This window comes from Nymphaea colorata, chromosome 10, assembly GCF_008831285.2.
Source record: "Nymphaea colorata isolate Beijing-Zhang1983 chromosome 10, ASM883128v2, whole genome shotgun sequence".
In the NCBI taxonomy this organism is placed as follows: Eukaryota; Viridiplantae; Streptophyta; class Magnoliopsida; order Nymphaeales; family Nymphaeaceae; genus Nymphaea; species Nymphaea colorata.
Window position 1 is genome coordinate 7,705,970 of NC_045147.1, and position 60,948 is coordinate 7,766,917.

General features: G+C 37.1%; 3 protein-coding genes across 8 annotated transcripts in view; 1 reads left to right on the forward strand and 2 right to left on the reverse strand.

Moving 5' to 3' along the window:
* The window catches only part of LOC116262132 (golgin candidate 2), a 17,726-nt gene extending 363 nt beyond the window's left edge, over positions 1 to 17,363 (reverse strand). The window contains exons 1-11 of one of the 2 annotated variants that reach the window (XR_004174425.2): positions 16,836 to 17,363; positions 14,913 to 16,319; positions 14,650 to 14,760; positions 14,435 to 14,494; positions 9,084 to 9,141; positions 5,344 to 5,396; positions 5,010 to 5,102; positions 4,603 to 4,728; positions 1,328 to 1,496; positions 241 to 288; positions 68 to 160 (exon numbers count right to left, since the gene is read on the reverse strand). Coding sequence is in view for 1 of the 2 variants with exons in the window: in XM_031641235.2 (XP_031497095.1) it covers positions 1 to 160; positions 241 to 288; positions 4,603 to 4,728; positions 5,010 to 5,102; positions 5,344 to 5,396; positions 9,084 to 9,141; positions 14,435 to 14,494; positions 14,650 to 14,760; positions 14,913 to 16,319; positions 16,836 to 16,889 (2,170 nt within the window). In the remaining variant the exon portion in view is untranslated. Of the gene's footprint in view, positions 161 to 240; positions 289 to 1,327; positions 1,497 to 4,602; positions 4,729 to 5,009; positions 5,103 to 5,343; positions 5,397 to 9,083; positions 9,142 to 14,434; positions 14,495 to 14,649; positions 14,761 to 14,912; positions 16,320 to 16,835 lie in introns of both variants that reach the window. The other variant, XM_031641235.2, reaches the window with a different exon arrangement.
* Positions 17,364 to 27,441: 10,078 nt separating this feature from the next.
* Positions 27,442 to 31,177, forward strand: LOC116263178 (uncharacterized). The gene is made up of 5 exons (XM_031642803.2): positions 27,442 to 27,670; positions 27,822 to 27,895; positions 28,846 to 28,975; positions 30,045 to 30,353; positions 30,625 to 31,177. Exons 1-5 carry the CDS (start codon positions 27,533 to 27,535, stop codon positions 30,895 to 30,897), a joined length of 924 nt encoding a protein of 307 aa, XP_031498663.1. The 5' UTR covers positions 27,442 to 27,532; the 3' UTR covers positions 30,898 to 31,177.
* An 897-nt stretch (positions 31,178 to 32,074) lies between these two features.
* On the reverse strand, positions 32,075 to 60,585 carry LOC116262828 (polyadenylate-binding protein-interacting protein 3-like). Of its 5 annotated transcripts, XM_031642341.2 has the most exons (18): positions 60,425 to 60,585; positions 59,792 to 59,884; positions 59,516 to 59,643; positions 54,912 to 55,065; positions 54,471 to 54,632; positions 54,150 to 54,286; positions 53,704 to 53,894; positions 52,277 to 52,454; positions 51,928 to 52,179; positions 50,246 to 50,367; positions 50,065 to 50,137; positions 48,488 to 48,521; positions 34,709 to 34,756; positions 34,394 to 34,596; positions 34,114 to 34,257; positions 33,127 to 33,222; positions 32,942 to 33,004; positions 32,075 to 32,427 (listed from the first exon to the last, which is right to left on the reverse strand). In XM_031642341.2, the coding sequence occupies exons 4-18, from the start codon at positions 55,045 to 55,047 to the stop codon at positions 32,398 to 32,400; spliced, it is 1,869 nt and encodes a 622-aa protein (XP_031498201.1). In that variant the 5' UTR covers positions 55,048 to 55,065; positions 59,516 to 59,643; positions 59,792 to 59,884; positions 60,425 to 60,585; the 3' UTR covers positions 32,075 to 32,397. The 5 variants fall into 5 exon arrangements, with proteins under 5 accessions (XP_031498201.1, XP_031498199.1, XP_031498202.1 ...); XM_031642339.2 differs by having other exon boundaries at positions 59,516 to 59,884; XM_031642342.2 differs by lacking the exons at positions 59,516 to 59,643; positions 59,792 to 59,884.
* Between the last annotated feature and the right edge of the window lie 363 nt (positions 60,586 to 60,948).

Consider the following 60,948-nt stretch of genomic DNA (forward strand, 5'->3'; position numbering starts at 1 on the left):
CATAACGGAAGGCATGGCGTGCCTTTGGTTTGGATTGTCCGCACAAACCAACTTCTATATCATTTGTCTCCACAGGATCCATCCAGATCGTCCCTGAATTATTTGGAAAATCACCAGACTGCACCATCAGCCCATGGTCCTCAACAGATCTGGAGAGAGTCTGCAGCAAATAATCTAGACATATTCAAATTTCAGGAAAAATCTACCGCAGAAACCAGTTGAGGCTTTTTGAGTTCATACCTCAAGCCTGAAGAGCAAAGTCGCTTTCTCAGAAGAAAGAGCCTCAACCTGATAACATAGAAATCTCTTTTTCAACTTTACGAAAGGGAAAAATATCAATGTACTGGACCAGGAATAGGAAGTAAAGGATTCAGCAACAAAATGTCATGATGCCTTGGAAGGTCAAAGTCGCTCGTTCTGAGAAATTTGAGAATTCATTGCTGAACAGTTGGGAACTTGGGAGATTCTGAGTCTGCAACCCAGCTAACTCCACATTTTTTTGTTAATTGCAAATCATACAGCTATAAGTCCTGGTATCTTTGATTTGCTTTAAAAGTAGATATTCCCCAGTCTATGAAGTTTAATAGTCATGTAAAATGTCAAACTTTAATTTTCCATCATTAACTAATCTCAGAGAACCAGTATACACCAGGCTTAAGCTGTCAGGCACTATATAGACTGAAAACGAGATTCAATTCCCTAAATGAATTGAGTTTTTGATGCAAACGAACTCAAGACTAAAGAATCTTGATCCAACTGCACCCACAACTAAACTAAAACTATGCTTAAACTAACTAAAAGTTAAGCAAAACAAGCAAAGAACAAGAACGACAGAAGAAAACTAAGAAACACTTCATTTCTTTCAAACTGATTCATCTCCTTACAAAATGACCCAATGTCCCCTTTTATAGAAACAAGGGTGGATTGTGGATCTGAATCCATCTATAAATACTAAAAATCTAACTAGATCCAATTACAAGATTTGAGTATATTTTCATCTTGCATCAGTTTTGTTATACAATGAGTGGACAGCTTTCAGAAAAAGGGGACCTACAGTGCATTTGTTCATGGAGGGCAATATTTTGTTATCCTTGCTGCAACCTATGTCACATAGGTACGGGTGCGGGTGCGGGTACACGAGTACGGGGGTATGGCCGTACACACACGGACATATATATATATATATATATATATATATATATATCAAAAAATTTCAAACAAAATAACATATTCACACATATATATCAAAAAATTGCAAACAGAATAACACGCTTACTTTCACACATAAATCATGGTCCAAAACAAAGTATGGAAGTAATTAACATACAATTATACAAACATGTCAGCTTTCTTGATTCTCCTCAATCGCATCATGAAGATTAGAAGGAGCAACAGGTTCTGTAAGGTCCATGTTAAAAGCATGCAAATCATGTTCTCCTTCAAGTTCCACATCAATATCCTCTGGATTAACATCCCAATACTTTGATGATCCTGAACTGCAAGTTGCAACAATTTCTTTCACAACATGAAGAAGTTGGAGTGGACATAAACTAAATCATGTATACATATCAAAGATACAAAAAGAAAGAAATACCTGTAATCATTTGAAGTACGTGAAAATAAGCGTAGGTTGGAGTGGACATAAACTAAATCTTATGCTCGCTTACTAGTTAGCTTATTTCTCTTGATGTTGTGAATTTGAGAATAAGTGCTCCAATTTCTTTCACAACATGAAGAGGTTGCAGGTTGAGATAATAACTTCAGCGCAAGTTGTTGGAGATTTGGTGTCGATGCTCCAAAACACAACCACCAATTAACAGGATCTTCTTCATCTCTTGCCATTGCAGCTTGTATTGAATCATTTCTTCCACCAGAGAAGCTCGCAAACTCATTATTTATTATCTTTAACCGATGAAAATCAGAATACAGTCTTCCCAAACATATCTCCCTATTTTTTGATATTTCTGGATCTCGATTAGGAGGAACACGACCAGTACCTCCTGCCAACCATGTTTGTCCATAATATTTGGGATTTAAAGAGTGTGTCATACAATGTAAAGGGTTATTGCTTTTGTTCCATCTTCTTACTAAAATTCTATGCACATGATCGAAAAACTCAGAATCATCAAGTGCAACATTCTTCTTCTCATGTCTAAAAATGATGTTTTGAATTTTTTCAATTATGTTATCCCACATATCATAAAATTTATGAAGCATGGGCCCTTCTTTATCAACTTCTCTCAGCATCTGCCAAATAGGCTTTGTAAACTGCAGAAAATATGTAACTTTATCCAACCATTCATCTTCTAAAATGCATCTTTTAATTTCTTGAGCCTTCACGATGCCATCATTCTGATAAAACTCTCAATCATTGTCAGTCACCATAAGTGTTAATACATGTTTCACTTGCTTTATTATTTTTATCATTACGATAATGGATGCAAAACGAGTCTCTGCTACCTTCAACAATTTTAAATCAGAATGTCTATTAAATATAGCAAGAGCATTGTTGTGGTTTACAACAAAATTTCTGATGTTTCTGACATCATGCTCAAGCTCCTCAATCCATGAACACAATAAACCGGCATTTGAGTCATCTTTTGATGGGTTGCAAATACTTTTAAGTGCTAGATTTATACTGTGTGCCACACAATGAGTCCAGAATATGTGACTATATACTTTGGATCACTTGCCAAATTCATCCCTGCTCGTTGGCAAACTGGAGCATTATCAGTAATAATTTGCACAACATTATCTTCACTCACTTCTTTGATGACTTCTATAAATAGTCTTTTTAAATACTCAGCATCTTTATACTCCCCAGATGCATCAATACATTTCAAGAAGATTGGTCCATCAAGCGAAAAAACAATAAAATTTATCAGTGGCCGCCTTTGTATATCAGTCCACCCGTCAGAAACAATGGATACTCCATATTGTATCCATGAAAATTTCTTCTTCTCTAATAATTTTTCAATGTTTGCCTTCTCTTCTGCAAGAATTACAGTTCTCAACTTCTCTGAACTCGGGGGTACATAACCACTCAAACTACAATTAGTCAAACCTGTAACAACATCCTTCCAATTAGGACTTCTGGCTACATTGAAAGGAAGTGAACTTGCAAAAAAGAACCTTCCGATCCTTCTATCCATCTCTACCCTTCCCATATTATTGAATGCATGTGCTAATGTTTTTCTTTTCTTTGAAGCATCTTCATGTTCTTCAATAGCATAAAGAGGAACAGACACACTTGACTTGGATGATGCCCGTGTCTTCGTCTCAGCTGCATCATGTTCTTTTTTGAATATCTTAATCTCCTCGTTGGTAAGTTTTGGGCATGGTCTAATTTGAATGTCTCCGATATGCAACAAATGTGCCTTGCAACATGTATAAGAGCCAGTGAACGTCATTTCACCAAAATTGCAACAAAATATTACATTCCCACCACCACTTGGTCCTTTTCCTATTTTCTTCACATAGCGCCAAAGAGGCTGTTGTGGATTATCCTTCTCTAATGTATAGGTATTAACACTACTACTGCTGCTTTCTACATTCTCACTTCCTGTAGGAGGCAGCATTTCTTTTCCTTTATCAGCCATTACAACTTATGTCTGAACAGAACCTAGCAAAAGAGCTGCAACACATAACCAATAAAACAGGGATCATTCGAAATAGATGAATCCTCTCACGATACGACATATCACAGCAATAACTAGGGAAGACGCAATGAACAGGGATCATGTAGTGCAAAATGCCAAAATCATATAGAATACAAATGTTGGCAAATTTGTTTTGTATAATACAAATTTGAAACCCTCTCGGGTAGAGAAAGGGCTAGCCAGAGGGAGAAGTGATGGACATAAACATTAGAGAAAGGGCGAGCCAGAGGGAGAGGTGATGGGTTTTCAGGCGATGGGTTTTCTGCACACTGTCTCTGTCGCCGGTCGTCGCCGGCGGCGAAGGCAGGGGTGGAGCCGATGAAAATGAAAACAAAAAATGAAAAAAAACAAAGTCACAGTCACCTCCTGCCATCGTCTGCGTTCGCCGCCCCTGCCATCGCCTGTGTTCGCCGCTGCTTCGTCGCCGGAGAGAGACGAGAGGTAAGAGTCGTAAGAGGTAAGACGCAAGGGTTACGTTTTACATTTTTTTTAACGTCAAAATGTTTTTAAAGTTGAAATGAAATAAACGTTAGAAAAAAAGGACAAAATTGGACTCGGTCAATATTGACCGTGTTCAATTTTGGACAGATTCGGCTCCGGTGCATTGACCGTACCCTGTACGGTCAACGCCGCACCGGGGCCGTAACCAGGCCCGACACCGGTAAAGGAGGCGTACCCGTGTATCATAGGCTGCAACATAATATATACAAAACACCCTTACACTACTATAGGTAGGAGTGACGTTCGCAGGAATTATAAGGATTACTATGAAAATTTTGACTGCAAAAAAGAACATTGGAATATTGGACCTGAAATGTTTCTATATGGGAATCACATTTGTTTTATTACTAACTAAACACATAAATATGTTTAACACCAATATAATGGGGCAGAAAGATATTCATGCTTCAAAGAAATTGAAGGAAACATTCAAAAACATAACCTGAGCTTGTTTATGGATTAAATGATCTGTCAATTCTGAAAGTCTTCTCTTCAGTTCAATTTCTAGTTCAGTTGGAACCTCCAACATCGTCCTCATTGTTTCGACATTTTCATCAAGCATCTTCAGCTACATAGCTCAAACAGGAGGGAAAAAAAAAAGAAAGTAGGAAATTATCAAAAGCAGAATCATGTCAAGGGATTATAATGTGCAATCTTTGCTAAAGAATAAATGAGGATCTTCCATATCAAAGCAAAATCTAAAACTGCTTGCACCCAAACATGGCTTCACTTTAGCTGATCATGTAAGGCCAAACAGCTTCAAGTGTTGCGACAGAAACGTAAAGCCTCTACAAGGGACCATGCTAATGAAACATGCCACTGACTTGTTTAGAAGTCATACATGCTAACCTTGTCTTTTAACCAATTGATCTTTTCGCAGGTAGCATTATATTCTGCCTCGCGAATCTCCTGTTCAAATTCAACTCCTCCAAAACCTTCCACCTGCCAAAAGGTTCAAACATTTAGGGAAGTAGAATAGGCATATGGGAAGGATTTATTGTCTTCCTGTAGTACATAGACTTGTAAAAATTGTACTCATGGAATACCCACATATTTTTAAGAAATTGATTCCATGGAATGCACCACTTATACGGGTCAAATGCAGTAGATCATGAGTAAGCTATCCCGACCAAAAATTGTTCACTGGAGGAGTAAGAGAACAACCAGAGACAAAAAAGATTACCTGATTCAAAGATGATATATTCTGGTGAAGCGCAGATATTCTCCTCTTAAGCTCTGCCAAAATATAGAAACCTAAGTTTAGCTGAATAAGCAAATGCAGAATTGAAACTATCTCTAACAGTTCCGTTCAACTCAAGTTACAATACCTTGACAGATGCATATAGCATTATAAACAGTGAAAAGTATCAGATAAACTATCAGTAATGACTAAAATAATTACAATATCCAGCGTTGTCAATATTGACTGCAAATTCGCCACAAACAGAAAGCATACTGGCTAGTATGGGCAACAGCAAAATAAGCATTTTTATTTGCATTAAATATTCTAAATCATCTATTAATTTATTTTTAAATAGAATACTAGAAAATAGCCCAATCCAGGCCTCTGCTGGCTAATGTGTATCAGTAACAAAACTGAGATAGTGCAGATACCAGAACTAACAGCATAAATATATAAGTGGCAGTTACAAACTATTGATTACTAGTTACCAATTGACCAGTAAGAACGAGTGTTTGCATGGAGGCATATTAGTCAACGTACTACACTCCCTTGTCACCCCTCATAAAATAAAAGATCAGGAATAGAGAGCTCAACCTGATTCCCTTTTTTGAACTTGCAAGTTAACAAGTTAACGTAAAAAGTAATCAATAGTATCTCAATGATGAGTATTAAACCAATGTTATCAAGTGTGTGTGCACCGAGGTGTGATGCACACGCCTCGGTGCACACTTGGCCTCTCAATGGACCAACAATGTGGTGTGCGGCACATGCTGCCCTGATGCATATGCCTCAATTGGGTGAGGCATACACATCGATGTGATGCATGACTGGTGCTGAACATTCAGGCACCTTCTTTTTTTGTTTTTAAAAGGACTTTTTCCAATTTTTAATGATATATTTTTTTTAAATGTTAAGGAAAAAGGTTTGTCGATTGTCGAGATGCCCTGTTTCTATCTGAAAACCCTCACAGAGGCGTGATATTTTCAAAAATATCACAATATTAATGTCAAAAATAAGAAAAAGGAAAAAATTGAGAAAAAATATGGCATTATTATCGCGTTTTTCTGGCTATTTTTTCCCGATTTTTTCATTTTTCTGTTTTTTAGCATTGCTATTATCATGGACTCAAATATAAACTGAAACTAAATTAATTTCATCATTTTTATTATCATTAAAATGTTCCTTTTATCAGTGTTATATAGTTTTACTTATGTTTTCCTTTTAGTTTCTCATTTATTTCATTTAACCTAATTTTTTATTTTTTATAATTTTCAGTTTTTCCTGAGATTTTCCCAAAAAAACAACTTTGCTGTTAAAAACTCTAGAAAAATCCCACTGTTAAAAACCCAAAAACAATATTTGTGACACTTTATGTCACATAGGTACGGGTGCGGGTACGGGTACGGACCATTTTCAAAAAATTTGGGTGCGAGCTACGGACCATTTTCAAAAAATTTGGGTGCGGGGTACGGCCGTACACACACGCGGACATATATGTGTGTGTGTGTGTGTGTGTGTGTCAAAAAATTTGAAAATGAATAACATATTCACAAAACACAGTATGGAAGTAATTTAACATACAAATATATCAACTTTTTTTATTCTCCGTCGCAACATCAAGATTAGAAGCAGCAACAAGTCACGCTTTTAAGATATATTGACATCGCTATGGTTATGGCTCACACTATTATCGAAGCGTCAAGTTATAGAGAAGGAATGGATTTTCGAAACATTGTATGGAAGATTTTAAATGAAAAGTTGTGAGGAACTATGTACAAGAAAGGTTTAGACTTTAGAGTGAAAAAGGAAACAAGAAAAGAGGGGGGGATTTTTAATTTTCAACTCAAAAACTGGACAACTTTGGACTTCGACAAAGTTGACCAAGTCCGAAAATGGACAAAAATGATCCCGGGTATGTTGACCGTACCCGGTACTGCGTTGACCGCACCCAGGCCGTACCCAGGGCCGTACCCGTACCATACAGGTACTCCTCCTTAAGAGGAGTACCCGTGTGACATAGGTGACACTACTGGTAAGTTCTTTTTCTTATGAGTTTTTCTTTTCCTCTCTCTCCCTCTCACTCTCGGTTGATGGCTGCCAGCAAGAATGGATCACCAGCCAGCAGCCATTCTTGTCAGCTTTCTCTGGTAAATGCTAATCTTTCTCTCACCGCCCTTTTGTTCTTTTGCACAATTTAGGTTGTCACCGGCAGTGTTGACCCAGATTGGCTCTTCTCTCCCTCGCTGACCCCTCTCTCATTCCCACAGTGCTTCCCCTCCCAGTGCAACTTAATTCCTCTGAGCTCCTGTTGCAGAAGCAGCCGCCATCCGTGCCCTGCCGTCGCCTAAACGTTCGATTCAAGTGACATGTTTGCTTCACTTCCCTAAAACCAAGGGGTTTCCCCTAAGACTATGGAGGAAATGTCTCCATTTCTAGACATGTCAATGGGAAATGAGGCGACCCATTTACATAGGGATGGTTGAACAATTCAATGGACGCTTATTCTTCTACAACAACAGTAGATCTCCTTTTTGGCTTTCAGATCATCTTCTTCCTTCATAACACATGTTCTAGAAGCTGTGGTATAATTTTGTTCAAGAAGTATCTTCTCTTTAGAGCCCAGTGCTTTCCCATGAGAGCGGGGAGAAATTACCTCAATCCTAGACAACTTATTAGAGAATGAGGCAACCATTCACATGGGGAGTGTTGAACAATTCAAAAATGACACCTTTTATTTAACACAAAATGTTCAAGCCAAGAGAAAATAGCGTTGTAAATTGTAACCATATACATAAAGTCAACAAGTACTCTCATAGTTATTCACCTTTTTCTTCTTAAGTAGCTGGCAGCAGCAGTACCACTGTCATGGCTTTTTTATCTTCCTCTCCAAGAAGGCATTTTTTAACAAATAGTGGAATGAATTTGTCATATACCCTTTGTCATTTCCTTAGTATATTTATAGTTATATTATTTCAAAATTAGCACTTTTGCAGCTTCATTGTGATCAATATAAGTTTTTATGGCAATTAAACATGCACAGCTTAAACCTTTTATAAATATTTTAGATTGAATAATCAGAAACCAAAAATGTTTCAAGAATGGTATGTTATAATGAACGTGTCAATAGTGTTCAATTGCAAAATATCACACTGAATTAATGTAACCCTCAGCATGGCACGTCTGACTAAGCATGTTTTTGAAGACACATGCATCATAACGAGCCAATTCAAGTTTCATTGTTTAGAACGTTGTTAAATTGTTTAGATCAATTAAAAAGCACTTCATACCACCCGGAATCAATTGATAGTTCTTTCCACATTTATTGCATGCATTTACCTCACAATAATTTTTTTTCACATAGGAGTATTACTAGGACCGGTCATTTTGGGGATCACGTCACATCTGATCGAGTTGTTTTCAATATCATTTCATGAATGGATTTAACTTGTTTCATTTTGGATTATTATAGCTGTTGTTTTCTTCGTACATTATTTTTATGAACATTATATATATACTTCAAAATTTTGGTTGTGATGCCTAATCTCATCACATTGCCTTGATGCACAGGCTCCATGAATCGTCTCACCTTATCGCATTTAACAACATTGTATTCAACAACTCTATGATGAGTATTAAGTATCAACAACAAACTTGGCAACAAAAATATACCATGTTTGTAGAACATAAGGAGTACGAGTATGAAAAGGAGGAAACCACAAAAACAGTAATGTAAGCATCACCTGCTTGAGCCACTTCCTTCAACTCCACCTCTTGTCGTAGCTGGGTTACTCGAGAAGCCTTTTATTGCATTGGAGAGGGAAGAGAAGTTAGATTATTAAAGGCTTGGGCAAGATTGACATTAGTTATGCTACAATATGTCATCAATTTGAGAAAAACATAAAAAGCTTCTGTAGCATCCATGTGTGCTTGTATTTGTGTTACTCATAAAAGGAATACCAACTCTTGAAAGGAATACCAGCTGAACTGATATCATTCAAAGGATAATGAGTTACAATCCCAGACTTCACACAAGTTAGAACTAAGGAGGCAAGAATGACATTTTGAAGGCGTACCACATTTTAAAGGCTTATCTTGTGCCTTACATTTCAGGCATGCTAAGTGTCACAAGTTCCTATAAGCTCTTGTAGCCATATATCTGATGAAAAAAGGTGCTATGTAATATTATGGCAGGGAGAAGGCAAACCCTCTTCTCAGGTTAACGCTGCTAAAGGTTTTTTTTTTTTCGTTTTTCCGAAGAATTTGAGGACTCAAAGCATGAAGCTAGACACTTAACCCAGAAAGTTTCACAAATTGCAAAAATTGATAAATATCGTTTTTAAAAAATCAGTGCTTAAAAATGGGCCCAGATCCATTTCTTATTTTACTGCTATTGTGGCATACTGTAATATCTATTTTTTGGGGGGTAAAATTGTCCTCTGTTTTTGCATTAAACACAGTATACAATGTTCAAGTTTAGATCATATCCCATTGCGTATATTGTGGCAGATTGCTGCTGCTTCTCTTTCCACCATCTTCTTGCTTTCTTAAAGATTTAATTCTGGTTTCCACAAATTCTAACAGGGTACTGGAGAACAAATTATACATGAACCTGTAATTGCCAGACAAACAGAATGTCCAAGAGATTATCTAATCTTGTTAGGAAGTTTACTTTTTTGTCTACGTGTCAATCCATTGCCTGTTCAAGTTAGTCCTGCACCAATCAGTTCACATTTCTGAAATTCCTTTTTCTCATCTATATTAATCTTCTTTTTGCTTAAATTAATTTTTCATCAATCAGTCCTTCCTCAGCATATCTTGTCATGGATCTGTATTCTTGTTTTTGTACTCTTCAATGTGATTTCTCCAAATCAGAATCCTTCTTCTTTCTCTTGAATATAAAACCCTAAATCCAACTCATCAAATTAAAACATTGGTCCTTTCTTTCTTAAAACCAGATCTGTTCTTCGCTCTTGCCAATTCTATTGTCAGAACAATAACAAATGCCTTTTATTATTTTACTTCATCTGTGAGTAGTCGCTTCGTTCTTTGCTGCATATTTGGTTTTCTACATCTTTTTTGTTGGTCTACTTCGAATACAGTCTAGCATATTAACCAGCCCTTGGTTAATTTTATCAATATAGTGCACGGATTGGAATGGCCATTAACTGACTTTCATTGCTGTTTAGAAGTCTGTCTTCATTGAACTGTTCTTGTTTGCCACAAAAAAGGAAAAAGGGCTATAAGTCAATTCTGCCTTGATGTCCTTCTTTAATGTCAAATAAATTGTTGAGTCTTCTACTTGAAATCTGTTCTTCTCGGTCTCCTGTCTTGATTTCTGTCTTGTTTTAGCATCAAATTATTTTGGTACTTGATTTTGACTCCTGTTTTTGTTGCCATGTCCTTCAAATATTAGATTATGAATTATCACTTCTTTTTAGATCCTTCCATCATGTCGTACCTTTTTTTTTTCTTCAATTGATTCTTTAAAGGAGTCGTTCCTCATTGTGTTACATAGTCTGACATTGGTGATTTGCAAATCAAGGGATATAGAAGTTGAGATTCAATTGGTTACATAACTTATTGTTTGCCAGGAATTAATATTCAGTGCCAATCTGCCAAAGAGAAAAGGAAAGAAGTAAAAGGAAAAGGAACAGAACAAATTGTTTCTTAGCATCTATAAGTTCCCATTGATTCAATTATTACTGTTGGACAGCATACTTGCCGCAAAACAGTACACATTAATATTCAAATATCAATCTGCCAAAGAAAAAAACGAAACAAGCAAAAAAAAAAGGGGCAAAACACTGCCTTCAGTATCTATAATCCTGTTGATTCAATTATCACTGCTGAATAGCATACTTGTCTGAAAAAGTCCACATTAATCTGTTATCATGTACTTTATTTCTTAAATTGTGGACTTCTCCTCTTCTCAATCTTGTCTCTCTTCTTTCCTCAGAACATGCCTGAAAATTGAACCATTCAAACTTCTTAACTTGGAAGAGGTAGATAATTCATTTTATAAGGACTCAGGATTTCCTCAACCGTCTAGATGGATCTATTGCAGTCCCTCCAGAATTCATCTCATATGAACAATAGAATAACAAAGGGACATTCTCCCCTGTGTTCTTTAGGAATCCAAACTATGTTGTTTGGATGAAGAGGGAACAATTGGTGGTTGCCTATATCACCTCTACATGTTCCAAAAGGTTCTTGTGGCAATCCGCAAGAATGATTTGGCTATGCAGTTATGGACAGGTTGGTCAGAAATACTTGTCATTATATGGATGCACCGTAGGAAAGAAAAGGAGAAAGAGAGAAGGGGAATTTATATTATATTTTATATTAATCTATCTTGAGGAGCTTTACCAAAATGATAATATATTTTGAGGAGGTTTGTTCAATTAATTGGATTTAAATTATTAGTCTTAGTTTTGGTTTAGCTTAGTGTCTAATCCTAGCTTAAGAGTCTAATCTATCATTAATTGAGTGTTTAAGCTCTTAAACCGTTATTAGTTAAACTTAATAAAAATTAGAATAATCTAATCTTGACTAGATAATTACTAATCTACCCCTGGTCATGCGTAAAATTACAAGTTCGCCATTGACCAAAGACCATAATACCCCGGCCTTACTGGGTCTTGGACTATTTTATCCTTTTAGTTTGACGGCGAATTTCGTAACCATCAGACATCCATTTTCTGTCTAGTTTGAAACATGAGCAAGACTAGGTCATCTACTTTTTATATGTATTATTATTTTCAAATTCGGATGTAGTGTCTTAGCAATATACACACAGAAACACAGTAGTATTCAGAAACTTTTAGGGCTAAAACTGTAACTTATAAATTGTTTTTGATGCCAAGGTATGTTACAGTGTCCAACATCCACACCAACTGATAAAACACTCCAACAATAGCAACATCAACCACAATGCCACTTCTACATGTCAATGCCTGGCAGACTACTGCAATGCAGCAACATCTATCACAATGCCACTTCTACATCCATGTGATCAAGGAAGCTAATCACTGCCTAGCTTCAGGCAGTGATCAGATTCCTAAACTTCGACATATTTTCTCCCCTTGCTGATCAGTGCAGATGTGGAGAGAGAAGGAAACAAGAGGAAGAAGCATAAGGAAGAAGAGAGGGAAGAAGAGGAAGAAGGAGAGAAGAACAAGAAGAAGTACTAGGCATCAGACCTCCTGCTGGTTTGGAGTTCTCTGAAACCACATTCTTGAGCGATTGAGAAGAAAGAGAATCAATTGATTGAAATCCCCCACTCCCATGCTAATGGGAGATTAGGGTCAACTAAGGAAAACTACATCATTAGTCCACAAAATAAAATAAAATAATAAAGAACACTCCACTACAAATAAATATTTCCAAAAAAACCCAATGATATAGACTTTCAACATGATAGAAAATGCTTCAAAGAACCAACTACATCATGAGGGACAGAAAATTCCTAATTTATAGGGAGGCAGCAGATTCTCCAGCCGGTGAAGGGCATCCGAATGGCTACAAATCTAGTCACTGGAGCCAGTAATGGATGAAGTTGCAGCAATAAATTAAAAAAAAAAAGGAAAACTACACCAGAAAATTAAAAATACAGAAAATAAGAATACACAAAAAGGAATATGTGAGTTGTATATATATATATATATATATATATATATATATATATATATATATATATATATAACTTAAGAGCATCCAAACTTTACCAAATCCCACCTGATCAGATTCCATTTAATTGGATGTGGATTCAAACTTAAGACATAGATCACATTTTTAAAACTGAATCTGTATAGAGCTAGCATAATATGTGACATTTACATGAAATAGGCCAGACGACTCAGACCTCTATCAGATCCTAGCCGAATATCAGGACTGGATATGGATCTAATTACAAGACCACCTACCAAATCTAGATCCAACCAATAATCAGATCCAATTTTTCTTCTGACTCAAAGGTTCCTTATTTGGGTCATCCGACCCATGAAAACCTATATATAGGAGATTCCTTTATTAAGCATGCTTGTTTAGATTATTTCACTCTTGAATGTGTGTCTATTCTTCTGTTAAGTTTTATGCATGCCTTCTGAACCATTGAGATATTTGCTTCTCTTATTTATGGTTCTTCCAGTGTGGTTCTTTTTTATGCTTAACATGTCATTAGCATAGAATTGACATGTACATTGATGCATTTCTAGCACAAAGATGCACACAAGAGCATTCAGTGAAATAACTGAACGAAAATGAGAATTTTAACAAGATACAAGGATAGAAGATGTTGTATGCAACACGAACTCTTTAAGGAGGCCGTCGCACCCATAACATACCCGCATTGGGTGTCGGTGCTTCTCTGACTCGCAATATTAAATTGTCAACTATGATAAGTCCAGTGAACTACATATATGCACATTAGACTTGGCTTTCACTTGAGATTGGTGTTAACTGTCATAAACCCATTAGTTTGATCTCCATAAAAATTTATCTTTTTCGATTGGCATCTGCAGCTTTAGATATGCTTTTGACACACACATATATATACATATATGCATGTATAAATCACTGTATCATTGTCAAGACATTGTTTTTGGGTTTTTATTACCAGATTTTTCTCAAATATGAAAAATGGGAACTTTGTTTTTTCAGAGAATTCAAAATCAAAAAATAGAAAAATAATAATAAATTATGAAATTTTAACCTTCCTTACAAAAATTTATCAATATCAAAATTAGTTATTGGATTACTAAAAGAAAAATCAAACAACTTGAATACACTAAAAACTTGTTTTTCTTGAAGAAGAGAAAAACGTTTAAAATGTGATATTTCCATTTTTGCATTTTTTACAAAATATTATTATTTTTTCCATTTTCAATTTTCCTTTATTTTTCCCATGTTTTTTGTGTTTTTTTTTTTAAAATGGAAAAATTTGTGACAATGATATGTATGTGTATGTATATATGTTGTATCCCAGTACCCAAGTTTTTGAAAATGCTTCGCCCCCATGTCTTCACCAACACTCACATCCACATCCACACCTAGACCAACGTAACATAAATTCTTATTCTTCAGATTCGCATACCTCTTTTTCAAGTTCCCATTGAGTTGATGCAAGCGACCTTGCCAGCTCAGCATTTGCAGTCTGCAACAAGTTTCATCCAACAAAAAGAAGAATAATATAATAAAATAACAAGTTGCATTGTTGATGAAATATGCATAGTTGCGCCCAGACAAAAAAAGCTTAAAATGTGATAATGAATAACAATCAAAATTTGACAATAATAAAAGTGGAAGCACCTCCAGTTTAGACAAACGAGCCATGGCTTCCATTCTGGTGCTATTATGTTTCCGTTTCTCTAGTTCAACGGCCTCCATGACTTCCTCCATGTTTGATTGTAATTTTGAAGCCTGATGATATGCAATCCAAAAAAGTTGTGCAGATTAACTAGAGCAATGGATGAAAAGTTTAAAAACTAGAAGAGAGAGAGAGAGAAAGAGAGAGAGATTTCTCTTATCAAAGACTGATACCAGAATAACAAGTAGAAAGAAAATAATTTAACCTCTTGCACTTGTTCTTTTTCTCGTTCCTCTAAGATCTCCTCCAAGTGCTGCTTTTCTCCTTCCAACATGGCCACAATGTTATCATGCTCTCTTTTAGCTTCAACAGCAGCTGCTTCGGCAATCAATTGTTCCCTCCTCTTTCTCTCCTCTCTTCTAATACCTTCATTGTCAGAATCAGATGTGGATCCCGATTCAGAATCTGATGAGGATCTCGCCTCACTCTCTGAAGAGCCCAAGTTCGGATCCATTTTATCTACAGGTAGGCCTGAAAATCTTTCAGAACCTCTTTGCATGTCTTGCAGTCCGGAAGCCCCCACATTCAACACAGACACACTTCTTCCAACTGTAGTCTTATTATCATCACCATTTGCTTGAATTTTTGTGCCAGAGTGTTTGCTAACCAAGACACCATTTTCTTTCACGTAAGAGATACATGCATCCTCTTTTTCACGCAATGCCCTTCTGATGCTTTTCTCTGAGGTTATTTGATTAGGAAGGCTTAGATCATCTGATCTCACTCCTGAACTGGTTTCACCTTGTTCGTGAAAACTACCATCTTCTGGGCTAATAAGTTTATCATCACTCACTTTACTATGAGGCTTATCCACATTATAGTTCTTGAAACTTTTGCCGCATTCTGCAACTTCTGATTCCTCGGTGGAATATTTTCTTCGATGCACAGGTGACTTATCACCAGTAGCAATGTCATCTTTTTCCACCATAGCTAAAGAATCAACTGGTACTTGCTTATAACTTTCAAATCTCATTTGAGAAGGATCCAATCCATCTGGCACATTCCTGGACTCGACATCCATCTTCATGAAAACCTCATCAATAGAAGTAAATAAACCACGATCCTGCTTGCCAAAATCTGAAGCCAAGGCATCCAAGCCTACTTTTTTCTCTGTCAGAACTTCAAAATCCTTCACTAACTTGGAACCAAAAGAGGTTTGTTTGTGAACTTTCTTGGTCTCCAAGAGAGCTGAGTCAATTTGTGTATGTTTAGGAGCAGAACCAACAAAGGAACTAGTTTGGTTCAGACCATGGATTTGGTTTCTCTTAGTTTCATTTGCAGCACATTTGTCAACAGCACTATTTGATTTGCCAGACACAGGAATGGACTCGGGGGAGCCAAGTAGCTCTGTCCAGTCACCATCGTTAACAACCTGATTTGAAGGAACAGGAGACGCCTTCCTAGACTTGGCTATGATTTCAGGTCTCCTTTTTCTTCCACTTTTCTGCAAATCAAGTGTTTTTGGCAGCTCATCAGGGTTTTTCTCTAGGTTTTTCTTCTTGAACTGATCCCTCAAGGGAACCGTCTCTGCTTTCGTAGGAAGTCCAGCATTGACTGTCTCCGGTCGAGACTTCTCATTCTTCCCGAGAGATTCTGCTGCTTGTTGATCAATCTAACAAACAGATCCAGACCCACGCATGTTGGTAGTTAAAAGTTAAAACCAGCAGGATCGAACCAACCAATCATTTGTCAACCAACATTACCAAGAAAAAAATAACAGATAAATTCCGTGAACCAAATGAATGCACAAGTCGGAAGATGTTTTAAGCCTGATATCCAAATCAACCAGACTATAAATCGACAACCTGACTCCTACTAAAACGAGCCTGATTATGCAAACAATTATAAAGAGGATCATGAAAACAACCAGGAATCATGCCGAATTAATGAAAATAGAAAAGGTTTCTCGCAGTCCAAATTTAATTGCCAAACTGATCACACACCAGTCGAAGGAGAAGCACACGACCCTCCAAATCCTAAAGAACCTTCACCGACCGACTCGCCCAATTTTAGATAGCCTAATCACTATCGGGTATAGAATTCCCCTATGGAATGACAAACAGAGCTCCAGAACTAGGAAAACTACGAAAATTAACCAGAATTTTTCGAAGAAAATAAACAGAAATACCTGTTGGAGAAGCGACTCTGCTACTTTGAGCTTGGAAGAAAGCCAGTTCGCCATCTGAATGAAGACTTTAGGACTCCACGGACCGATAAACCAGTGGTTCCGCCATCGACCACCGCATCTGAGAGTCTTCTCGTGCAATAAATTCTCTTACTCTTCTTCTCCTTTGTCCTTTAGGATCTGTTTCACTGATTTCAGGATTTATGGTCTGTGTCTTACGAAGTCGGTGAGAATTACCTAACCAATCCCCACGCTTGGCGAAAGTTGGCGGACATGTCTCAAAGGTGGCACGGATACGATAATTATGAGTACGAGGAGAAGCTTACAGAAAGCAAGCCCGACCAACCACGAAAACGTGATGCCAAACCGGTGGGATGACTATCCTGATGAACTTGAGGAAAACGGGCGTACGGCATTAGAGGCAGCAACAGATGCGAACAAAACTATTTTCGAGAATCAACTTTGTTTCAGGGGGTCGCGACTTTGTTGCCTGTTGGTTTGATTGGATCTAATAGTTTATTAGGGAACATTTGAAGAGAGCACTCTCAAGACTCAATATGCTCAAATTTAGCATTGAGCTTAATGTTCTACAGATACCTGTTTTTTTATTTTCAGAATATTTTCAGCAATTACTTAAAGGCACTCAACCTGCGGTCCATAACTTTTTATTGGTTTCAACAAATATTCTAGAAAACATTACATATAAACGCTCAAGTTTTGGGTCGACAACAAAAAGCCCTCACCTTTTGGTCGTGCACAAAAGGGCCCTCAATTTTTAGTAGATATTCACAAATGACCACATTTGTGACTGTTTCCAACGAAAAAATTTACATGATAAAACAGAAAAGAGATAATTTTTTGTTGTTTTACTGTTCGGACCCTCTATGTCTCATCTCATTTTTCCTCTTTTAGGTATCTCTCACTTAATTTTCGGGTGCCTATTTCCAGCCGTCTCCCTCTCTTGTTTTATGATAAGGTGTGCTGGTTCAGCATTAGAATTTTTGGAGAAGCAGCAAAGACAAAACTTTCACTAGTAGAAATGGATGGGGAATGCCACCTTATACCATGCCCTTTCTTTATAGCCTTTTGTTTAAGAGCACTGTCCTCGTCGATTGCATGTTTCTGCTGTTATGTGTTGTTATTCTGAATGCTTCTTAAAATGAAGCATCTATTCTTAGTGCACAATGTTTGCCCGTGGAATTATCCTTTTGTAGCATACGGTCATCGCCAATGCCTCAATTTGTTTGTGAAATGCCTACAAGAGCATTCAGTCAACAACACCCTTTATGGTTGTATACGTAGCTTGTGTCATGTGTTCATTGTGACATAGTTTGCAGGTAGAGAGAGAGAGAGAGAGAGATTATAAATCATTGATCTGAACGACAGTCTCTCCTTGGCCAAAAGATTCTCGTCTCCTTGGCACGTCGAAAATGTATTGAAAACCTCCGTTGAAAAGCGAATGTGCTCTTCTTTCCTTGCTCGAAACATACTTCGAAAAACTCTACCAAAATGGGAAAAATCCACTTGTATCATTATTGTTCGTAGTGGCAAATAAAGATATGAAAACACAATGCTTACTCTAAATGGCGCAGAAGAAGTTGTAAATTGGTCACGAGTACATTCCAAAATACATGGGGCACTGCAACATTAACGAGCAAAGATGAACGGTATGTTACACTCTTAGTGTCATTCTTTGCAAGCAAAGTAAATGCTTACAACTTACCCTTTATAAGAACGGTTGGTGTCTGTGGGTTGGCAATCACAAAAAATGCATCGTCAATCAGTTGGTAGAAAATGCATTGTCAATCAGTTGGTAGTGGTCAAAAGTCTCAGGTTGCATATACTTAGTCGATAGAGTACCAAACCATTTGCCTTCAGTGTCACAAACTGATAAGCAGCTATATGGTGACGACGGGTGCTTCTTTGGTATCAATCTGCGATCAAGTGTGGCATCAAACTGCAACCTTGGTATGGTGTCAGATCCCATGCATATTATGTTTGAACAGCAACCTTATCATTTTGTAGGTCACATAAACCCATAAACAATAAGAATGGTGATTGTACTGCTTCTCAAGTATCAAACTGTGTTCATAATGCAATGTCAAACCATAGTCTTAGTACGGCATCAGACCGTGATTATATTGTGAATCAAACAAAAAGTCATCATTTTGTAGGTGCCAAACATGGCACCAATCCTACTCTATCTGCAGCATTTAATGTTGAAATGCCACAAGCACGACCTCTAAATTAAACTATAAATGCTGACGATGGCATGGGGGGAGAACTACTATACATAGACCAAATGGTTGAAGATATAAACAAAAAGCAAATTGCATGCAACTTTTATGGTTCAGTAAGTGATGGTATTGTGTATCCACTCAAATCCAAACATATATGTACATGGAGTGGAGGAAAAATTTTCAGTGGGTTTGGATACCAATGAACAAAGCACAAAAGGCTCGTTGTTGGTTTGGGTTCTCTATATGAAGAAAGAGTTTAATGATGAGGAACATGTATTCAATTTCTATAAGGATTATGAGTTACACCATAATTTTACTGTCACGAATGGTAATCATGATAAAGTTGGAATGATGTTTGTTGTAAGGAGAACTTAAATGTGGTCGAAAGAATGTTGGTTAAAAGAATAATGCCAATAAAATTCAAATGTGACCTTCATTACACTACTTTGAAAAAGTTTAGTCTTATATCTAATATTAACAAGAATCCTAGAAGACATATAAAGGGAGTTATGGAGTGGTTGGTTGTCTAGGTTTGGGATTAGAACCGAAGCTACTATGAGGCAGGTTGAGATCTATTGAATCAAGGGCCCAAGCTTAGTGGGAGAGCACGTTGGGTTGTTACGAGAGTATCACAGCTAGTTCAACACTCAGGTCTCAAGTTCCACATGCATGGGCATGTGTCTCAAGGAAAGTGGGTAGTGCACATCTTGAAGCCTTCATTCCGTTGAAGTGATGTTTATCTTTCATATATATAATGTCGTGACATCTAGTTTGGAGCATTTATTTCTCATATACTTGCAAGCATGATGAATGTGTCTTTTGTGTTTATGCATTTTATTATTGGTGTACTTATGCCAACTCAAAATTCCATTTGATTGACTTGTTCTCGTACTTCATAAGCCAGTTGCGTACCTGCCTGACTTCAAAAGGCATTTTATCATGTGAAATTGTATGACTTATGAACATTTGTCTAATTATGTCTTATAAAGCATTCATAGCATGAGCAAGTAAATTGGAGGGGTGTTTTATACCTTGTACCTTGAGGCTAACAAGTCTAAAATTTACTAACCTAAAACTCGTTACAAGGGCTCAGTAGGAAGCCCCATAGATATAATATTGCACATGACAAAACTACATGACCATCAAAGCAATAGAGCCTCATAGTAACTTGTGGGGTGGTGAGATATTTTCCTATGGGTGACCGTCTGCCTAAAATATCAAGAAGGCAAGAATAAAAGCAAAAGAACCAAAATGGCCAAACTCAAAATGTCTGCCCAAAAAACTAGGGATGACCAAGTCCAAGAATTCCGTAGTGATAAAAACATAAGCTTCTTGTGATTACAAAGTGAGTCAAGATAGTGACAAATCTTGCACTAAGAAACCCTGTGACATAGAAACTAACCCTTACTAACTTACCATGTGAAAATGAAAGAACAATTGTTTTATATCAATTTCATAACATTGGCCGAAATGTTTTTGGTTCTACAAGAACAAAATCATGCAATTCCATACAAGATATAATAGATAGAAGAAAACAAGTTTTATCAAAATTTACAAGCATTTTTATAAGAACACAAGTATTTCATAAGCACTCACGTTTATGTGAGATTTTTGTGCTTCAATGTAAGCAAGCATACATGCACATGCATTTCATTGCATGAATCACAAGCACTTATGCTTATGTAACTATTTCATGCTCTGGTGCAAATTCAAGCACATGCATTGCATGAACCTTACAAGAATTTTCACGAGTACTCACACTTTATGCGAGACTTTCATGCTTCAGTGCACACATGCAAACAAGTACTCCAATGTATGGTTTTTATAAGAATTTTCACACATTTTCACAAGCATCACACTAGGACATTTTTTATATGATTTTTGGAAAAAAAAATTCAAGACAGATGTTTGATCTTTGCCTCTAAACACAATTTCTGGCTTAATAATAGAGAGGGTCGGGTCATCTGTGAACACCCAAAAATTGTATAGGTTCAAATGACCATTTTACCCTTCACCATGAGATTTTCAAATGTATTTTCAAACACCAAATTTCAAGAAAAAAAAGACACATTTTTGAACCAAACAAGCATTTTTTACACAACATTGAACTCCTAAACGTAGACCACTTAAGTCGTTCAAGTAAAAAAAGTATGAATTTTTCACCAAATATTTAAGCAATTAAGCCATTTCTCAACTTTGCATTGTCCCAGGAGTCATTGGAGTCAGTTCAATATTCTTATTCCAGCTTGAAGTTAGCTCCCCTATAGCTCAAATTAGCTCCTGGAACTTAAAACTATGAATTTTAGTTCAACCAAGTCAAAGCAAGTTTACCTTAATGGAGAGAATTTTATTTAACTAATTTTGAGTCACAACTTAACTTTCAGCTATATACTTACATACTAACTTAAACTTTCAACCCTCTTGTTTTCAGGTTTTGAGCTTAACCCAAAAGAGTGAGCTAAAACCAAGTTAAGATCATGTTTAATATGTATAAAGGAAGATTTCCTTAGTTCGGTTTTAGTTTATTCATCATGGTTTGGGTTCAATTCAGTTTTGAGTGTTTTCTCTCTCTCATCTTTAGGAATTTGTACTAAACTTGAGCTCAACCCGAGGGAGTAAGCTAAAATCGAGTGATGACTATGTTTACCATGTATAATCCTTAGTTTGGTTTGTGTTCATTCATCCCGGTTTGAGTTTAATTTAGTTCCAAGTAGTTTCTCTCTTTTGTTTTTAGGGTTTGAGTTGAATTTGAGTTCAACCTAGAAGAGGGAGTTAAAACCGAGTTAGGACCATGTTTGTCATGTATAAATCAAGCTTCCTTTAATTCAGTTTTAGTTTATTCATCTCAGATCGAGTTCAATGTAGTTATGACTGATTTCTCTCTTTTGTTTTCACAAGTTTGAGCTAAATTTGAGTTCAACTTGATAGAGTGAGCTAAAACGGAGTTGCAAGTATATTTATCATGAGTAAATAAATACTATCTTAGATTGACTTGAGTTTATTCCTTCTTGTTTGAGTTTAATTGAGTTTTGAAGGCTGTGGAGCTCACTCCTACTACTTGCTTATACTTTATAAACTGTTTTCAAGCTCAATTTTGCGAAATTAAAGCAATTTTTTTCGATCATTCACATGTCCTTATAGGTGAGTAGCTTTTACGTGTACCCTCAAATCCATTTATGAAAATTCTAATAAAAACTGATTTCTATGGTCTTTCTTGATTTTTCATTATAAATGTGTTTATATTGCGACTTGGAAAAAAACTGGTTTTGATTGTTAAAGCAATACAGAAAGAATTTTTTTAGCAGGATTTCAACCAGATCAAGAAAATTCATTTAGAACTTTTAAAATACACATAAGGGCAAAATGTTAATTTTCTTTATGAGTCATATTCTTCTATATCAACATAGGGTATATATTACATATACCTTCACTTATTACTTTCTTTGATTCTAGAAGCATAGTTCAAGCCAATCCTGTTATTTGGACTCATTTCAGCCAAAATCACACACAAATGATATTTTTTTCATTTGCTATCATGCACATATTTTTCATAAAACCTGGCATAGGTGCCAGATGAACCTAAGTTAGCTTTTTATATGCATTTCATGGATCTGATAGGCCTGAGCCCAAGTTCAGCCTACCCCAATTTCTCATTAAAACTAAATTGTCCAATGACAGCACCTTGGCGGACCTTACGCGCGCAGCCTGTGTAAACCCAATTTTTCAAAAACTGGACCTGACCTAGGTTCATTCCATGTCATACAACTTGAACCCACCTAGCTCAGCTTGAGTCAGGTCCAGGTCCATGTTATTTTCATATCTTCATTTCATATTTCTGATCTAGATCATATATCCAAGTCTTATTTCTATGTTTGGATCTTGTTTTCATGTCTCAAATCTTATCTATCTTTATAGATCCAGATCCATTATTCTCATATTTCAAATCCTGGATATCAAATCATAACCCAAATTTCAACACCGTATCCAAGTACATCTTCTGATATTTTCCTTGGATTTGGACCTAGATTTGGGTCTTAGTATCAAACCCAGATCCAAGATACACATGAGTTTAATGCACATTATATCTCAAAAATTCATCTGATTGTCTCACTTTGCTTAATATCAATTCGCAGTAAGCACTTAAAATGCGCAAAATTCTTTGTTGAGCACTTCACCGGACATGAAATTGAAATCGATATCCGTATGTGACCAGAACAAACATTTTTCTTATTTATGTCAAGTTTTAAAAGTGTGTTTTCTCCTTTTCATATTCTTTTGTTGTTCATGCTCCACGCTCAATGTCAATCCTGATACTCCATCAAGAATCGACCAGCACTTCTCTATGCACATGCCACTTTTTAAAGAATCAAATCAAAGTTTGGAAGAGATCGCAATAAGTAAAATTGAATTTAAAATATACTTTTAACCTATGGTTTTTGGTTGAGATAGGAGACTGAATATGCAAAACTTTAGGCGTGTATCAATGGGCACAAAAAAATTTGCCCCTACTTTCTCCTACAAATAGGTCTCCCTCCCCTTTCTTACTACATACTTTAAGCTATTCCTTGAAGCAGTTGGTAAATTCCCAAATGGGTAATAAAAATGGGTCTAGCTTAAAACAAGCTAAATTTTAAGAGTCGTAGTCTAACTCTTGATTCGGACTACATTATCGCTCAGCCTAGACCCAACTAGACTCGATGTAGGGGTCATGGGAGCAGGCTCAGCCAGAATGCCAGCTTCAGGTAATTTCTTTTTCCTCTTTTTTTTTCTTATTTGCAATTTACTTCTGTATGCATGTTAAGTGTAGTTTTTGCTTTTTTAAGCAAGTTTATTTTAGTTTTCTTTTTGCTTTGAGCAGGTTTAGCTTAGTTTACATTTCTTAGATGCTTTAAGAATGTTGTAGTAGTTTAGCATGTTTATTCTATAGATTAAATTTATTTTAATACCTTTAATGTGGGCATGAGGGTCAGGTATGCCCCTCTCCTCTTTGACTATTTCCTTTAAATTCTTTACTTTTGTTTACTTATACTTGAAGCATGCATATGGAATATAGTTTTCTTTCATGTTTTCTTTAACCATGCATTGTACCTCTGTTTTAACATGCACTGAACCACTTTGCACTTACATGCACACCTTACCTGAAAACAAACTGCATCAGCAAAGTACCATAGCTTGTATGCATCAGCCCAGGTTTGTGGTGACCTAAATCCAGCCTGGTCCTCATATAAGAACCATTTCAAAATCATAATTTTCTAAAATATTTTCAGAAATCAGCTTCTTTAATTGATTTTAAAAACCCTAGGTCATATAGCCATGACATCCAAATCTAGTTCAGTTCTCTGTGGCTTAGCTCAAACCAGTCTTAGAGGCTACTGCTTGTGAACATAATCCCATAACATAGATTTTGTCAAACTATTGTAAAAACTCATTCAAATGAAATGAATGAAATATATATCATATATCACATGGTTTGACTAAGTCCAAACACATTTACAGTCAAACTTGTCCCAAGTAGGTTCAAACCCATTGTAGGCAAGAATGAACCTAGCCATTTTGACCAGCTTACCCCCAGCCCATTTGGATCAGGAATTTCAATTCCAATTATTGGATTCAAATCATAAACTTAAACTTTATGTTGATCTAAACCACGACATTAACCCTTGCCTACCAACATAGATTTGCTTCTTAGATTTTAGATTTTTTATCTCAAATCTTAGATTTTAGGTCTCAGCTTTTTTATTTCAAATCTTAGACTTTGGATCTTAGATCTTAGATCTTAGATCTTAGATCTTAGATCTTACATCTTAGACTTTGGATTATGAATCAGATTTCACATACGAGTTTCAAACCATAAATCTCAGATTATGGATTTCGGATTTCATACCCTAGATTTTGGATCTTGGGTTTTAGATCTTGGATCTTAAATTTTAGATATTGGATCTTGTATTTGATATAAAAGCAATGAGTATTTGATCACAAACATCATATCCATTCCCACAAAATCAGACCCAAATGCAAGATTTTAAACCTTGTAATCATCAAACTTGAATATATCCTTTCAAGAATTTGGATCTTAAGAGATCCAATCATCAATACAAGATGAAACCTACTAGATTTTTTATCTTGCACTTTGGATTGAGAGTCCCATTGACATGATATGAGATTTTGGATCACTATGACATTTCTCATTTCAAACTTGGAACAAGAATGTTGTGGATCTCTCAAATCCTCACTTCATTTTGAATTCAGATCTAGATTCCCTAGTTAGGTTTTTGCATGCATCATATTAGATTTAGGACGTCAATTTGTATTTATCTATGATGATATGGATAGTGAACAACAGACTTCAATTTAATCTCTTCTTGTTCATCAGTTCATTTATAAGATCTACTCATATTTTAAAATATGAACGATTTCAAAATTAAGGTAGTTTGCTTTCTCGGGATTTATACAATATTTAGGCTTACAAAACTAAATATTTTTGTCTAGCACTTGGTTTGATTACCCCTAGTAATGGTCAAATGTCATACTGACTGGTCGAGTCCGCAATCTAGTGTGACTCTGGTCGAGTCCCCGTCTCTCGCAATCTAGTGTGACTCAGTTTCTCCACGGCAAGTATCTTTGTCACCCGAGGTTCATGGTTCTTCGAAGGTGTCCGGAAAGCATGGATGACAGTCGGCCCCCATGCAAGCTGGACGGTGGGGAACAGTGATATTTGGTTCTGGTTGGACAAATGGTCCGAGGGACTTACCTCTTAGCAATAAGCTGCTCCCGGAAGAATGGTTTCAACTTGAGCCATCCATCCATTAGCTCTGATTGTCATGAGGTATGTGGTGGTTTTTGGGGATCCCCCTTCTTGTATCTCTTCTTTTGGTTTGAGTTTACAAAACGCGAGGCATTCTCTCTTTTTGGTAATCCTCTTGTGGCAATTTAGTTGTTGTAAATAGGCCATTTTGTTGATCTCTTTCTCATTAATAAAAGTTTGGAGGCCTCCTCCAGCAAGCTTGTTGCAGGCATCCTTAACACAGTGTGTGTGCATTCCTGCCTATTTGAAAACATTTGTACATCAATACGATGAGCTGTAAAAGATATCGGTTTAAAGAGGCCTTTTACTTCAAGAGAGGTGATGCAAGTCACAAGTTGTGGATTCAGATATAAATTTGTGGATTATTTAATTGAAGGTCTTAAGTCAAATCATTAAGCAGTTGGTTTTGGATATAGCATGAACTGGCAAATCAAAAAGCAGCAGGCGTGTGTCACGCTATTTCACCATCTAAAACCGTAAGTTAGTCCACACTTTTACTAGCTACCTGTAATTAAGATCACGGTTTCTAAGACTTCACATTGATTACAAATTGCTTCAAAAAATTCAAGGACACCGCAGTTCGAATATCAGCAGATCCTTTTTCCAATGAAAACGTTAATTTTTTTCTGTCATCTCAAGCTTATTAAATGTTGAAAATATAATGTAACGAGAAATTGGAAGCCGAAAGTTGCAACTTCAAACTTATGTGGCTAAAGAGGAGAGAATCGAAGCCCGTTCAGATAGTGACCGTTGGTGGTAGTTTAACTCCCCTCCGGCCGTGGCAGCGGATCCGTTTGAATTTTGAAAATTAAAATCAGCAAAAACAGCGTAACCGGCGAACGAGCAAAAGCTGCAAAACTGAAGATTACTTTAGTAAGTGACGTCAAGGAAGTCCGGATCTGGAAAACACGAGAAAACAACTGGAGCCAAGCGTGAAATAGAATTGGTGGAGAGAGATGTAATTAATTGTACGCGTGATCAGCTTTTTCTTCGTTTCTTGCTGGGTTGCCTTTGCTTATATTTCCGAAGGGAGACTCATTTTTTCTAAGTGCGCGCACCCACCTGCGGAATTTTCTCTACTTACTCTATTTTTCTTTTCTTCTTTTGAGAAGATCTCACTTTCCTTTCTTTTTTTAATTCTTCTTTTCTTTTATTTTGGAAGGGGTGACATTTTGAGATATATTTCAAAAACAATAAGCAGATGTTCACTCGCAGATAGATTTTTTTTTTTGGCATTGAAATTAAAGAGCCTTTGTTTCTTTAGGACAAACTTTTGCATCATCATGAGTTGGTTTAAGCCATACTTGTTAAATTGCTTTAACGTGAAATAAAAAAAGGTAATAAAAAGTTGCCCACACTCTTTGGTGGAAGATGACCGATACGAATGCTGACATGGTCCCGATTCAAGTTTCGTTTTCGTTTCTTAAAAAGCAAAATACTTTTTAAAATCATTTTAAAGGTGCTATGGGACATTAAACACAATGTCAAAGGCCTAACGTCAAATATCAACTGGACAAATTCTTGGCGAGGAGGAAATATTAAAAAGCGAAGGTACAAAAGAAGGCACTGGCAAGAAAGCCAAAAAGGTCGAGGGACGAAACAGCGGAAAGAGAAAAGGACGAGCTAATAGAAAGATTGTGTGTGTGGGGGAGACGATGGAGAGGAGCACCCCAGTGAGGAAGTCTTACACCTCTACCGCCGATCTCCTCACATGGTCCGAGACGCCGTTGCCGGATCCGGCCGGCGACGGCTCGACTCCGGCTGGCTCCCGTTCCGCTTCCCGTCCCCACATGGTCCTTCCTCCATTCCTTTTTTTTTTTCTTTTTTTCTTTTTTTTACCGTCCATCATCCGAGCGAATGAATCAGCTAGGGTTTACGGGTAGTCCATTTCTTGGAGTTTCTGATCTTTTATTTACCTTTTGTTGTTTCTTTTTTGTGATATAGCCATCGGGAGGAGTCGCTAAGGTGATATTTGGCGGGCAGGTGACTCCCGAAGAGGCTGAAAGCTTGTTAAACAGGTTGGATCTGGGTATCTCTTTGAGCTGACGGCGTGTTCTTCTTGTTATTTCTTGACAAGTTTTTGTAGAAAAGGTTTCTGTTTCGATTGTTTCCCCGATTTGCGTCAAAGAAGCTTTGCTGCATTGTGAGCTGCTTGAGTTGCTATTTTTCCACTTTTTGGTAAAAAAAAAGTTCTCGGACTTTTGTAGATCAATGTTCTCTTCATGATTGAAACTACGCCTTTTCCTTAGCCTTCCTCATGTTTCATAAATGCAGCTTCTATTTTGGCCTTTTCCTGTTTCTGTTTCTTTCCTTTTTCAAGGGACATCGCTCATGCGAAGAAGCATTTTGTATGACGCTGATATTCTGTAATCTGGAAATAACAAATTTGTTCATGTTTTCTAAGCTTACCTTTTTTTTTTTCTTTTTTGAGTTGGTCGACCAGCCTAGACATGCGCCAGGCTATGCCGCTTCCCAAACTTTTGCTTGGAAGCAACAGTGCTTCTGGTGGTGCTTTATATATGGTAGATAGTTAGCGTTTTGCATGCTTATTCGAAAGCTCAATAAGTGGCGTTCAGCTTGCAGTTGACTGAGTGGTAACCAACTTGGGACACTTCCTTAGCAGGTTGAACTATTCCATAGGTTGCCTATGCCGATGGAAGTAGTATTTGAATTTTGGATTCTTTCCTAGTTCAGATGTTTTTAACCAGGTTTATGGCAGACCAATCCACTTTAAGACATGCGGTAATTTCACTTTCGAGCTTACTTTGTGGTATTTTGTGAAAAATTCATGTAGATATTTTGTAACTTTATTGCATACTGCGACCTTACTTTGTGAAATACTATTAGGAAGCTGGTTGACACTAGATGAGTGGTTTAACTTAAGTCAAAGTTAATTGGTGAACTGTTGTTGTTGAGCATGCGGTAAGTTCACCATTTACCCTTTCGCTTCTTTTCATGGTCTGCTCAGGAAACCATGTTCAGGTTCAAAACTGAAGGAGATGACTGGAAGTGGAATCTTTTCTGCTGAAAAGGATCTGCCAGAATCAGGAAACAATTCTGTAAATTCTAGTAATAAAACAGGTTTACGACTCTATCAGGTACATGATTGTTTCGGTATTATGCTGCCTGCAGTGGAAATTTCTTTTTGTTGTTTATTTACCTGGTGTGTTTGTGTGGATCTTACACGCAACATCTGCTTTCCTGGAAATAAATATTGGTCCTGCTTTCCTTATCAGAGTTTTTCTTTTTTTTTATTAATGCCTTTGTCTCCCTTTGACCCCTTATGTTTTGTCTAACATATCCATTAGCACCAAGATTGCACTTCTCGTAGCAAGGGATATCTATCTATACATTATGCTAATTAACTTGAATTTTTCACATTTTTGTATGAGATGTGCTTCAGCGCAATCTTGTCCCACGTGTGACCTTGTCCCTCAAATATTCATAGGGAAAGAAAAAAAAATTTTCTGTCTGGGTTGCGACTTGGTCATATAGGTAAAACATAGTCATACAGGTAATTGGGTTCCGGTAGAGAGATTAAGGCCTGAGTTAGAGACCTGCTTAGATTTCCCCGTTCGGTGAAATTACATCTTTAGAAAAGTTGCTGTCCTTTTGGTCCACTTTGGTAAGATACACAAGTTCTCAATCATGATAATTCTGACAAGTACAATGAAGAAAATAGATACATCTTGTATCTTTCTTGTAAATTGCACAGGGGAGATTCATAGTCTGTACTGCATGCTTTTGTGGTCACAACATCCCTTTTGCCATGCTTGATTGTTTCTATGTCCCCTCATTTGAGTCATCGCTCACCATGTTATAGTAAGAGTATCTTAGCCATTATTATTTTCATAAAGAACAATTTAATGGTTCCTATTATTATTATTGTTGTTGTTATTATTTGGTTGTTACTATTATATCATTATTGTTGTTGTTGTTGTTATTTGGTTGTTACTATTATATCATTATTGTTATTGTTGTATTATTGTTGATTGTTTCATTGTTTCATTTTTGTGTTATTGAACTTGGGATGACCTTTGCAGTTACTTTTTAACCAATTTTGAATGTCAATATTTCAAACATGAAGAGACCCTTAGTGTAGCCTGAAAATCAGTAGAAGTATTTATCTTTATTTTACTAATGCAAAACAGTGTATGCATTTTTCAGCAAGCTGTCAACTCAATCAGCCAGATCTCATTTAGTGCTGATGGAAGTGTGTCTCCCAAGAAGCCAACATCTCTTACTGAGGTGGCAAAGCAAAGGGAACTTAGCGGGACTTTAGAGACCGAGTCCGATGCTAAGAAGAAGCAACTGTCTGATGCGAAAACACGAGAATTGAGTGGACATGACATTTTTGGACCGCCCTCACAGATCCCACCCAGACCATTGGCTGCACGTTCTCTAGGTCTGAAGGAAACCAATGACATCCCTGAACCAGCTCCAAGACATCTCCGAACTTCTGTTAAAGTATCAAATGTGAGTGTTTTTGTTGATTGTGCCATTATTGTGGTTAACCATTTTGTGAAAATCGTGCTACTCATTTAAATGCTTGATTAGCCAATGTTAAAGGTATAAATATTGATCCCAAAGATGGCATCATAGCACACGGAAGTCTAACACCTTCTTTTTGCGCAGCTACGTGCAGCTTCCATAATTTCCAATATTGTGCATTATTTTGTTTGAAACAGTAACATGTGACTGAAGGGCAATGAAACCGAGAATGAAACTTATTCGTGGACTCTTTCAGCCTGCAGGAGGTCACACCAATTTTATGTTTACTGAAGAGAATGTAGTGAAGACGACTAAAAAAATTCACAATCAGAAAGCAGCAGAGTTGACAGGAAATAACATTTTCAAAGGGGAAGACGCCCCTCCATCTGCTGAGAAGCCACTTAGTTCAGCTAAACTGAGGGAAATGAGTGGAAATGATATATTTGCCGATGGAAAAGCAGCTTCCAGAGAGCACTTCGGTGGTGTCCGCAAGCCCCCAGGTGGTGAGAGCAGCATTGCCTTGGTTTGAGTTGGTAAATCAGCTATCCACGTCAATAGTTTGATGCAAGATCACATATAGATCGACTGGCTTCTACACGCTCTAGCTTTTGATGTTCTGGACAGGTTGTGTGTGTGTGGCTTCTACACACTCTAGCTTTAGATTCATGCTTGCGCAGATATTGGTCCTTTTCTAGTTAGATTACCTCTGACGGTCGTCTGTAAAACTGCGGACTACTCTAACTGTTTATGAACTGGCATCGCCTTCATGGATAACTTAATTGGAAAGAATATGCTTATTCTGTGGAGAACCATCGTGACGGCATTGTTATTCTTTTGCCAGGCACGGAGTTGTAAGTGGGAGGTATCGAGAAGACCTAATAAAGCCTGACAGTGACCATTATTAATGGAAGCCAAAGCCTCTTCATTTTCAAGATATATTTAGGTTTTTAATAAATACGTGTATTGGAGTTCGAACGGAGTCTTTAACTCATCGAAGACTTCATTCTGATTGGAGCATGATGAAGGAAAACGTGCGTACCAGCGATACTATGACACTGACTAGTGCTTAATTGATGCTCGGGTCTCCCCCAACTCAGTAATTATACTTCAAACCTATTTCTATCTAAATTTTGATTAAAATTAGCTGCTAAATCATTCTCCTTGACCTTCTGCTTCTATCCTGAAACCTGGTTCAATTCTACTCTGAAAACGTTAGCCACATATTGAGGTCATGCAGTCGATGAACGTTACGTAAGAAAGATACGGTATAGCCGTCTTCACAAGGCTGTGCAAGTCATTTTATATTCTTATATAACGTTTGTGTCCACAATCAAATAGAAAAACCATAGGAAAACCCCTTCTTTTCGACAATACGATATGGCTAGATTCGACTTGGCATACATCTAAACGCTTCCAACAATGCACCCTCCCGTCTTTCGGTCCTTTGACATCTTCGACATCAGTAGGCCATCATTGATGACCTTTGGTAATAATCATTACCTCCGCCTTGCAAGCTCCATTTTCGGCCACAGTGACCAATAAGAGAGCAAAGACGTTCCAAGGTCAGCATGGCCGTTGGTGTATTTAATTTTACACCAACTCCGGTGGTCGATCGGCCTGAATGTGGAAAAACACCAGGATAGCAAAATCTACAAATATGGCATGGTGTGGCAAAGCAAATATCAACGGTATCTGGTCACCAAAGATAGAGCAAACGGATGCAAAGTTTATGTAAGCCAAAAATCAACGTGTAGCCCAAGCAAGAAAAACTCTTCAGCCTGTGAGGGCGATAGTGGTTTAGCATAACATGCCAGATAAATTTTACAAATACATTGCAAGCAAAGTAAACCATCAGTAACCAACACTCCCCCCACATTTAGAATGGCATGGTCCCAGTAATCGCCGTTAGCTCTTGCCAAGCTTATAATCTTTATTCACATGGCTCGCCTTACTTGGCAAACTCTATGACCCATCAAATAATCCAGTATGTACATGCACCATTGCAGGACCATGCGCATTGAGTTGTGAATTAATATTCCCTTCCTTTGAACTGCAATTCCTGCCAGTAGCGCCAAACACAATAACATAAAAATTAGACAAAATCTAAATTGACCAAAATTAAAATTGATTAATAAGAAGGTTATGGATGCAGATGGCATGCAACTGCTTAACCAATCCACGGATAAGATTCTGGACTCAAGTCAAAATGCAAGACAACATATGCCAGTGTTGGATAGCATCCAGTGGATCAATGAACGCTTAGTGGCACAGAGATATTACGGACGATCCAATTACTTCCCTCGTTCATCAAGGATGTAGTATATCAAAGAGATCCCCCATACAGATTTTACCAAAAATGTATTCACATATATAACATATTTTTATAGACCAAAACATAATTAACATCGTATCATTTTTTCATGCAAAATAGAACCAAAGGAACTAAAGAAAATGGCAATGTGTTTGGGAAGATGAGAAACCTGTGAGAAACATAGACTACAAATAAATAATTTCCACAAATGCCATGGTGAGCAATAAATAAAAGGAATAACATATCAAGAAATATGACTTACAGGAGAATAAGCGGGCATATACAAAAATTGCCTAGGTTGACCCATAAACATCTGCTGCCCATACTGACATAAGAGAAACAAAAAACTTAGAATTAAAAACTAATAGCATGAGAGGCATGTTTATAATTTGGAAACAGCTTAAGCTTAAAAGAAATACAGTAGCAGTATCAGAATTGATCACATACCATAGGTCCATTTGTATAATAACCTTGAGGAGCTGGCATAGATGCAGCCTGTGGATTATATACAAGAGGCTGATGTCCACCAAAGGAGGGAGTGACCTGTAAAACATGATAATCGTACAGCTTATCTGGAATATGAAAACCACAAATATAGATAAAATAGATAAAAGCATAAAAAATACATATATAATGTAAGGGATTCATAAATCCCTTCTTTTCTGACATTCTGGAACCACCAAACTTCCACAATTAGTTGATTTTTGTGCCAATCACATTTATTTTCATGTCACTTTGTCAATGGCAAGTAATGACATCATCATACTTTAAAAAATTAGAAAAAGAAAAGACAGATCTTGAATAGATTTATGTTAATGTGAGAGCTACACCAACTTAGCCCCATAAGTATCAGGATTTTAGAAGGCAGATATTAACAAGCCATAGTCCTCTTTAATAAAAGACTTTCAAAGACATATGATAATTATGGTAGGTATAGAGAGTATAAGGAAAAAAGGCAAAAACAGAAGGCTGACAAGAGCCAAAAGTAACTGAAGAAGGTTCTCAAAACATACAAAGCATAGGATAAAAGTGTAACAAAATGAGTAAACGGCTAGGCACCAAAGCTACATTTCAGTCTTTTACGTTATCATAAAACGAATATGGCCTCCAAGGGCTCTAAGCACCTGTGAGATAGGGTGGGTTAAGACATACTCAGTTGAAGGATGTTGAGATTTTGGTACCCGGTTGTGTGCTCCTTTGCCACAAGGCACAAGCACTGGGAAACTTTTCCAGTAGAGGTAGTGAAAGGTTTTGCAGTTTACACACATGGGGGTAGTTGTCCCTAAAGTCAATTGAAAAAGGCCTTGTATTCAAAATGACACGAAATAACAAGTCAACCTGAAATTTTGTTCATTACAATAAAAAAAAGCAGAACAAAAAACAGGAGGTAGATGCATAGACACAGAAAAAAAAATAAACAAATCAAAAGATTACCCCTAGGCCCATTGATGCACCATGGACATGTGGAACAGTAGATACATTAGCAGACAAGTAAAAAGAGCTTTCAAATGGAGCTTGAGGTCTCAAGGGAGTGAGAGATGGGGTGAAGCTCTTTGCGTTTGGATTCAGCTTAAATTCCTGTACAAAGGACACAAGAATAAGCAAATATGAGGTTCCTAGTGGTAGGTTAAGCAAAGGGTCTCAACATGTCCAAGAGATAAAGAAAGAACAACTGCAAACGACAACAGAGTAAAAGAAAAAAAATATCCATTACTTTAGCATGAGGGTTCAATGTCGATTTTTCTGAAGCTAAAGATCCCACTGATGAGCTTGGAGACAGCGTAGGACCACTTGAAAGAGAGGCGGATGCCAGAGAATCAGAAGTGGATGCTGTTGAACAGCCAGGTTTAGCCTGATCATTTCCAGCTTGAACAAACAGGTTCACCTTTCCAGTTGCTGCAGAATCTGAAATGCGATCTGAAATTTCAAAATAGTATGAGAAATCATAACTATCACTAAACCATGTTAGCATATGTGAGGAAGAAAGTGGAACGTGTGAAGCAGCAATTCGTGCTAAATGAAAGCTTACCAGAGTTCGGCTTTTTTGTATTTTGCAAAGTCTGTAACTCTAACTCACCTGATCATATGTAAAATAACATACTTTCAGCTAACATTGAACCACTCATCTTCACAGACTTGGCAATATATAAGCATTTAAAAAGGCCAGGACAAGTAAATAGTTCATCTTATCTTTGCTGATGTCTATATATATCTATATATAAAGTGAGTAACATAGGGACTGGATTATGGGATCAACTTGATTGGTGGTTTGCAAAACGTCAAGTCTGCAAAACGTCAAGTCTAGGGTTAACTTTTCAAAAAGGTGGAGAACGCCTTCTACTTTAATTTTAGAACATAAACTTTGGTTGCATTGACTTGTAAAACGTTAATCAAAAAGGTTAATTTTTCAAAAAGGTGGAGACCTTGCAATTTGGAGAAAAAACATATCTTGTGAAACATTAATCAACAACATCATATGGCTCATAAATTAGTCTACGTAGCCAGCATATTTATCTGGTCCACATATTCCATGACCCTATGTCGGAACTAGGCATGAGGACTACGTGAATTGATATATGAGTTGTCCAATCAACTTCATTGATTCTTCACAAGGCATCATACGTGAAGTTACATTTTCATAATTAAAATACAAGACATCGTCTACCTTTTGAAAAAAGTAACTTTACACTTAGCACCTTATGAAGCCATAAATCGAATAGAATAGATGAATCATAATCGACTCACATAATCCACATATATGTGTCTATGTGTGTGCATAGGGTTTATTAATTTGTAAATACAGGTCACAACTTAGTCAACTAGTCCATGGGTGCAGGGTGCCGGTGCGGCACATCCGTACCGGTGCAGCAAGAGTGTGTATGTATAGTTGTTTCTTAGCTTAATCTATCTTTTTTTTTACTTTATTATTATAAATAAAGAAAAAGAGGGAGAGAGAAGAAAAGAAAAGGGGGGGAAAATTTTGAAAGGGAATAGGATAGGGTGTCGTTGGGGTACAAGTCGGAGCCACACCCATGTCCGTTCCCACTCCTGCATCACATCGACACGGGTGCTACTCCTTCTGACATGGTGGCCTACCTGACTATGTGCCATAGACTAGTGGCCTGGGTTTAACAACGAAGTCCTATATTTAAGATTTGGAAAAAGTATGATAGCCATACACATTCAGTAAATTTTTAATTGAGTTGTCATAGTTGATACCAAATTGAATTACATTTAAGTTGTCAAAATTGGAACTGAGTACATGTTTATCAAGGCCCTTAAAGAGTAATCAGGACTAGCTGTGGATAATCAGTTGTGGTTGGTGAACTAAATCAAAATCAATTAGAAAAAGGAAACACAACCAAGAATACAAAGCATATGTATGTATCAATATATATATAGATACAAACCATATATATATACATATACACACACACACACACACACGCGTGCATGCAAACACAAAATCAAATATATGTTAAAATAGACATTTCCTTTTATCAGACCCAGATCCAAAACGTGTGTGTTTTAATCTGTCACTTATTAATGGCATATGTTGTGATTTTCTGATTGTGTTATTATGCTTTAGCCATTAGTGTATTTCCATTGCTCTTAATATTCAGATTAGGAGCAGGAGGGGATGCCTATCAGGAATGATCAAAAGATCTACTTTGCCTCTTTCAATTTGAAGAAATTGAATATGTTCATCTACTTTGTTTCATTTCTGTTCGCCCAGATTCTCTTTCAATACTCTGTTTCTTTTTTTTCTCGTTGGACACTACTTCTGCTTGTCTTCAAAGCTCCTTCTTTCCGTCTTATTTCTGTTTGTGGGCCATACATCTCCCTCTATGTGTCTTATTACCCTTGTTGTTATTTTCTACGGAGACGTTAGACAGCCAAAGTTCGATAAATATGGCCTTTAACCCTATTCAACACAACAGAACAAAACACATTGAAATTGATCAACATTTTGTTCGTTAGAAGGTTGAATTAAAAGAGATAGAACCTTGCCATGTGAAGACAGAAGATTAAGCATCAGATTTATTCACAAAAGGTCTGACCGGGTGCCAATTCTAGTTATTGAAGAGCAAGTTGTACATGGTCAAACCAAAGACCATGTACAACTTGAGGGCTATGTCACATAAGCGCAGGGTGCGGGTGCGGGTGCGGATACAGCAATTTTCAAAAAATTTTAAGTGTGGATGAGGCGATGTATTATATATATGTGTATGTATATATGTATATAAATCATTTGTTACATAATTATTTAATTGTTTAGCAGTCTTCTTTATCTATAATTATATATAAACTTTTTGCATTATAGATGGTTTAGTTATGTGCGCATTTTGAAATGGTCAGTTTTGACCCGGTTCGACTGATGACTGAACCGGATGTGCTATGTCAGAAAAGCAACAGCACCCGCGTCGACACGTGTGCTGCAGCCATTTAGAAGCACCCATGTGGCATAGCTTGAGGGAGGGTGTTAAAATAGACGTGTTTTGGATCCGACCCACATCCAAATTGAGTTTGTTTTAATCCATCACTTATTAATGGCATATGTTGTAATTTTCTGATTGTGTTATTATGTTTTAATCATTAGTGTATTTTCATTGTTCTTAATATAAGATTGCATAATCTAACTGTGGTGAAAAACAACCTGTGGCTCCCACCAGAATTCTGTCAATATACACGTTCAATGCAGAAAGACTTTCAGTACCTGACCTTGCATAGGCCACTGCAAGTACAGACTCGCAGAAAATAGAGAAAAAGAGAGAATACACAAAAAATGGGGAGGGGGAATGGAGCAGCAGCTCTAAACTCCTCAACCATAATTTTCTATTATATAGTATATATCTTTTTTTATATGAACATAAACGTCTATGAAATATCAAACAACTAACTGTATTATAAGTATACTTGTGTTTGTATCTAGATAAAACTTATCCAAATCCAAACGTATTTTACATAATCACATCTTATCACCCTCACTCAAGTCATACATGGTCACCAAGTACAGACAACTTGTCTTTCTTGCCAAATGAGGCATGGCTCAATCTTTGTATTCAACCTTTCGTCAAAGTGTTTGATCTATCTCAAGGTGTTTCATGTGACTGTGAATCAGTCTGTGATGCATAGGATTGAATGTAGTGTCAAAAATGCTCTGATTGTCACACAACTCTAAGGTCAGGAAACTTTTCCCAAATCGCCTATAGCAATTCCTGTTGTGAAGGACCTAAGTTCATTTTTTGTACTTCATCTTGTCATAGCCTTTTTGTTTTTAACTATTCCATCATACGAGGCTATGCCCAGCGCATGTGCAATAACCATAAGTCAAATCTCCTCCCATCTACATCTCCTGTGCAGTCTACATATGTTAGCAGACCACATTTTCCAATACACAAGTCCATGGCCCTTTTTTATTATCTCAAATTCTGTTCATAACATTAACATGGCTTGTCCTTGGCACATTTATAAATTAGGACACTTGATCAACAAAATAAACAATGTCTGGCCTGGCAAATGATACTGAAGTTTCCAGCAATTCCATATTGTCTGGTCTGAGTCATCATTCAGGTCGCCATCTTTACATGTTTAACCTTTAATGTAATGCATTAGGGGTATTTATAGATTTATAATTTGTCACTTCTGCCCTGATCAATAGATCAAAAGTGTACGTACTTAAGAGTCAAAGTGTCTCCTTGTCAGTCTATTTCAACCCCAAACAAGTATTTCAATTTTTCACAATCTTTCATTTAGAAGTTTGCATGAATAAGTTTTCCATCGTATATGATGTCTGAACTTTCCCATAATGTAGTTATATTCCACTCTTTGAAGATCAAAACAAAAATCACTTGGGAAACCACAACTTAATTTTGAGATAACACTCAAACCAAGAATAAGATGTTTGCTTCAGTCCATAGAGAGACTCTTAATTTTGCAAAGCCCATGTGTTGAGGTCCTCCGAAGCATATCCATGATGTTGCTCCATGTACACTTCTTCTTTCATGTCTCCATGTACGAAGGAATTTTTCACATTTAATTGACTCAGTTTCCAACCATGATCAACCGCCAAAGTAATTACGTGAATCGTTCTCACCTTGACTATGAGACTAAAAGTCTCAGCATAGTCATGCCCACACTATTGTGTAAAACCTCCTGTCACAAGTCATGTCTTGTACTTTCAATGCTTCCATCAAGTTTATATTCAATCCTATGAGCCCACTTGAATCCTACATCTTTTTCCTAAGGTTTAACACATCATCTGCCAGGTCTAACATTCATGAGGAGCCTCTATTTCCTACGTATCATATAGGTTTGAACCTATACGATACACGATACACTTGCATATCGTAGGCGTATCACCCGTATCATGCGATATGGGACTCCGTATCGGAGCCGTATCATATGATATAGCCGATATACCCCTATATCGTACGATACGGGGATCAAATGAATTTTCGTTTTTTTTTTTTTACAAAAGAACTTGTCACTCCCTCTTTCTAAACATGTCTAAAAGTTGTGAGAGGTGTAAGTTATTCTAGTTTTTCTACAAAAATTGCCCATTTATGTGATAAATCATTGATTTAGGGAGAACTCGCTGGTGGAGAAGAAGGTTTACTCATGGCCCCATGGGGACGATGGGACCTTGAGTGATGATAATAATGATATATTATATGTTTTGAACTTGTATTGTAATAAAAAAAACCCTTTAAAGTTTAAACATTAAACATGTGATAGACGCTTATCATGTTATTATGAATTTCTTATTTCTTATTTCTTATTTCTAAATGTGTTGTTAATATGTTATGGCTATGAATGATGTGACAAGTTTTTTATATAGAACACATTTGGTTTGAAACTTTCTTTGTTTTTCCTGATTTTACCAATTTTTTCTCTATTTTTTCTATTTTTTAAAATTTTATGAATTAAAAAATTAATTTACGATACGCTATGCTATGTGTACAATACGTTACGATTCACTGTATAGGATGGCCCGATTGATACACATTACGATGCACGTTTTTCAACATTGCTTCTACCTATTTACAAGACCTAATAGCTTGATTGAAGTTGAAGGACACATAATAAATAATTGAAAATTTATAAAAAAAAATCCATAACTTATTAACCGTTGGATTGGATGAGGAATCTGCCTCATCTCCTTATAGGTTGACTTATCCAATCTCCTATATTATTTAAAGTATGATCATTTTATCTTTGAAGATAAACTTGATTAGAAAATTAATGTACCTTCTCAAGCCTAGTGAAGCAATTGTAGTTTTCTTACAACTCTCTTAGAGTTGTAGAACTGGCAAGATGACCTATGCCTGATCTATACTAATTGACAATTTTGCGATAAACCTCAATGTTCCTAACTCCAATATCTTTTTTTGAAAACTGCTGCACCAGCACCTAAATTTTTGCCAAAATCAACGTTATGCACAGCCAAGCCCCCACCTGACACCCTCTTAGGTCAGATGGGACCCGGGTCCCATTTCGGGACCCAGAACTGCCCACCTGACCTGGGAAACCATATATATATACTGTTTGATGCCTTTTGAGTCATTCCTTGGGCTCCCAGGCCCGAGCCTCATCCACTCCCCGAAGCCACACACAACAGTTTGAGCTCAGTGTACCCATGAACTCTAAGTTGCACACTTGCCTATATCCAAATACACGATCCCTAAACTACCGAGACCACAATCAGATCCCAATGGTACCCCCAACTCAACTTGACCCAGTCCACATCCACACCTAAATTTTTTGAAAAATTGTCGCATCCGCACACGCACCAGCACCCATGTGACATAGATCCTGCTATTGAAAAATCAAAATAAAAGAAATCAGAAAATTCAGAAAAAAGGCTTGAAGTCCTCGTGTTCGCCATATCAAGTCAATGGACAAAACACGTGAACAACAGGCATGCATAGAAGAGAGGCTAGTTCAAATGGAAAAATCGAGCTAAGAAAACCTCAGTCGGATGAATCGAACCTTAGCAACATTAACCAAGAGACTGGACGACGTCGATGGCTGATTCAATGCATCGAAGAATAAGGAAAAACCACCAGCCGACCTCAAATAGCAAGGGGAAGAACTTGAACAAAGATCTCACGTAAAGAATGTGAGCAGGACGTAGTGGTGCGGCAGCCATTTGGTTTCCAAGTTCACCAGCCGTCGTTGGTTTTAAGGAATTTTACATGACCTCCACCAAATGGCCCCACTCTCATCGACAACGTCGCTGAATACCCACTCTGCCATCGACAGTCACCAAGGCACCCCAATCCCTTTTTCTTGCCGATCATTATTCATGTCATTGTTTCCACTAATGAGACTGCCGATTTTGGCCATCTCCCGCCACATTCTCTGTTGTCCACCCACCGCAAACTCAGCCCACTGTCAACAATGGTCATGGAAAGCATCCCTAAACCTTCGGAGCAACTTCAAGCCCCTCTGCCAGTTGAGTTGGGAGCACAATAAGGGGTGGTAGGAACCACCACTCACGCCTTGGCTACGGCAGACGACCATTGCCGAGAAGGACTCTATCCCTGAAGCAACTTGACTAGGGCATGTCGATGGCGCCTTGGCCACCGCCTCCCACAACAGGGATCATCAGGGGAGGTGGACCAAATGTCCATGTGCCCTAACGCACAGCGTCAGGCCCATGCGCGACACCCTCTCGGGTCGGGATGGGACCTAGGTCCCAACCAGCCCGGATTCGAAAGGGGGATGTTTTACATACAATGGCTGATAAGAGAAAGGCAATTTCAAGTGCTTCTATGCTGGCAATTCTAGTAGCAGTGTCAATATTGGTACAATTGAAAGCACATATCAATCTCAACCACTATGAAGACATGTATCAAAAAGAGAAAAAGCTTCTGGTGGCGGAGGCAATAGCAATTTGAATGTAATTTCTATTGTGGATGATTCATTGGTTCATATACACATGGTAAAGCACATTTACTACAAATTTGTAGTCCAGGAATTAGAACATGCCAAAAGGTTAACAGACAATGAGAGAATTGAAAAAAGAACAAGAAGCGGTTGAATTGAAGAAAAATTCAGGAAAATCAAGTGAATTTTCTATTCTTTTGACTATTGCACAAAGTGACGAGATGTGGAAAAAGGGAAAAATGGGCTTGGAAAGTAATAAAACAATAGAAGGATCATTCAAAAATATGAGTAGAACAAAAATGAATAAAAGAATAACTAGATTCTTTCATGCAAGTTTAATTCCATTTAATTTAGCAAGAAGCCCTTATTAGAAATATGTAGTTACATCATGGCTAATTGCAATATAGTTGGTTATGTGCCTCCTAGTTCAAAGAAAACTAAGAACACTACCTGCATATGAGAAAGCAATTGTTGAGAACTTGTTAGAGAAGAAAAAATTTGCATGGAATGAACATAGGGTATCTATCATTTTTAATGGGTAGACAAATATACAAAGACGATCATTAATAAATTTTATAGTTTATTCACTTAGGGCTTGTTTGAATAGGTGGAACTAAATACCTAGGCATCAAAATGCTGTGTATTTAATACCAAGTACATCATTATGGAAGTTTTGTACCACCTTCCATATGTCCCATTTTGTTGATGGACTAGAACTTTTGTTCTAGGTATTTTAGTTCTATGTTTGTCTATGATGGAACTAAAATACCACTTCAAACTGAGAAGAGATGCAAGAAAGGGGAAGGAGATGGAGACTAATGGTCCGAAAATGCTCCAGCATTAAAGTTCCACCTAGGTATTAAATTTCCATATTTCCCCCCATACTCCTGGAACTAAAGTTCTGTTTGTTTTATGTGGAACTTCTTAGAAAATTTGAACCAAAGTTTCATATATACATACAATTCCACCTATTCAAACAGGCCCTTAATGGTCCAATTTTTCTAAAGTGTGTTGATGCATCTGAGAAATATAAATATACAAAATATTTAAAAACATTGTTCATAGAAGTAATCAAACTATCAAAGAAGTTGGTGAAGATAATGTAGTGCAGATTATTACTGATAATGTGTTAGTTTGCAATCATGCATGTACGAATTTATCAAGTAACCCTAAATATAGTCATATTTTCTAAACACCTTGTGTAGTACTTAGCTTAAATATTGCATTGAAGAGTATCTGCAACCCCTCAAAAGAAGACTCAAAAGCATATAATCTATGTTCATGGATTGAAGCAATGTTGTAAAAAGCATATCGTAAGCCGTATCGGTCTGGTTTTAAGATACGTTGTATCATAAAATATCGTAACGTATCATAGCCGTATCGTTTTTTTTAATAAATCAGAAAAAATAGGAAAAAATTCAAAAAATTCATAAAAAATCAGTAAAAAAACAAGAATAATATGTTCTTCATAAAAAACACATAGTTTTCTAAGTCATAAGGTCCATAAGTTTATGAGATACCACATCAAAAAACAAGTTTTAGATGTTATGTATTACATCACAAGATGGTAATGAAATTGTGAAAATGTTCAATGTCAATACATATAAAAATGAAAGCACTCGACTCTCATTCATAATCTTCATCACATTCATTCTCATCCTCATCTCCATGTTCTTCATTTTTTTCTTACGATTTAAAAAAACCTCTTTCCTCCAAACGAGAATCAGCCACCCACGCACAAATTGATGGTTTAATCGATGATTTCATTTTGAAAATCGATGATTTAACAATGGAAATCGATAATTTCCCTCCACGGTGGCACAATCTCTAGGTTAAAAATGAAGAAGGGCTGGGCTTTTATAAAAAAAAAAACCTCGAAAAGGGGGATACCAGCACCCATTTTTTGAAATCAGCCCGTATCGTACGATACGGGCGTGTATCATATCGTATTTTGTAAAAAATATGTATTGTATCGTACGTATCAGCCCCGTATCGTACGTATCGTACAACACTGGATTGAAGTACTTGAGCATGATGTTAAAAGTATCAGAAATTTTATTGTAAGTCATTATCATGCTCTGTCTATATTTAATAAACATTCTCATTTGAGGTTGTTAAAGGTTGTTGAGACGTGCTTCGCTTCTTTATTGTGATGTTGAAAAGATTGAAGCAAGTTAAGAGTGCAAGGACGTTGATGGTAACTGACGATGATTGGAAATTTTACCATAGTGTGATGATGACAAGGCTCAAGCAATTAAAAAGTGCTTTTAAAATTATAAATGGTGGGACAAAGTCACATATTTCCTTCAAGTTACAGAGCTTATATGAAAGATGATAAGAGAGGTTGATAATGTGGGATATCATGATTGAAAGAATTTAAAGTATAAACATGAAAAAATGATGTAGCACGTGATGACTCAAATTTCTTCAATCTTGTGCATGAAGTTCATGTAAAAAGATGGAACAAAATAAATACTCTTTTGCATTGCATGGCACACTCTAAATCCCAAATATTACTCACAAAAATGTTGGAAAGGAGGGTCATGTCCCTTCGAGATACAGAAATATCAAAGCACAGGTTGCTATGCTTGGAAAGACTGTATAATAATCATCATAGGTTGAAGATGGTAAATAGTGAGTTTGGGAATTTTTGAATGGAAACTTTGATTCACTGGTAGCTCTTATAGCAAGGGAGGATGAAGATCCTCTAAACTGGTGGGTAACTTATCATTCAGAACTTTAGAGACACCAAATCTCCAATGTTTTGCATTGAAATTATTTCACTAGCCTGCCACATCATCATGTTGTGAAAGCAACTGGAGCACATATGCTCAAACTCACAACATCAAGAGAAACAAACTGACCAGCAAAAAAGCAGAGGATCTAGTTTATATTCACTCCAACCTGCAATCGATATCTCAAAGTTATAATGCTTACATATATCTTTTTATTTAAATCTTTGATATGCATAAATCATATTCAATAATTGTTTACTTGTTTTCTAATTAAATATTAAGTTAACTCATATTGCAGTGCAGCTCTAGAACATCTAAGTATGAGGATGTAAATCCAAAGGAGCCTGACTTTGATGAAGAACATGACTTGAATACTTCTAATATGGACTTTGTGGAGCCAGTAATTCCTCCTAATTTGGATGATATTGATGAACTAGTTCAATGATAACACATTTGTTGCAAACTGGATTATGAATTGGAACTTCACATTTGTTTATTTTGTTCAATGTTATATCAATGTATCCAATTTCGATGAGATCAAACTTGAATTGATGAATCATGACTGAAATGGTAAATGATATATATATATATATATATATATATATATATTCTGTCATGCCCCCGTACCCATATTTTCTAAAGTTGTTGCACCCGTAGCCATGTGACTTAGGCCCACACTCATACCCAAACCTGCACTTGTACCCATGTGACATAAGACAAAACCCTGACTCTGCTTGAGGAGCGATATTACTGGACCAAGACGCAGAAAAATGTAGTCAAGTTTGTCAACAATTGTCAAGCCTACCAGATAGCTAAGGCCCAGCTTCAGAACAATGGTCTGTACACTCCCTTACCTATCCCAGATAGGCCTTACGACCATGTCTCCATGGATGTCATTGTAGGGCTTCCTGGGACTCTGTAGTTTTAATTCCATCATGGTTGTTGTCGATCGATTTTCAAAATGGCCGTTTCCACTCCCTACAAGCCTACCACTGATGTTTTGTTAGTCATGCCATACTACTTTATGGATATTACCTGTTTTGATGGTCTACCACGTAGCATCACCTTTGATCGCAACACACTTCATGAGTCATTTTCAGAAATAATTGTGGGTATTGCCTAAGTCCAAGTTGCAGCTTAGCAGTGCATAAGTGCATACCACCTTTAGACTGACAGTGAAATGGTAGTAGTCAACTGCACCCAAGGGAACCTACTTTATGTCTAGTTGGTGATCATGTCAACACTTGGGATTTAATATTGTCCTACGACGAGTTTCCCTATAAGTTTATAACAGTTCTGTAAACGTTTCATTGGAAAGTCTCCCTTCTAGATGGTTTATGGATGTTCACATGCTCATGTGGATGACCAGACTCTTGTGTTTCCTCCTGTTGGTGCAGACCCCAAGCCTTAGAAGTTGTCGTGTACATGTGTAGTATATATCTGCAAGTCGAACAAAAACTACAAGACAACTATGGGTCCTTCAAGCCCTATGTTGACCAAAGTAGGCGATAGATTACTTTAGGAGAGCTTGTCTAGGTATACTTACGTCTAGAGCGTTTCCTTGTTGGCACTTATCATAAGTTGCGCCCTCGTAAGTATGGCCCTTAACGAATCCTACAGCTTTTAAGAAAAAAAAGAAAAAAAAAGGTCTATCTCCTAAAGCTCCCCGAGGATTGACACATTTCACTCATCTTTAATGTAGCTGATTTATATCCCCATCATGATGCCACTAACTCATCAGAAACTGAGCCAGTAGAAGCTACAAATATGCAGGGTGCTTCCTCATGGACATCGGGCCCACAGTCAGCATTGTGTGCAGATAGTGAGATCAAGGCCAAAGCTCCCCGAGGATTGACACATTTCACTCATCTTTAATGTAGCTGATTTATATCCCCATCATGATGCCACTAACTCATCAGACACTGAGCAGCCAGTAGAAGCTACAAATATACAGGGTGCTTCCTCTTGGACATCGGGCCCACAGCCAGCATTGCGAGTAAGATAGTGAGATCGAGGCCAAGGATTCTATAGTATGCTCGTCTCAACAAAGAGAAGCTAATCTACATACATACTCAAAGCGGGTCAACAGTGGCTCGTCTCATTGTTGTTCATCTTCTGCCAATTTGAGAACACATCTTCATCAAAAGTTGAAGTCTTTAACCTATGTCACATGAAATCTTCAAAAAAAGGGTCGCACCCATCTCGACACGATGCTGGAGCTAGTGCTTGTGCTGATATAGGTGCTGCTCCAACACGCACCCCAACCACACCCTCTTGTTTGCATGTTCAAAATATTTTCTATTCTTTTTTTTTATCTCCCTTTCTTTCTTTATGTACAGTAATAAAAATTTTAAAAAAAAGGACACTAAGATAAGAAATAAGCTTCAAATTTTATATATATATATATATATATATATATATACCCTCACTGCACCCAATTTTTTTGGGATGTGCCATGCCGGCACTCACTCCCCGCACTCATGTCTTTAACTCGTAGAGATCGATGCAGTGTGGTTTAGAGATAGATCAGATCCCAGATTCTGATCCAGTTAGGCTTTAGATTTGGTTTATTTAGACATTGATGTTGTATTTGAGTTTGGATCATTTTATTTATTAGACTTAAGATCCAATTCGGATCTAACAATCAGGCCTCTTTTCTTTTGTTTAGGGAGAATGGATTATCAGAAAAAACTCTAATTTCCTTCTGTTATTGAATCCCCCTCTTCTTCTCAATGCTTTCCCTTTCATTCTTTTCTTCTTGTTGTTTGCCCCGCAAGATTAGAGCGAAGAACTCTAATCAGTGCATCAGTCACCTAGCTCACTCACGAGGGCCGTCTGACCCGTTCGTTGAAGGAAAAACAAGAAGACAAAGGTGTGAACTAATACTAGATGATAAAAATGTCCATCACCTTTTTTTTCTTGTTTTTTTCTCTCAACCGTCCATCAAGATGGATCAGATAGCGCTCATTAGTGAGCTAGGTGACTTTAGATAGCCAAAATCACAATTCAATTTTCCGATATATAATACATATATACATGGGAAAAGGTTAAAAGTAAAAAATTGCTATTTATAAACTATAAGCTAAGCCTCTTATTCTTTGTCACATGGGTACTGCTTTAAAGGCAGCAAACACATACCGGTCAAGTACGACACTGGTACTGGCACTGTCCCAGGTAGTTCTTAGGTACTGGTCAAACAGTACCAGATACGGTCAACGTACCTAGGACCATATCTGTCCGATTTAGGACTCGATCAAAGTTGACCGAGTCCTTTCCTATCCAAAATTTAGGATTTCAGTTTTGTTCTTTACACCATTTACACTCAAGAAACACATATAGAGCTGCATTTTCATATTTTGTTCAATAGTTTCTTTTTTAGAAAATATAAATTTTGAATCATGAATGTGTTATTACGCTTGAATTCTTATTTTATGTTATATAGTCGTACCCCCACACCCAAGTTTTCTTAAAATAGTCCGAACCAGTACCCATACCGGCACCCGTACCTATGTGACATAGCTCTTATTTTAATAAACGATAACCATAAAAGTATAAGGTAAAAAGTCAAAAGAAACCTTTGCAAAATGGATCTCTTTCTAAAAATAATAACGAAAAGGAGGTTTAAAAACAAAAAAAAAATATCATATAGAAACCCGAACTCAGCATAACCCCATCGTGTATCTTTTGCTCCAGCCAGGTATGTCTTTACTCATTCCCTCCTTGAGGGTTGCAGTACCCACAGGTATATCTGCATCATGTTGATACCAGTGTTGCACTCAAAGTGGCACACCCATGTATAGGTAAGATTCTTCTTATAGATGTACATATTTCCTCATTGCTCCCCCTTAGCAGAATCTTTCATCAGGGATTCTTAACATATAGAGAAGATAGAGTAAATTCGAGAGAAGAATTTACATCATCAACAACTTTAGAAACAGAAATAATATTCCTTTTGATATTAGGAGCAAGTAAAACATTGGACAAAAAGAGAAGAACCAATGCAGAAATGCAGATCTATAGAAGTAACTAGGTTGCTCAGTTTGAACCACTTCATTCCTACTACAATGCTACAATTTTGTGTATATGTGCATGGCTGTGCGCACTCATATGCCATGATCCTATTACACACAATGTAGGAATTCATGCCCCAAAGGACCCAAGACAAAAGGATTTCTACTCACCTTCCAGCTTTAAAGGCTGACTAACCTCATAAGCCTGTAAGAAGCAACATCAGATGTAAGTGAAGGTAATCAAAATGATTACAGTCATTACACAGAATTACCTTAAAAACTAGGAAGCATAAAAAGGAAAGAAAAAGAGCAGGTGCAATCAAATAATGTTTATTTACTAAATTTAGTTCGCATTTGAACTAGTTAGAGAAACATGTATGGGTTATGACTATTTAGAAAAACATGGATGTTTTATGTATGCAGTTTATCTAGACATAAATCATAGGACACGAACAGCCTTGGTCCAAGAAGTTAGGTCCAGAGTTGTAACACAAAGCAAGTAACCCAATGCCACCTTACTCTGATTAGATTCAAAATCATTACCGCCATAACAATCAAATAACTGATAAGACTTGCTAGATTTGGAACCAGATATGTTCCAGATCCACATACAGCTTGTTTCATTGTGATATGAGCATGTTTATATGCATATGTAACAAAGGACATTATCGACCCATGCAGTTTCACATGTACCGCTACTTAAAAGAATAGAAGTATGTCACACCGCTTGAGTTGTTGGCATTGTGACTTTTGGCTCCCCTACATCTCTTCTATTTTTCTTGAAGGAATATTTTATGGCCGAAAATCAGATCCAGTTCATAAAAATATAAGATGGTATCAAAACATAGGTTGTGGCTTCTTCCACAAAGTATATCCAAGGAGATCTTTGACGAGATCCCCAAGTCCAAAATCACTTGTTTCTTCTTCCTTATTTCATTCCTCTTTGCCACTTCTTTCTTTCTTTCTTCTTCTTCTTCTTCTTCTTCTTCTTCGTCTTCTTCTTCTTCTGTTAACCTTCTGTTTCCCCCTCATGAGATCTGCAGCAAACTAATCTCAATTTGCTGTCAGCTTCTTCCTTTCAATTTGACTGTTGTGTTTTATCAAAATCCCAGCTTCTTCAATATTCAAATGTGAGTTTTACAAAAGCCTTAATTTTCTTTGTTCTTTCCTAGTTCTTAACTCCTTTATTCTTTGCAGAAAAAGCCCAAGTTGATACACATTTTATTCACTTTGGGTTAAAACATCTTGAGCTCACAAACCAGCACTTAAGTTGTCAAAATCAGAAGTAAAAAACAGCTCCTTCAAAACCTTAACATATTAAGACAGTTTAATATTAAACAAAGGGTGGAAAACAAGGAAATTGAGCCTCTATGTTGGCTCTGAAAATAAAGTAGCTGATTTATTCATAAGGGGTCAACAAAGCTGCATTTTGCGTATTTAAGGAAGAACAAATTCTGCATGGTACAAGATCCTGTACAACTTAAGAGAGGCTAGTAAGATGTGTTGGATTTGGATTCAAATCTAATCCAGAATCATGTGCAGTTTATTCCATTTTAACAGGGCTTGCTTCTAGTATGTTTATGTAATAAAGGGTATTATTGACCCACATAATTTCATAAACAACCCTACTTAAAAAGAATAATGGGGTAGACTTTTAGCTCCCCACAAATCTTTAGTGGTGAAAAACCATCTCATTCATCAAAATCTAACAACTACATGGGTATCTTCCAAGAAAGAATGTGCCGTACAAAGTTTCTTCCTGTGAACTCTTTAAACAAACTTTTCTCGAAAGGCTGGCCATTGGTCTGATTCTCAGCAACCCTAATCAACATGAAAGAGAATAAGCATGTCAAGTGTTTGCATTTATCAAAGCATGGGGACAAACACAGAAGGGCTGCAGATTTTAGAAATAAATCACAAGAAATAAACCTGATTGCACCCTCTGTTGCTGCAGCACTGAACACAGATTTAGGAAGTGGTTCACCACTATGACTAATCGAGCAAGATAAATGAATGCCCTTGTCAGATGGGAAGGGGACGGATGACTCAGGCTGTTAATGTTGAGAGAGAAACAGGTCAGACACTAAATTTTCAGATCACCAAATTCCTAACCAAGAAATTCAAAAGAAAAATACAAAAGGATACATGTATGCAGGGCATAAAACAAAAGAACTGATTGATGCCATAGAAGAAACTCAAACTCTGCAACTGTCTCAGATTCATTAGGAACAGTTTATTAATCATAATAACACCAAATGAGCATCTGTAATGAAACATTTTTCCGCGACAACTTATGTATTTTTTGGTTCGGTTCATTGGGAAATGGGAAAAACCCACCCAAAGGTACCTATGATTATTATCCATGTTAGAACAATTCTGAAACCAAATGTTCCTTTAGGATCATTAATATTTCGTGTTGGACCTGGACAGCTGGACCTATCCCAACCAGAACCAGTAGGCACAGGAAGAACCAAAAAATGAGGATCACCAGTCAACTGTTGTAATAATTTCAGGACGCATCCACAAATGCTTTCTCGAAATTTTCTACATATGCACTTTCTTCTGAAATCAAAGGGGTTCAGGGTCATTTCCTACACTGCAAGGACAATATTTAACATAAAAAGTTCCACTTTACTAGGTGCTAATGGGCCTATTCCACACATAGTCCATCACTGATATTACCAGTATATTTCAAAGATGATGAATACAATTTTGAGTGATCGACTTTTTGGATTAAACAATGGTTACGAAAATACCATGACATTTTCAGCTACTTTTACTTTTGTATTTTGCTTTGATGTTTTCCCTTTTCTTGCTTAGAATTGCTATATGTTAAAACAATTATAAATTTATAACTATATGTTAAACGACAACAACTACAATCAATTCCCAAACTTCTAGAGTTTATTTTACGCATCCTAGGGTGCATAGAAGCTTTACATGGTCAACAGTGGTAATAAGGGACAAACGTCACCTTCCCCATCAAACAGATTCTGAGACAACAACTAATGCTAGTTAATCATTTTCCATTCAGCTTCTTAATCACTCCTGTGCAACAACAGAAATATATTAAAATGTTTGGCAAGAAATACCAGAAGCAGGAGAAAGATGATACTCTGAAGAATATGGGAGTAAGATGATTAGTGACTGGAGGCAATGTCTCCCTAATTAGAGGTGTGTAGTGTGTACGCTTCCCCAAGGCAACAAGATGCAATAAGAAAATATATGCAGAGATTTGGAAAGAAATAAGGAAAGTAGGAGAAAACAGATAGTCTGCAAAGTATAGGAGTAAGATCATTAACGAATGTAGGTCAGGCCTGTATAATTTGAAGTAGGTGTATATGTCTCCTTAAAGCAAAAGGATCTGCTTATTCAGACGTGGGCAGTTATAAGACTTCTGCTTCACCAATTGCAGGAATGAGATCTTTCTTTGTATCTGTAGGTATTTGTTGCAAATGAGATTCTTTTCAAATAAAGCTGGAAAATAAGTTCTAAATGGACCTTTTATTAGCTGCAAAGATCATATCTACAAGAACAGCAGACTTCTACCAAACCACATCAAAGCAGATGATATTCACAAATCATAAATATAAAATGTTTTGAAAGCTTACCTGAGAGCTTGGGCCTGATGAAGCTTGAGTTACATCATCGGATTTCGTAAAGCATGGAGTGGAATTTCCCCTCTCACAAACAAAAGATTCATTATTAGACTTGGATGATGGACCAAAAGTTTCATCATTACAGGCATCCAACAATGCCCCATCATTTTCTTCATACACCCCATCATCTACTACTCTATATACTGATGAGAACCTGCTCTCTTCATCAAGCTCAAAACCTTCAGGAAAGTTAACACCCCTTTCCTATTTTAAAACCAGTAAACGCAACTATTAATCCAGGAAAACAATATTCAGACCAATCAAACCAAAACAAAAGCGCTTGATTTGGCAAAAGTGAAACCTCAGCTAAATGGATGTCTTGAGTTTGCTCCCCCTCAATTTCTCTAGCTATTCTCAGTGCTTCCTTTTCCAGCTCTTTCATTTGAGGACCCTTGTCAAGTTTTGTAGTATATATCTCCTCATCAAATGTGCTTTTCACTCCAAATAATGCTTCATTTGCTTCAAACTGATCCCAGTTTCTTTGTCACATACAAGCAATCTTTTATTACAGACTTGTCCCACAATAACACAAACCATACGAGACAAAAAATTATAGTACTTTTTCAGAAGTGACATAAGGACAAGTTATCCTAAAAATCATAGTGGAAGATGTACTGAATAACACTAGAACTTGTGGAAATTTATTCTCAAGAAAGCACAGCAGCAACATGAAAGTTGAAACAAGAAACACTTACCAGCTAGATAGTATATATCTAGGAATTAACATTAACAGGTCCTACCAGTCAATTTGTGAAGCAAGGAACATTCTTTGCTGTTTAGTCTATCCAAAACCAATCTATAGGATAGACAGATGGCAATCAACTACTAAGGAGTAACAACCCATCATTGATAGGTGAAAACTGAAAACTAACAGTTTACAAAGTCTTAAGTACACGGAAGCCATCTAGATTACAGATCAAGCTCAGCATTTACTGATCCTTCTGGAGTTTTGAATAGGAACCCATGGATTTAGGTATAGATAAATATATAGTGAATCAGTTAAGCAAAGTTGCTCTTCTGTGCATTTGACATTGAGAACATGGACTTTGATTCCTTTTCAGTGAACAATTTTCTTTGTCTAGCCTAACAACCACTCAAGCCTATGTTGCTTATTGTCTACCCCACTCCACCCCCAATAAAAATAAATAAAAAGGGGGGGCTCAGTTGGAACTTGGAAGTCATTGTTCATACAAATAACTCATAAGCCTCATCACTAATGAGATCATGAAAAGCATTGCCACAAAAATCACCATGATATTTATGAGCTAGGCGTCCTCTCAGGTAGTTATTGGTAAAGTTGTTTGTCTAGGGAAATTTTCAAAATTTGAGTGATACAAAAGAATTATGAAATTATGAGTATTCTGCCATTTTTCTTACCGAAATATCGATAAAAATTCAGAATAGGTTTTAGACTTTCAAAATAAACAAAAGTTTCTTAAAATATGGATGAAAAGCTTTTTTCCTGAAAAAAGACCAATCTATTGAATATTATCTTGACAGTCTTATCCCTTTTTTTGCAATATTTTGAAAATATCAGGATGTTTTCATGATAAAAGTTTGCCACTCCATTTTGGCGGCAATATTATGATATTGTCAGATTGCCAGTATCAGTGACAATGAAGAAAACTACACGATAAAAAGAAAAGATAAGTGAAAGATGACATTGTGTTGAAAAGAACAAGCAAGAAAAATTATCACTTAGAAATACGCAGTAAAGTCTATGCTCACCTATTCCAGGTATTCTGGAAGATGTTTTCCAGTTCTGGATATTGGGGAATGCTTTCATCAGGAACCCAGGGCTCAAGCTTTCTCTCAACCTCAACATGATGAGATTGAGATATCAAAGAGTCAATCATAATGTCTTGCTGTTTTTCATGTGCATGACCATTCACAACACCATTGGCTGTCAAGGGGACATCCTGCAATTAACGGAACAGCATTACTCATCAATCAATCTGGATTAAAAAAAAATTCAAATGGTCCTGCAGCTTTCCTCTAATTAGCAAAACAACATTGCCAATGCTTCAAATTAGAACTGGATAACCAAACACAGACACCTTTCATTAAAGTCAGTAGGCAGAAATATAATAGAGTAAAGTGCCATGAATAGAATCCCTCTGATCAGAAACTTCTATATATATCGGATTAGGTAGAGAGAAAACATAAAGAGAAACCTTAGCTATAACTTGCACAAGTTCCTTGGATGGGATAATCATCGTCTTTGAGGAGGGCTTATTGGCAAAATCAGACAAAGGTTTCTGGCCTTTTAAGAAAGCATCCTTAGTTAGCCGAGCCATTTTCAGAACAATGCCTGTAAAAAAGCAGCAAGTTGATTAAATCCAAGAAAAACAAGAAAAAACTTAATATGAAAAGAAATAGAAGCAAAGGTCATGGAAAAGAATAGCTGAATAGCCATTCAATTTAGGAGGAAAGCATTTCATTTGAACAACTGAAGATCTACAAAGCATATTGAGACCACAGCATGTCAAACTTACCGATCTCTTTTTCAGCACTTGTTGCATGAAAAACTCCAGTGAATATGGATCCATTTTTAACCTGGACTTCAACTGTCTGGCCAATAAGGCTTGTTGTTAGGAACAATATCCGATCTCGTGAAGGGCTTTCATATCCTCCAACTTTGTTTTCATTCGCAACATCTGTCACACAACCCGTTAGAAAAATACAAAGACTTACTGCAAACTTGCCAACTTACACGTCAAACTCATCAGTCATCAAACACTTCATGACTGATTTTTCATAAGACTGGCAGGTATAGAGAAGCATCAGGCAACATCAAAATCCCCAAGTGTTGCCAGAAGTTCTTCTCAGCCTGACCTATCCATTTGACTAAGTTAATCTGATCACTATGATCAGTTTTTGCCTAGAGGCAAAACCATGTTAAGAGGTAGAAAGTGAGCTGAGGAAATTACTAGAACCTGTAACACCAAAACTGTTCGTACGAAATTTGGCTGCTTGTAGCTTATTATCCAGACTGTTTCCCATCTCCCTATCCAGCTTCTTGCGCCCAAATCCATTAGACGACCTTGGGTGCAGTGGCCCTTGCTGGCTCATTCTCAGGACAGAAGCTTACTGAGACATTCCAAAGACATCTTAGAATTAACATGTTTAATGCTACAATGAGAATAACAAAACAAGATGAACAAACACATCAGCACACTCTGAAAAGCAACATGGAAAAACAGTAACAAATTTTAAACTTCAAATAGTAATGCCATATAGTTAGAAACAGGGTTAGTGCCAGACCCACTTTTCCCTTGTTGATGATACATGAAAAAAACTAGCACATATGGTCCACCTGTTTTCACTTAGAAGTTTCCATTTGATAGCTTTAAGGTTTTACCCAGTGTTGTACGATACGGGGCCGTATCGTATGATACGTATCATCTCTTTTACAAAATACGATACGATACACCCCTATTTACGATACAGGGGGTGTATCGTGCTTGTATCTTATGATACGTAAAATACATGCCCCATATCGTACGATACAGGCCCCCGTATTGTACGATACGCCTCATATCGTACGATACGGGTTGATTTCAAAAAAGGGAGGCTGGAACCCCCCTTTCTCGAGTTTTTTTTTTTTTATAAAAACCCGACCCTTCTTCATTTTTAACCTAGAAATTGTGTTGTCGTGGAGGGAAATCATCAATTTTCAAAATAAAATCATCGATTAAACCATGGATTTGTGCATGGGTGGCTGATTCCCGTTGGAAGGAAAGAGGGTTTTTTAAATCGTGAAGATGAAAATGAAGAAGAAGATGGAGATGATGATGAAAATGAATATGATGAAGATTATGAATAAGAGTCGAGGGTGTTTTCATTTTATATGTATTGAGACTTATGGACCTTATGACTTATGAATCTATGTGTTTTTTATGAAGAACATATTATTCTTGATTTTTACTGATTTTTTTGATTTTTTTGATTTTTTTTCTGATTTATTAGAAAAAACGATACGATTATGATACGTTACGATATTTTACGATACGGCGTATCTTAAAGTCAGACTGATACGGCTTACGATACGCTTTTTACAACATTGTTTACCTCTTATCCACCCTCTTATAAGCAGCTTGCATAAGCAGGAGTATGCATATATTGTTCAAGACCAAGCTTTGCCAGTCAGGCTGCCTTCTACAGTAGGTTCAAGCTTGCTCTAGGAGCTTCAATGACACTCTAAAAATTGCAGATTATTAAAGCAATGATGTAGCTGTGCAATATAACCCCTATCAACTGGGTCAGACATGTTCAGCATGATAACATAATGTGACAAATTTGGAAATATAAGTGTAATATTAAAAATTCCACAAAAAATAAAAACCAGTAAAACATGAAATAATCACAGGGAAAAATGACTCTCTAAGAGAAAAGATGAATTCTATAAACATTAAAGAAAATAACAAATATATGTTACCTACAACATGCACGCGTTCACTTGAAATAATCAAATTGATCACTTCAATTATGAACACTTCAATTACGAAGTACTGATTTACTCATAATACTTAAATGTGTATTAAAAACTTTTTATTATCTACAGCCTATTCCTTGGGGTCTTTAAGCAACTTAAATCACAAAATTAGATCTTTTCATTTTTTTAATTTTAACAGAAAACATAGGATTTTATAAGAAAAAAATCTGTTTTTATTGCATGAAATCAGCCATAAATTTTATCTTTTCTACTTTAGATGTGTGAAAATGACTTTCAGGTCAAACAAAAAATTTCATCTTAAGAAATTTTTGGAACTTTAAATTTAAAAACAAAAAAAAAAAACTTGGATGCTTCTTTATGTTTTCAAGGTATAACATAAGTTACACCCTGTATTAGAAGGTACACCTAATACGGTACAGCTATGCTGCCTGAAACTAGTATGATTCTCCTTCCAGTTACGACAGATAATATACCATGCATAGCCACAAACATTGTTCTCGATTCTTAACGGTGAGATTTTACCAGGTATTTTTGGCAATGTTGCTTTCCACTGGAAAATCTCAGCAATTTTTTTTAAATTCGAAAAACATTAAAAATTGCATAAGACTTTATAATAAATGAGAAACTAATAAGAAGACATAAAAATAACTAGATTAAATAATAAAAATAATGTCGTAGTAATGATAAAAATGACAGTAAATGATTTAATCTAACGTTAAACAATGACATCTTTTTAACCCACTTTGCTTCTTTAAGAAAGTTAAAACTTAAAAGAAATATAAGCTGTTATAAGTTGTTTCTGTACGATTTTCAATTTTTTAGAAGTTGGAGTCTGTTTCTGTAATGTAAGCAAAATATAATTAAGTTAAAGAAACTTTATAAGGACTTCCAAAAAAATTATAGGTGTAAGGGTCGACCTTTTATACAAATCCTGAAAACCCACTCTTTTTCTCTCTCCCTCCCCTTCCCTCTCCTGTTGCCGCAGGCAGAGGATGAAGAGTTGGAAGACACTCAAGTCCGTTATTTTTTTTTCTAACGAAAGATAGATGTTCTATTTTAAAGTAACTTACCCATGTTAAGAAGACGTGAAAAAAAAAATGTCAAAACGTGATAAATATGCGAGACATTCATTTTTCACATTTCTCCCAAAAAAATGCATCTTTTTTGTGTTTTATTATTTTTAATGATTTTTTCATTAATATCACGATATGTTCAAAAATATCGCAATATTTGTGGCTACTATCATACAACACACAAAATTGTATTAAAGTAAGAAAAGACAAAAGAATAAAATAAGCAGTTTAACATCGAAGCCAAGGACAGTGTGGAAAGGATCAAAAGTAGTTTTCTCACACTAGGCAATTCCACCATGTCAAGGGGACAAGCCATTCTGGTCATGTCTCCCTACTAATACACGTAGACAAATGAATCCATGCTTTGAAATTACTTTCACAAAATTTAGTAGTTTCATTTTCTACGGTTTTCAACCTTTTTTCAGTAAGATGCTACAAAAATCCTTTTCCTGTTGAGGAAACAAAATTATCTCGTCATGTGCAACATAAAGGAAAAGAACAGGACTGCAAGTCCACTGCATATTGCAAATTGGTCCATCCACTTTAATACCCTTCAATATCTAGACAAAGTCCTAAAGTGGTTTTCTAGATAGAAAAGATAAAAATTTTGCATAAAAAGCTTGAAACGGCTTTTGATATAGAGAGTTTAGAGAGTTCAAGATGACAAATTCATTTCAAGGGTATAGACTATGCAAATCATATACTTACAAATGACATGCCCAGGTTGTATCCTATCCTACATTTTGGGAGAAAACCAGTGGATACCCATTCCTTACAAGTGCTCCCTTGTGTGTGGATGTCATCTACCATACACTGGAATGCTAAGCAAACCAAGTACACAAGACAGAGAGCAACTTAAAAATCTCACCTAATATTCATCCATTGAGATATGAATTATGAAGATAGATCACATGATTCACACCATCATTTCCAGATTGATTTGGTGTTTGTCCACAATCCTAGGCTAACCCTAAGTTGACTCACGGTCTTGCTACCCAATTACCATCTTCAGTTTTCCTGCTACCTACCTGTTTACCATTTTATTTCAAACTCTCAAAACTCAAAAAGCATTCAGCTTATGTATCAAACAATACCAATACAATTCAACTCTCACGACAAAAATCTATAGAATACAAAATTAGGCATATCTTTCATGCTCATCATGCAAGCCTCTCCTAGGATGTGCCTAACACTGCAAGGACTCATCTGTTAACCACCAAAGAATAAACTACATATCTTCCTACCTTAATAACTTTTTCCCAGGCTGTTTCACTTAATTACTGACCCTCATATGGACACAGACCAGGATACGGTTATGCAACCATTCTTAAGAAGTTCCAAACAGGACTTCAAAGCAAAGAGTTGTGGAAAATGGAAGCCTCACAAATAAAGCACCATGCCTAGCCCCAGCAAAACACACCCTTCATTTTCCAACTTAGTTCCCTTCAGGTGTCTCTCTGTGATTTAGGCACAGACAGTCGGATTCTGGATAAGTTCGCGTAAGAGGTCGTGTAGTACCCCTGACGAATGAATTGAAGGCTTTTGAAGAGGGTCTCAGATGAGTCTACAGCAGTAAGTGGCGCAGAAAAGGGAGGCGGAGGGGGTGTGGGAGTGGACTAGGTGAATCAATACAACAAACAGTTGGGGTATGGCTTAGATTTGGGCTTGGGTAGTTGGGAAAACGATGATCGGTGTAGGCTGCGATGCTCAGATAGGTTTGGGTTTTTGAGCGCAGCTAGGAGGTGGGATGAATTAAAAGGAGATCGATGGCATTACTGGAAAACGGCTGGGATCGCCATATTCGGGCGAAAGGGCGAATTCGTTCAAAATTAGGGGAAATGCCTAAATTGGATAGTTCTTCTCTCCTTGATGGTTTGGGTCAGTAGATTAGACGCTGGCAAATCAGATTCTGCAGTCGACTGGGAAATCCAACCGCAATCCTATGGGCCTTGGCTGAAAAATCAAAGATGAGGTGTATCGGTGGAGACGGAAAAGAGAAAACAAGACCTACCTGGAACTTGATCCCTGATGGTGGAGGGGAACGTCGGGCAGCGTATCCTCTCGTCGGCAGAAAACGGCCACCTGTCCGTCGGTTGTCACTGAGGTGGCTGCTGCTCGCCGAAAGTCGTCACCACAAACCTGAACCAAGTGATATGAGGTGTGCGTGGGAGAGAGGGGGAGTCGCAGCTGCGGGGGTCAGAGGGAGACGGACAGACAGCAAACCAGAGAGACAGGGCGCTTCGAATGCGTTCCTTCTCACTGCGAGGAATGGGTTGAGTTTTTATACCAACGTTCGCATTGACTGCATGGAAAATGGAACAGGCTGTGCTGTTCCGCCGCGTTCCAGCGATTTCAAACGACCACTAATGGAATGGTCCACCTGAGCGTAGCCATGGATGTTAATATCTTATCGTGATATGTCCAATAGATTGACAGTATATGTACACCAGAACCCCATACCAACTGTTATTGAGAAACCTAAGCAGTTGCAGAAGTTATCATTATTTACGAGCCAAGAAGTAAACTTATGCAACCATGTGACACAAGGCTCTTTTAAACGACAAACGCAAAAGGAAGCAGGAGAAGGAAAGATACGGAGGTAAAGAACACTCTCCAATTTTCTGCAGGCAAATAAGGGTGTAAATTGATCATTCAATCCGGTATGCACCACATATCCACGTCGAGGACGATAACAACGACGTGCGAGAGGTTTTCACGACCGCGTAGACGGAGAAGTCGTTTTGGAACAAGGAAAAGAGGACCGCCTGGCGCCAATATGAAAAGATCGCCGGTGAGAGAAATTTTGATTTCCATTGTGGGAAAGGTTCCACCCTGGAAGGGACCGATCTCTCTTTCCAACCAACCCCAACAAATTTCCAGAGAGGAATACAAAACCAGGAGGCGAAAAGGAGAGGAATACCTTGGGACAGCCCGCGCCGGAGGGAAAGCTGCTCCGGTGAGAGTGGTCGCAGAGGGACGGCGAGATGGAGGACTCCGGACTCTCCCTGGGTACTAGGGCTTCCCTCTCTCTCTCTTCCTCTCTCTCTCTCTCTCTCTCTCGGGCGTAAAGGCCCCGGCAGGAAGGTCTTGATCATGACTCGGCTGAGCTGTTTTAGCGTCGAGCGGTACAGGATTTCCCGAGTCGAATAACCGATTCGATGAAGCGCCTCGAGTTCGAAACGGGCGCTGGCGTCAACTGAGTGGGATGGAGCGAGTCATTGGCTAGGGACGGTCAACGGATCGGACTTCCAGCAGACTGACTCATGTGGATCTTAGGTCCAATTCTGAAAAGGGTAAGGCTCAGCTGAACGGACCCAACCAACCATATCCAGTTCACGATTTAATTCAAATTTAGGCATTTGAAGTTTCTAACTCTTTTGGGCAAAGTAAAAGGTGCTTCTTGCTTTCAACGCCCAACCCCTCCCCAGCTTTTTTGTTTTACCA

Coding starts and splice junctions, on each gene's coding strand:
- LOC116263178 (XM_031642803.2), top strand. CDS start 27,533: ATGGAGAGGAGCACCCCAGTGAGGAAGTCTTACACCTCTACCGCCGAT. Junction 27,671..27,821: donor CCGCTTCCCGTCCCCACATG/GTCCTTCCTCCA, acceptor TTTGTGATATAG/CCATCGGGAGGAGTCGCTAA. Junction 30,354..30,624: donor CTTCTGTTAAAGTATCAAAT/GTGAGTGTTTTT, acceptor GGACTCTTTCAG/CCTGCAGGAGGTCACACCAA.
- LOC116262828 (XM_031642342.2), bottom strand. CDS start 55,047: ATGAGCCAGCAAGGGCCACTGCACCCAAGGTCGTCTAATGGATTTGGG. Junction 54,287..54,470: donor AAGTGCTGAAAAAGAGATCG/GTAAGTTTGACA, acceptor GCTTTTTTACAG/GCATTGTTCTGAAAATGGCT. Junction 48,522..50,064: donor AGTTCACAGGAAGAAACTTT/GTACGGCACATT, acceptor TGCTTCTTACAG/GCTTATGAGGTTAGTCAGCC.